At 41.0% G+C, this 72,089-nt stretch overlaps 1 protein-coding gene across 2 annotated transcripts; it reads right to left on the bottom strand.

The window, feature by feature from the left end:
* Window positions 1–46,775: 46,775 nt before the first annotated feature.
* KCNV1 (potassium voltage-gated channel modifier subfamily V member 1) lies at window positions 46,776–57,432 on the bottom strand. 2 transcript variants are annotated; one of them, XM_057408183.1, is made up of 4 exons: window positions 57,299–57,432; window positions 56,210–56,316; window positions 53,124–53,650; window positions 46,776–47,605 (listed from the first exon to the last, which is right to left on the bottom strand). In XM_057408183.1, the coding sequence occupies exons 1-4, from the start codon at window positions 57,413–57,415 to the stop codon at window positions 47,094–47,096; spliced, it is 1,263 nt and encodes a 420-aa protein (XP_057264166.1). In that variant the 5' UTR covers window positions 57,416–57,432; the 3' UTR covers window positions 46,776–47,093. The 2 variants fall into 2 exon arrangements, with proteins under 2 accessions (XP_057264166.1, XP_057264164.1); XM_057408181.1 differs by having other exon boundaries at window positions 56,210–56,722; window positions 57,299–57,414.
* Window positions 57,433–72,089: the final 14,657 nt, after the last annotated feature.

Below are 72,089 nucleotides of genomic sequence, written 5' to 3'. Positions count from 1 at the left end.
CTTTTGATGAGAATTTTCTTGAGAGCTTACTGATTTATTATGTCTAGAAAATACAGCTGCTTTAATAATAGATTTCCTTTGGCTAAAGCCATATGTGCTATGTGTGCTTTTTCACATAAATAAGTGCTCATAACAGGTAACCAAGTAGCCAATACTGTGAACCACTGTCCATGAAGGGGCTCTTCAAAGGCAGAAAGGCCTGATGAAATCAAAATAAAAGAACTACTCAAAGAAGCATCAGTTCTAAAAGCCAATGGATTTATATTTGCTGTCTGGAAATCACCAGGATTATAAGTTAGGAAACAAAATCACTTTTAAGGTTATGTACCTTTCCCAGAAACAACTGAGAGAGAAAGGTACACGTGAGATGGAGAAGCCTGGTACTCTTCTCTGTTACTATTGGAACAGTACTTAAACACAATTACACAAGACAGAGAAAAGCATCTGTAATCTTGAAAAGCACATGGTCTTCATTCATTGTTGTGCCAATCCTATTCCCAGGCTGGTCAGCCCCACGGGAACACACCTGTCACATGTGATGTTAACCATATGGAGGATGAGGACTTTCAGAGAGAGTTTTATGTGCAAACCTGTCTTTGCCTTTCCCTGATGTACTGTAGGCACTGAAATATGTCTCTCTTCAAATTAGGTCTGTGTCTAAACTCCACTTGAGTAAAAGGAGCTCTAAGCTGTATGTTCAGAGGAGTCAACAGAAGTATTCAGCTCACCCTAAAACACATCCCTATATCTGATTAGAGAGTTTTGCGAGCTCTACTGACTGTATGGATGGAGGGTGCAGAAAATTTATCCCACCTGCAATGTCTTAGGGCATCCTCCCTGGCCCCCACCTCCTCCTTTCAAAGGAGAACACAGGTCTCCCTCTTGTCCTGTATTACATTTGCCTCACCTAGGTGAATGCTCCAGGCATGACAGGATGCCTCAGGTGTCTACATTTAGGCAATTGAATCAAACTTTCTTCTCTTTAATGACTAACAGAGTTTAGACACTACTGCAGTCATAGACACATTCAGAAATCTACAGCCCAAGGTGGTGTTATTATTATAAAAATTGAAGTTATACACATAAATATAGACATCTTCAAGGACAAATACTTTTCACGTATTTTAGAGATACCCGAGCATATGTTGCCTGTTGCCTGCTTTAGTGATTTGCCTGAAGAGAACCAAGCTGTGCCCAAGGGCTTACTCTTCTGCTCATGTAAAGGATTTAATGAATCAAAATCAGCTTTTTTAAATCTACAGTGTGGATGTTCAAAGCCACCAGCCTTTTGTGTGTCTGCATGCAGTGCTGTGTTTATGGACTGAACTGGCATTCAGTTTCTCCATTGGTGCTGTGCAACTGGAGAAATCCTGCGGACTCCAAGATCAGCTCAAGCTCTGATACTGCCACAAAGGGGAAAACAAGACTAACACAAGTAATGTGGGATATTTGATGGTGTTTGTGGGACTGTGCAAAACTTACCATGGAATGTCTTTGCCCTTTGAGAAGGGTCAAATGTGGGGAAAGAGGAGGATCAGGAGGGACCAAGGAGAAATAAGCCATGCCTCTGTAAGCAGGTGTCTTGAATGAACCCTGAGACTCATTCAAGGGCTCCCTCTCTTTGGTCTTCTGTGTTGCCTTCATTGCTGCCCAGTCCTTAATGTCTGTGAAGTTTTTATTTGATATTTACTACACTGAATATTACTTAACCTGATAATGAACCAGAGGCTTTCACTCTCCATGAACCCTTACAGGCATCCCTCGTAATGTGTTTTTTTTTCACTTCTTTTTTATGTCTTTCAAAATGTGTTTTTCATAATGATTGATGAACTTCTTAGTGTTGGGACAAGGGTCACTACTCCATGTTTCATATCAATAAAAAGAAGTCCATTAGAAAGAAAATGTTGGCTTGATTTCGCCTATAAAGTAGAGGTACTGTAATATTCCATACAAAACACTTGACGAAAGGGGAAAATTCCAAACCTTGCTATTCAATCAGTTCAGACCTGCTCTTTTGCTCACCCCACTGAGGTCTGATGTTTTAGTGCAAAATTCATTGCTTATCAAAACCAGCCTGGAAAATACCAAAGATGTGTCTGTTCCTTGAATCTTTGAAGAAAAACTGACCTAAAACATAAGAGTTATTGGCAAAATGTATTTTTTTTGTCATGGTGATTGACAAGAAAACAATCAGACAAAAAGAGGGATTACCCAACAACTGCAAACTATCTTCAAAATTACCTCTTTTAATTGGGATTTCTTTTTATCACTGCAACAAAGAATCAATATCCTAAGTACCCCAAAGCTATCAGCTCTATAAAGATTAGGAAAGCAATTAATTTTCCTGCTCTCTAAAGCAAGTAGAGAAGTGATGTTAACAAAATTACCATTTTAGCAGGTTATATGTCACAATAAAAGCTGATAAAAATCTAATATAAAAAACTATCTTAAGATACTGCTGAAACTGGCTACCATTTATTGCTGATGTTTAGCCCAGTCTTGAAATTCATCAATAGATTATCACAGTCCCTTTGAGCGCAATTTATGACAAATGATGGTTAGGGAGACTGAAAGTGTCAGAAATCAGTCTCTTGTGTTTAGATATTTTTAATTAAAGATGTTAATATTTTCCATGGCAGGGCAGAGGGATAATTTACTTCCTTAATTACTTTTTCAATGAAATACTCTAGAGAAAGCTTATCAATTTTGAAATTTAAAGTTCCTGGTATTTCTGCAAATATGGGATTAATTCTTAAGCATCAGCTCTTTAAGTATTCTATATATTTGATAGACTATATGCAAACAAAAAAGAAACAATCTTTTCCCTTCCCTTGAATAGTCACATGAAATGACCCTAAAAAAACTGTTGATCATAATAATTTTTATTTCGCTATAAAATCACCTGAGGGATTGAGTAATAATAACAACAAGCAATCAATAAGTGTTCAACTGGAATTCACCCACCTATTGTAATACCTGGGTACCTAGAAGGGAACTGAATTGATTTTTGGAGAATAAAACTCCAGGATCAGGCAAATGGGGAGACATCCCTTGTCTGTCAAAAACTCTTTATTCATCCTGTTTTATAGGTTGTAGGCATGACCAGTCTGTGGTACATATCCTACATTTTTTGCAGTTTGTCTAAGAAGGCACAATATACATGGATAGTATTAATAACACATTAATTTTAACAGGAAAATAACATCCAGCTGTCTGTATATGTGATTACTTTTGAAGGTTCTTAAAAAACTCGTATGAAAATATCCCCGTGTTTGATGAACCTTCTTTCCACAGTCACACACACGTTGCATGCAGTGCAACCTAAGCACCACACGTGTCCCAGATTAGGGCATTGACACCCTTGTTATCCACCCGTATGGCAAGCAAGACTCCTTGCCTTTTAACTTCAGCTCCTTGATTTCTCTTCAGCTTTCTGTTTGATATTTTGATTTTCTGAATCCTCAGCTCCTATTTTCTCTCAATTTTTCTAAGCTCCCTATACTCAACTACGCAAGTGCCTGGGGTCAATTAATCTCAATTGCTCATACCTACAGTGCAGGGGAAGGAAGGCCCAAAGAATTTAACTTTTTAGCCAGTGATGCCAAAGGGAACTCTAAAAGCTTTCCTTGAAAGTATCAGTAATGGAAGGCTCTCACAAGGCCTATGAGGAGTAAGTAGCTAATTTCATCTGTACTTTAGGATACAGCTCATATTTTATCAGGGAACTGTATAATGATGTCTCCGTAAAAAACACAGCATTCTTTATGCTGAAGTCAGTAATGGTGATTTAATGCAAACTAAAAACCTTCTTTTGAACAATTTAAGTCAGTAAGATGCTTTCCAGGGTCACTCGAGTAGAATGGCTGTAGAGCTCACTTTTGAGTAACTCAACTTCAAAGACCTGCCTAAGATTTCAAAATGCTATTTGTTCCAGTTTGTAGTAAACCCTGTACATTTAAAATAACCTAAAGTCAACCTCATAAAAGAAGAAATAAGTAAAATCTCTTTTGAAAGAGCTTAAATAAATTAGTTTTGTCTCAAAACTCCTCCCAGATGGGTCTGGGGACCTGGAAGCCATCCCTGACTGAGCTGGAATTGTCCTTTTTCTGGGCCAGCTGGCTCCTCAAGCTATCTGAGTCTACCGTGCCAGGGTAGGAAGGAAGGTTTCCAACACACACTCTTTGAAATCAATATATTTCCACAGGATAGTATGCTTCAGACAAATCAACAATTGCCTGTCAGAAAAGCTTTCAATTGGAATAAATTCAGCCAGCCTTTTTTGAGATGACATCTATTACCTGGAAAAAATAGAGTGGCATCTCTGGCTTATCTTCGATATCTTCATCCAGGTAATAGTATTTTAGAGTTCTGCCTGCCCAAGTCTTCAGAAAGCATCAGATGAAAAACTATTCCTAAACAGGTATTAGTGGCTCAGCACAGGACATAACATTCAGTCTCTTTGGTACAATGATAAGAACTTTATTGTACTTGTATGATAATGCTCTTCATCTTGCCAGGAGATGGACCATGCAGGCAAAATTTTAGAGCAGTGCAAAGGGTGTTATGCATCTGGCTATCATTAGAAATGTGGCTGCAGCTGTGCCTGTGACTGGATGCCAGTAAGACTGATAAGCTGAACCACTGACATCTGGTTATAAGAAAACTACAACTAGGACATAGAAAACCAGCTGGAGTATAAAATCTGACATGCTCACAAAGGGTCATAATTCATCTTCAAATCAGAAGAAAATAGGTTAATAGAGGTTAATATAGATATGCACATGAAACAAAAGAATAAACAAGTAGCAGGCATGACTGCTCCCTCTTCAACCTCTTCTATGGCGAGTATGCTGACACGAAGCAATGACACTACTGCCTGCAGTCTTTCCAAACAAGGCTGTATTAAGAAGCATTCACAAAAGTGAAAAACTTGAAATTTGGCTGGTGAATATAGGATCACCACAATATCTATGCATTTAATGTATTCCAGTCAAGCCCTCAAACATGGCATAAATAGTGTAGAGGCTGGGGTCTCGCTGTACAAAGCAGAACAATTTTTATGCTGAGCTGATATGTCATGGTTCTAGAAATGTTTTGCTCCTCTATAGATGTCACCTAAATACAGACACATCCTCTTAAGTTTTCTGTGTTTGTTGTAGAGACTTTTATATGTATTTCTGAGAACCATACTTTCCCTGTAATCCCAGTGCATTTGCCTAGACCCCTGAGGCCTTTGCACTTTGGATTCAACGAAATCTGCAGCCCCTTGCAAGCAGCCACGTAGAAGGTGGATTTTAGTCTTATCTTTCTTGCCAATTTCCCATGCAACTGACACAGGGTTCTTCAAGAAAATGTTTGGGGCTGAAAGATTGCAACCTGAAAATGTATTTGTCAATCATTGGACTATAAAGAGTCTGGTTTCAAACACGGGACCAAACAGCAAGTGGCACAGGGTGACAGGTCCTCAGCATACCTGACATCAGACCTCGTTAGGTGCTAGGGCCTCCACTTCTAACTTTATGCACTGAGCTTAAAGGTTCGGGACCAGAGCCTTATACCATACATGAGATCAACTTTGCCTGAGTCCAGGAATGAATCATGCAAGAGCTGATGCATCAGCCATACTAGTCCCGAAAACAGATATTATGTTTAATAACATCACTCACTTAACCTATAAGAAAGCTGTGAAGCTCAGTGTATTAAAGTTCATGAGGTTATCTTAAACCCTTTACAAAAAATTGAGGGATATATTTTTAAACGGTCACAGTTTCACTCTTAAGCCTTTAAAAAAGTAAAAGATCCATGGAGCTAATAAAGAGTTGAGTCACATGGAACAGTTTCTGCTACGTTTGTCATAATTTTGTGTATAAATCAGACTCTTTGTCCAGTTTTTGATTAGAAAGTCAGATGAATATGAAGTCTTAATGTGCCTCACATAGTTATACCCCTATAAATATCTACCTGCAGATATAAATATCCAGTAGTGCAAATGAAATGGTAAAATGATTGTCACTGATGGAGAATTAAATATACATAAGGATGTGTGCAAAGACACATGCTTACACATATGTATATACACAATGGAGTAGATAATATGCATAAATACAAGAAGAAATTTAAGATTTGATTTTTTCAAACACCAGTTTATGTTAACCTGAAATCCTTTGGCAATTTCTTCAGAACACAGAATTACTTTTGAAGAACCATATGTTGATAAATATATATGCTTGATAAATGAATAAGGTGTCCTTGTCAGCAGCAGGACACATACACTGATTAAACTATGAGCTTCTGCAGAAATTAATTTGCATTAGAAGTTACTGAAAGCTGATTTTGTTGGTAGAAGCTAATAAGTCTCATAATTTAATGGGCAAACAAAAAGCACTAATTTACATTTTGGAGGAACAGAAATATTTGCTTTCCTTCTGAATAATGTTTGTAAACATGATTTTTAAAATTAATTTGTTAAATGAAATAACCAAGTGAATATTCAAAGGAGTTACACACTAACTATGGAATATTAATGCAACAAATAATTGGAACAACTCTATTTGTGGAAGGACTTATGTTTATGGTCGAAGTTAACTTTTAATTTTAGGCCTATTTTAAGACCAAATATTACAAGGTAAGGGTGAAAGTTAGTGAAATGTTGTCCTGGGTTTAGCAGTAGCAGTCAATTTTTCTCTAGCTTTCTGGCTAGGATTTAATCCAAGACAAATGTGCACATTTGATTTGCACCTGAACTTTCATGTTGGTGAATTAAAAGAAATAAAAGAAATAAAAAGAAGTAGGAGCTTCGATTCATATTGAAAGAGACATTTGAGAGAGATGAAACTTTGAGATGAGTTGATTCCTTGTCTCTGACTAAACTCAGCTGGAAAATGGTATGGCCTGGAAATGCCAGGCTATTTAATCTGTTTTAGTGAAGCAGGAACCCCCATGAAATGGCATGAAGGGCACCGGTATGCTGCTCAAAGGGACCATCTCAACACATTGATTCCTTCAGCAGACACCCTTCGACTGGTGATGGTTCCCTACAGAGGTGATTGTGGTGCTGGTCTGGCAGCTTCTCAGAAAGCAAAGACTTAGATTGCGTAGCCTGACTACTGCATATCTCAAGCCACAAAACCGTAGGTGGCTCGGGGCGTTAACCTATTACTATTACTTTACTGTAACCTCTAGAAGAACTTCTAGTGCTAACTTGATGGCTTGCTGCTTTCCTTGCCAGTGTGTTCCAGTGGTCACCTACAGATTCACGCCTTATCTGAATTCTCATCCTTTATCATTGATCTGCTGGTTCATTCATCGCCTTTTCATACATAGAGAGCCCACTGACATTCTGTCTCCATTAAATGAGGAGAGGAGAAGAGAGGAGAGGAGAGATACAATACTATGGACTAAGATACTGAGTAAACCTCAATACACAACTTTCTTCAGCCAAGATTTTAAGCAAAATGGAAGGAAGCCAAATAGAGTACAGGAAAAAAACCAACCCTGCAGCTTTTTCCTGCTGTCTCTACAGTGTGCAGCTTTTCATCGCTTCCGTATCACCATTAAAAGCCATAATCACTGCGTTAGAAATGTGTCTTGCATCCACCTCCAGCCCAGAAATACATTACTTTTGAAAAAACACACAAACAAAAAAAACCCCACATCTGCAGTTTATGGATGCTGAATCTAATAGCTTGTCTTACATGCTCCTCAGGATGAGACACGCAGATCTGAGTATGATTGGTATGATTGGAAGGGGATTTTTTCTTTATGAGCACTTACAAAATATAGGGTACTTTTTAATTCTAAACTAGAACATTTTTTTTTTCCAGAATTTTCCAAGGAATGGAAAACCTGTACTTTTGCCCATCTTTAGGGCAATCCATCCCTTTCCAAACTTCAGTCTTCTCTCACACTCTGAAAGACTGAGCTTGGCTTCCTTGGTATGTTGGCATGGGGAGTGTGATTCAGACATCCGATTTAGACACTTTCATACAGTGAATGCAGACCATTAGACAACTAAAATGAGATTCACAGCCCCTGGAGTCTGTGATGGAGAGGGCACAGGCATCTTCTGTGTTTCTTTTTGCTGTGGATGAAGATAGAGGAACTCACAGCCCAAGACCACTCTCTAGGCTGAAGGGGAAAACAAAGTCATCATTTGCGTTGCTCCCTTGGCTGTTCTCTATTGCACATTGGCTGTTTAACCTGTAATGACAATCATTTAAGAGGAGCAGTCTTAAGGGCTCACCCTTCTCTGCTCTGCCCCTGGTCCAGGACATCTTCTCCCTTCTGGGCTCTTTCTAAACCTTTCAAGACACAAACCTGACAACCACTTCAGTTAACTCTAAACCAATCCTGGTTTCAAAAAATAATAATTGGAAAAAAGAAACAAATATAGTTGTGATGATGTCTATATTCTTCTCAGAAAGTATGAGTATCCTTACAAAGTTGAAAAGCTGGATTCCTCTCAGCTTCATAGAGATTTTCATGTCCAAGGTAACAACCCCATCACCCAAGCATAGCAGAAACTGGGGAATATGGAGCTGGGCATTGTCCACATTCAGCCTTTTGAAGTTGATAGGAAGAGGCATGGCTCTGGAGCTGTAGCTGTATGTTTTCCCTTTAGAAGGGGAATGGGGATGTCTCAAATTCCACTTTCTGCTATTTTTTTCCTTTTGATTGTTTCATGCAATATGCATTAACAGTCCCTGGGGCAAAGGCCTGAAAGGTTTCTTTTCTGAGACTGATTTTGAAGAAGAAAATATGTTTTGTTCATCTTTATTTCATCTAGGTGTCAGTACAGGGCAGAGTCAAGGTTGTTTGGTATCTCCAATAAAACATTCTTGTACTTGGATAAAAACCATCATTCTATTCTTTTAAAATGTACAAGGAAACCCTAAATATAATATATTAAGAAAATCAGTGTCTACATGGAAAGACAATACATGTAGGTCTACTTAAAATATCCTTGTTCCTATACTGGTTGATGATTTATTAAACATACCACAGTTATTAAAAATGGAATGGCTTTGATATTACTTTTAGCTGGCAGAAATTATACATCAGCTATTCCACCTCTTCAGCCATGTTATAAAATTGGTCCACCATAAGGTAGCAGAATTAAATTAAAATAAGGCATGAAGAATAGCTTAATGAGTGTTGCCAGGTGACTTTCTGAAATATTAATACAGCTTGACCTAAGCTTTATTGCTTTAAACCTGCAACTCATGCAATTTTACACAGGCAGCATAGTCTTGAGGTAAAAACCTGGTGACTAAGAAAAAGTGGCTTGATTTTCCACACAAATTTTCAGTGTCAGTTGCTTCCCCCCAAAGGGACTATGTGAAGCTTTTTGCTTCCTCTTGGTCGGCCCAGGTTAGATGCACTGAGGTTTACTTTTGATTTGAGTATTTCTAATAACTCTAGTGTAAGGACTGGTTGAAATACTACTTTCTTCTGTATCAGATTTTCACATATTTTATTAAGGAGAGAATTCTATGATTTCTTATGTTCCTTTCTATCCCTTTGCTTAGTTTTTCTTATTGCTTTCTTGTCCCCTGCCCTTCAGTGACCCCAAAACTCTCTTGATCCTTCAAGATGCCTTATAGTTCTAAGCATTCTTATGGAAGGAGAGGTGCAGCGAAACCTCCTCCAGCCACTCTTGGCATATTTTTTATTTAGGTAAAGTTCTTTCATAAGCAAAGTCCTTTCATAAGCAAAGTCCTTATATTGAAATAAAAACAAAAAAAATTATTTGCACCGGCTTTAAAGCACTTTTATGTGAGCAGAGTGGTGTAAAGATCTTATCAGGCAACTAAAGTTTAGGTATCTATAAAATATGGATATCTGTATAAACGTATAGACACACAGATATAAAATCCTCCAGGATTTTCAAGGGGCAGCCCTCACCCCAAGATCTCCCTCCTTTTCCCCTTGCTGCTGCCTGCTTTCTGTCAGCACAGCTGCCAGGGCTGACAGAAGGATCTGGCTGAAACACTGTGATTCTGCTTCCCTGGTGCGGACCTCACTGCCTGGGGAGAGGTGAGTATTGCAGCAGCCTGTGCGCTGAGCAGGGAGCAGCTGGTTGGAAACACTGACTACAGAAGAACATCTCAAACCCTGTTGCTCTCCAAAATTGAGCACTAATCACTGTTCCAGGAAGGCATTTCTCTCGCTGTGGTTTAAAGCCTGGGAAAGCTTTCACGTGCACATGCTGATTTTAGGCACCTCCATACTATGGCATATATTTAATGTCTGTTTTTTTGGATCACAGTTTTGCTACAGGAATCTACTTCATGTGCCTGAATACCCTTTTTTTTTTTTTTTTTAATGTAGTCCAGCATAGCTTTAAGCAAGAGTTTAAAGACAGTAAGCACACAAAAAAGAGCAAATAACATAGAAGAAATGACTAAAGGCTTTCAGTTGCTAAATATTTTTTAAGGAATATTACTTCACTTACAAAGGAGGTGTTTCAATTTTAGGTATAAATACCTGAAAATAAAAGCCAGGTGCTGCACTGAGAAAGATATTCATGCTGGGTTTTGCTCTAATTCAAAACCTGTCTATATATGTATTTGTGATTCTTCATTGGCTTGGTGATAAATAGAAATAATGCAGCAGTGAAGTCTTAGGATAATGGCAAAGGAGATGTTTTGCAGAATCCTGCATGAGGATAAAAATCTTCAGAGAGCCCAACTCAAGTCCCACATAGCATCTAAACACGTGAAAGTTTAATCAAAGTAAAAAATTTTTGAAAAAAGACAATTCATTAAAGGCATTGAGAGAAAATGCTCACAGTTTTGTACATGGGTGCACTATGGTTTGACCAATTAAAAGGTTAAATAAGAGGAGGGGGAATATTTAAATCCATTTTGAAGAGCAACAGCCATATCAGCAAAAATACTTCTGTATAATTCCTAAATTAAGATCAATGCAAAAGCTATTAATATCTTAAAAATGACTGCTGTAAGTTATTATTCATAATATTGTAAAATCTTTCCATGTTTAGCCCAAAACTTATGCAAAATTTTCCAACTAGGAATTCAATGGGATTTAAGGGAGTTCAAAGAAAACCTGTTTCTAACATTATTTTTACATTTAAAAAAATTAAGAAATATTTTTATCAGTATGCAAATTCGTACAATTAAAGATCAAATTTCAGTGTTAAACATTAAATAGTCATACTCTGTGCTTTACAAGAAAACAGTTATTGTTATACTGTAGGTAATTGTGACTAGACCTGTCTTTAAAGTATTGACAAGAGTCAATTAAAAAAGGCATATATCCCAGATATTTGATAAATCACAGGGGTTTTAATTTCCCTTTTAATATCTTCTGCATTTTGAAAAATGATTGGTAAAACAATTTACAGGTAAGGTAAGTATGAAAACTGTTGTTAGAATGAGGGAGGGATATCAATTGTTTTGCAAGATGCATGAAGAGGTTATTTCCCACAAACTGGATCCAGCAGGCTGATTCCCTGTCATCCCCTAAAAATATGACAAAGATGTTAAAGACATGCCAAATTGAATTGATATGAATAACCAGTTTGCTCCTGCTACAGAGATAAAATATATTAATGTTCTATTAGGTGTGATAAGAAGATCATAAATAAGATTTGCCTGTCAGACTGTAACATTCTTCATATGCAACTATAATCTGAAATACAAACAAACATTAAAGCTGAATTCCTTAGGACTTTTCAAAATAGGGACCCTATTTTCATAAAGACATCTCATCCCTGCCATTGTGTTCACTGACATATTCATTCCACCATAAACAGGACTAGTTTCTTACAATTGTTAGTATGAGGATCCACAAATTCCCCTGTTCCCTTGGGCCTGATCTGAACCCTCTCCTTTTTTACAGGAGTATTTGCATTAATTCAAAAACCAGTTTTTTTTGGCCAGACTGGAAAACCTGCTAAAGTCAAAGGACTTTCTTCCATAAACAATGTCAGAATTTGCCCCCTCTACTACTACTAATAATAGTAACTGCATATGTTTTCATGAATGTAGAGGACTCTCTTTCAAAGCAGCTTTCAGAGCACACAAAGATGTAATGAGCCCTTGCAGGGCCAACCCATCCTTGTGCATGCACAGGAAAGGGACTGCTGCCAGCACAAATCTGTAGTTGCAAAGACTCGTGGGAGTCTGCAAACAGCCAATCTCTGTTTCCTACTGCTGGAACAGTCCTTATTCCAAGCCAGGCAACTGAGCACTGTGTCCCGTTCCTTCCTTGTCTTCTCATTGCCTGGCATGCCCAGCTCCACCACCTCATTGGCACTGGGCTCCAAACCTCCTGCCTGGCCATGCTCCCCCTTGCCCCCACAGACCCCACCAGCCTGCTGTGTGCTCCTGTTTCAGATGGCCCTAGCCCCATGTCCTGCTCATGTTCCTGGGGCAGGAGACCAAGGATGGTTAGCAGTGTCCTAATCATAATACAGGCACATTTCCTAAATTTAGTAAAATGTATTTTTTGCAATACCTGCCTTATGTGTAAACAAAGCTACTGAAGCTATGTGCAAGCTGAAGCTTAGGAGACTGGAAAAGGGCACCTAGCAATCACAGGTGGTGGACAGTTTGCTGCTGGCTCATTACTAGCTCAGATCACCCTAAGACAGAGATGCTCCAGTTACAGCAGAGAACTCCCACATGCAGAAGCTGGGTCCTCTTTGTGATTCTGTAAGGACCTTTGTCCTGGGTTCAGCAGTAGCAGTCATGTTTCTCCTTCGTGGTAGCTGGTGCAGTGCTGTGTTTTGACTTCCAGCCTGGGAACAGTGTTGGTGAAGCCGATGTTTTTGGTTGTTGCTAAGTGATGTTTACCCTGAGCAAGGACTTTGTGAGGCTCATGCTCTGCCGGGGAGGAGGGGAAGCTGTGAGGAAGCAGAGACGGGGCGCCTGACCCGGGCTAGCCGGGGAGGTATTCCATACCACAGCACGTCATGGCCGGGGTGAGGGGTAACTGGGAGTTACCTGGAAGGACACGGGCTTCCGGGTGGAACTCGTTTTGTTTGCCGGTGGTATCATATTCTCTTCCCTTGTTATTTTCCCTTATCATTGTTGTCGTTGGTGGTAGCGGTGGTGATTTGTGTTGTACATTGGTTGTTGGACCGTTCTTGTCTCAACCCGTAGGAGTTGCACTCTTTCGATCCTCCTCCCCGTTCCTCCGGGAGCGGGGAAGGGGAGAGCCCCGGTGGGGGGGGGGGGGAGGGGGGGGACACGGCCCTCGATTGTTGTCAGCCCGGCAGCACTCACTGGGAGTGAGTGAACAAGTTACCTGACTGGGTTTAAACCACGACAACCTTAATATAATAAGTCTTCGCATCTTTCATTCCTTGGGACTCTTGCAAGACAAGCACTGCTGACTACTTTGCCACCCACATGGGATCATCTTCAACAGATACCACTTTTTATCAATTACTAACTGCCGTATTGCGGAATTTGTTTTCACATGAATGCTGCAGTGTGAATTACCTCTGTAGCTTCATTAACCTGAAATCATTGTTTGTCCGTTGTTATCTGATGAAACATCTCTGTTACCTAGAGAAACACTATTCATCTCAGTGGAAACAGGTCAGCTGATCCATCTGAAAACCTGGTGTTGTGACTATTATACATGGCCATAATGAGCTGAATGTGTAGCTGTGGTTTTAGAAAGACATGAGGATGCATGCTAATGGTTTAAAGGTTGGACCAGATGCTCTCTCAAGTCTCTTCCAACCCTGTATTCTATGATAATTGTAAATTTATAACTGTTCATATCCCCATATTAATTACAAGGAAATTAATATCTTTCATGTTTTGCATGTGAATGGCCTTCTGTGTTTAAATACATCAAGAAGCTTGTGTTGGGGGTGATTTTTTCTCTTTAATGCTCCTGAGACTGCTGAAAGCTGCCAGCTGTACCTGAGCAGAGGAACATGGCTATTAACACATTGTCAAAAAATGCTGTATTATACACTGCTGCCTAGTTTAATTGCAGTAGTCAGTATTTGCAATTCAAATAACATAAGCATTTAGAAATTGTATTGCTAATTTGTGGCAAATTTTCATTTACTAATTTTTCATTTTAAAACATGCACTTGGTCTTGATTAGGTTCAATGAGTGTAATTTTACCTAAATGGAAAGCTCCTACAAATCAAACTTAGTTTTATGATTTACTTAAGAAAATAATGAAAGTCAATACTAAGATTACTATTAAGAATGTCTTACAGAACATATGGAGTAAAGTTATGGAATAGAATGCTATTTGAGTAAACTACTGCTTAACATCCAGACTCACCCTTGTGATCTTACTTAGTATGTACTAAGAACAAGACTCTTGAATTTCAACCAAGACATATGCACCAACGTAACAGAAGGCAACAGAAGTGCTGTCTTTGATTAACTACTGCTCTGCATTCAGAACTCACTGTACAGTCACTGAAATACTTGCAGGACACAGCACTTGCGCAGAAATGGAGAGGAACCTCTTTGGTGTGATTTTTATCCAGTGCTGATCTGTCACGGATATGTGCAACTAGATAAACAACTGACTCAAAAGCTGCCAAAGGTTCTGGAAACATTAACCCAGAGGTCATGTTCATATATCAGTTAACAATCACTGAGATAAATGCTTTTCCCTTAAGAAAAAATTGGAAGAACCTGTCTTCTAGTAACCTTGTAGTTGTATAACTTCTGCTTGTCCATAGTGAGTGCTACTGATGTGGTCTTACCTTTTTCATAAAAAAATTTATATTTTTTTTTCTGGACAGAGGATGCTAGAAACCTGCAATAATTGGAGAGGATTTTAAGATGATTTCTAATAATCAGCTAATATATTTGTAATTTTTTTTGCTTATTTGAAGTACAGAATAAAGTAGCTGCATTTTGTAGGTCTCCAGAGGAAAGAAAGCGGGAGGAGAAATAATGTGCCACTCCAAGGTAGGCCCACTACCTATGCTTTTTTTTGTCAGAAACTTATAGAGAGTATTATAACATCCAAATGAGAGATTTTAAAACATGCTGTCAGCTGTCAACATTTTCTTATTTACACATGACAGTAAATCACTACTAGCTTCTATCTGGCTTTCCTCTGGCTTTCAGGATGTTACTAGAGATGTGCATCAAATATTGCTTTTGACAAAGCACTCAGTGAAAAAAAAAGAGTCTGTACAAGTGTTACCTGCTGCACATACCTCCAGTGCAAACACTATTAACAAACATTGTTTGGAGCTGAGGAGCTAAAACTGAAATAAAGGCTTTTAACCCAACTTTACCATCAATGGTCCTAATTTCTACAAAGGTTTATCCTGGCTGAGTTTTATAAGTGCCATTGCACATGGATACCATTGTGATTTCAGAACAGCTCTATAAAAATGACTCAAGGCATACTCTTGAAAAAACCCCATGAACAGCAAACTAACATTTTGTCACTCTGTAGTTATCTCCCTGTGCACTTGAACGAGAAACCTGCGTTGCCAATTAGTCAGTGTAATAATGTTTTTCAAGATTTACTTATGAGCAACTGTACAATAAAGCCTGTTAATTTTATTTTACAAAGTTTTAGTGTGAGAACTAGGTGAAAATGCTGTAACTCAACCTTAGCACAGAAAGGAGCAGGATCACTGACTGACTTACGTATACTGCAAATAAAGCTGTGTCAACAGGCAAATGCTGTGTGTAGCAGAAAAGAGGACAGGCTTACCCCAGGGAGTGGGCAAGAAGTAGGGAGCATCCCCCTAAAGAAAGAGAGAAAGAGAAAACCTCAGGAGCCAGACCTTTCTGAGTCTTACTGGTTAGATGCTCCACATCTAACAACATCTGCATAGGTTCAGGTGACGGGAGTTTTAATCAGTGCAACAATGGGAACTGGACCATATACATTTCAGTGTGACATTTAATTAAACTTAGTATTTTATTTTGGTTGATGTGTGTCCTGGGTTCAGCAGTAGCAATCATGTTTCTCCTTCTTGGTAGCTGGTGCAGTGCTGTGTTTTGATTTCAGCTCGGGAACAGAGCTGATAACAAGGATGTTTTGGTTTGGCCAAGGACTTTGTGAGCCTCATGCTCTGCCAGGGAGGAGGGGAAGCTGTGAGGAAGCAGAGACGGGGCGCCTGACCCGGGCTAGCCGGAGAGGTATTCCTTACCACAGCACGTCATGCCCGGGGTGGGGGGTAACTGGGAGTTACCCGGAAGGACAGGGGCTTCCGGGTGGAACTCGTTTTCTTGGCCGGTGGTATCGTATTCTCTTCCCTTGTTATTTTCCCTTATCATTGTTTTAGCTGATAGTAGCGGTGGTGATTTGTTGCTGGACTGTTCTTGTCTCAACCCGTAGGAAGTGAACAAGTTACCTGACTGGGTTTAAACCACGACAGTTCTTTTTGGCGCCCAACGTGGGGCTGGTATAGCTGCTGTGCTTGCCGGCTCTCCCACCACCAGCTTCTCTTTTCCTGAGTCCAGCTCTTCCTCCTCTGCCTTGCTGGGAAATGCTGCGTGGTCTCCTGCGTCCCCCTGGGGCTCGGCGGGCGGCTGCCGGGGAATGCTCTCGGCCGTCGCGGGGCTCGGCTCGGCCGCGGGGCTCGGCTCCTCCGCGGGGCTCGGCTCCTCCGCCGCCTTCTCCCGCTGCTTGGCAGCCCCTTCCTTCTGCTCCTCGACCGCCCCGACCTCCTCCACCGGCAGCCGTCCCCTCGCAGCCTCCGGCCCAGCTCCCGCCGCCGCTTGCTCCCCGGGGCCGCTCTCCTGAGCCGCTTCGGCTGCCGCCGGCTCCCGGGGCCGCGCCCCCTCGGCTCCCCGCAGCCTCACGAAGATGGAGAGTAGGGTGAGGGCCAGGACGGTGAAGAGCAGCCGGACGGCCAGGTACAAGTCCACGGCCACATCCGTCCCGCCCTGCTGCTGGAGCCCCCCCGTATTACAAGCCATTGCCATAAAGCACAGTGAGACAAGAACCTTAGCCCAGGCCCCACACTTGATAAACACTAACACAGCGAATACCGGCTCTAAGTAAGTTACAACGGTCTGAAGCTGTGAGATCAACAAGAACAACTCTGAGAGCCAATAAATCAGCATTGTGACGAGTGACTATTAATCCAGTCAGATCTGTTGTTATCTCAACCCCTCGTGCCCCACGTTGGGCGCCAAAAAGAACTGTCGTGGTTTAAACCCAGTCAGGTAACTTGTTCACTCACTCCCAGTGAGTGGTGCCGAGCTGACAACAATCAAGGTCCGTGTCCGTCTCCCCCCCCCCCTGCACCGGGGATCTCCCCTTCCCCGCTCCCGGAGGAACGGGGAGGAGGATCGAGAGAGTGCAACTCCTACGGGTTGAGACAAGAACAGTCCAGCAACAAATCACCACCGCTACTATCAGCTAAAACAATGATAAGGGAAAATAACAAGGGAAGAGAATACGATACCACCGGCCAAGAAAACGAGTTCCACCCGGAAGCTCCTGTCCTTCCGGGTAACTCCCAGTTACCCCCCACCCCGGGCATGACGTGCTGTGGTATGGAATACCTCTCCGGCTAGCCCGGGTCAGGCGCCCCGTCTCTGCTTCCTCACAGCTTCCCCTCCTCCCTGGCAGAGCATGAGCCTCACAAAGTCCTTGGCCAAACCAAAACATCCTTGTTATCAGCTCTGTTCCCGAGCTGAAATCAAAACACAGCACTGCACCAGCTACCAAGAAGGAGAAACATGATTGCTACTGCTGAACCCAGGACAATGTGTGAAATATAATCTCAGATTTCTTTTTTTTTTTTTTTTCATAAGCAACACTGAAGATGCTAAAAACTGGAAAATATCTGTAATAGTGTATCCAGAGGTGCTGGAGATGAAAGGTTTTTTTCCTTATCAGTTGTTAAACAGGAGAAATATTATAGAGTAGGGTTGGAAAGGACCTTAAGACCACCTAGTTCCAACCCCCCTTGTATTGTATTACAGGATACAAGACTGCAATATACCCTTATGCACTCAGAATTCCAACTGTGACTGTTGGGAGGCACCATAGGACATCAGAAATTGTGAGGAAGAGGTGGAAAAATCTTGTTAGTTTTAAAATCTTTCTCTACTGTGCATGAACTGATGAAGATGATTATTTTACAAGTTCTAGAGAGCTGTGGGATCATTTAATTCTTTCCCATAACAGTTTTGCTACTCACTACTTGAAACAGCTGAAGTCACTACAGTTGAATTAAAGGGATGCAATTTATTGCAGGACTACAGAAAGTTTTCTTGGGGTTAGAGATTCAGTCTTGAACTGAATTCTTTCCCACTCCTAACAATTTGAATTCTTTCCCACTCCTAACAACAGCTGACAGAAATGAAACCTTAGTGTTACAGTTTGGGAAGGCAAATTCCGTTCAGAAAATCCAGGTGAGGCGAGAGGCTCCCTGTGCTGAGTGGGTAATAAATTAATAACATTCAAGAGTAATTAGGGCTTGAAGGATGTGGTCACTGGATGTGGCCACCTTATGTGTTATGAAAGATTACCTTGTCAGTGGCCACGCAGCAGGACATTTTCTGAACCAGCAGTAAAATCCAAGAAGCCTCATTTTCCCTGCAGTGCCCTCCACAGCACACTAACAACTACCCCGGAGTGCAGGGTTATAAGTGGGGTGAGGAACTCAGGAGGACAAATCCTGAAAGGCACATGTTGCTTTTGTGCCAGACCCGCCTGCCTCCGCAAAGCTCAGAGACAAAAACAACAGTCCCAAAATATGGGTTTTTCCCAAATTAGCAGAACTGCTGTAAGACACACATTGCCTGATTTTACTATGCTGTGTCATGCTACCATAGGATGTGAAATTGTGCATTGAATGATGCATTTTTCTCTCAGGTATTTTTCAGTGAAATAATGATTTCCATTGACTTTTTTTTTCTGGGTGTGATGTAGTTTATCTTAATACTTCATTTTCCTTTCTGATAATGCCATTAATTCTGCAGGTTCAGCTGGGGTGGGTAAAAGCCCAAAGTAAATAATTTACAGACAGCCAAGAAAGCATATTTAAATTTTTTCTAATAGCTACTTCACATTAGTATCTGGACCTTTTATTTTATTCTTTGTAGAAGTTTCTTAATTAAGTTTGAGAGTGTACAGCCAATATTGCTCATGCTGTTTCTGCATTCCAGTTTCAGGTAGGAAAATATCTGCAAGTTGCAGAGCTAAAATGTTAAAATCTACTGACTACCCCATGTGTGGTTTACTCTTCACAGAACTTACTCTGAAGGTCTCTTTTAGCCAGTAGACTGATGATTAGATTGTCCAGAAGATTGTCTAGACATCTGGGTAGAATCCCATTCTTTCCCTAAAACAGCTGGAACCTGTACCAAAGAAATGCATCCTAATCTGTAAGTCACAGTATATGAAAGAACAGGTCTTTCTAATCACCATTGTCGACTGCTTCAAAGCTGTAAACATACTTGTTCCTTGGGGAACCAGGTAAGACATACAGCCCTCCATCCTGCTCAGTGACTGCCTGGCAGACAAAACCTCCAGCAAAGCATCTTGTATAAGCATAGACCATCAGAACAATGCAGTTTGTCATTCCTTGCCTCTTCTGGGAAAGGTTCTTGGTGGGTTTTGAACAGAAATTGAGTGTAAGTCTGGTTTTGGTTCTCCCTACATAACTGTACCTCCCCGCATATATTTTAAATCTAGTTCACCAATATCCATGACAGCTAAAAATAACTTATCTTGAGAACTATGGGAGGTGAAAGTATGTGAGTAATTTCTAAGGGAAATTGCATGCTTTTGAGTAACTGATAAAAAGTAAATCAGAAGTACATCCTGGGGTATAAGTAATAATATATCTTTAAATAAAAGACAAAGATAGAGTCTTCTGAGGAAAAACAGAATTAACATAGCATCCACAATGTTGTAATTACTGTAAAACCATCAGTTCCTGGGAAGTGTTTCAGTGGTTGAAATATAACATCCAAGTATTCTTGAAATGGAATATATGCTGGGGTGGCTTAAGCCAGGATCTTTAAGGGAATACTGACCTAATGCTTACTTTGCACAGCATTTTTTGAGTTATGATTTGTAGTTCCTTAAAGAAGGAGGTTTTCAGATTGTTTTAGCAAGTTTTGGACACTGCACCGTTCCAAGGTGGTGCACCTCTGAAGCATGCAAAATCAGTTGTCACCCCTCACAGCACTGAGCTCCTACCAGAATTTTGTGTTTATCCTTCTCCCTGATGTGGAAATATTTAAAAATTAATTCTAAGAACAGTAGTGATTCTCTCTTCAGCTATACCAAGGCAAAGTCAGTGCAGGCTGCAGTACCAGAGAGCCAAGACATTGTACTGTAAAACACAGCTGCGGAGAATATGTGCCTCTGAGGGGTAACTCAAGAGAAAAAGTGTTCATGGATTTGTTAGGATTTAGCTCAAAATTCACACTTAAAATTGTATAAGCAAGGGAGGTCTAGTCAGTAAAACAAAAACCATTATTCAGACCACCTTAATGCAAACACCAACACCTGGCTGTCCAAACAGCTCTTGATATTACATTGACAGTAATAACTTGTGATCAGATTGTCTAAACATGTGTGTCCTATCATCAGGATGCCCCAAAGTATCCTGCCTATCCTCCTGGAGTATTTGTTCCAAAAGATCTTGAGTCTCATGTAAGTCCTCCTGTCCTATCCATCAGTCCTCTAGAGATATTCTACAGATAACTTGGATACCCTAAAGCATCTTAAATGGCACTGGATCCTTCTTATCAGGCAAATTAATACAGTCCTAGAAGTCCACCAACAGAGCAACAGTTTAGAACTTAGCATGTGTGTTTGACACAGTGGTTTTGGTATCTTCATCTTCAGCTGAATCTCATCCATTGACAGGTTTAATTCAGCTGACTACATGTAGGTGGCCAGCAATATCTGAGGACCCATACTGTATCTGAGATGCACATGAAGCTGCAGCTACAACACAGGCTCTCTGAGAGGGCACCAACTTTCCCACGTGGCAGCTGAAGGCCAAGGGTGTCAGGAGCCTTGGTGCATCAATGAGTCTTAGTGGCCTTGACTAGCCTCACCTGAGGCCTCCACCCCCACCCATGGCCCAGAAGCATTATCTAAGCCCAATTTTGGAGCTCCGTTCTCCCTCAGCTAAACTGGAGGAGTGCTGATTTTCAGCTCAGTTACAGCCCTGCCCTTCCTTGCTCGGCAATGATGGGCCAGGCAGCCCCTTGGGCTGGATCTCAACCCATGGACTGACTTGACCTATTGTAGCATCATCACTACAGTATGAATTGAGGGACAATGTTGCTGTAAGAGTGCATCTTCCCCACTTAGATGTTTGGCTATCTGTGCTCAAGGGCTCCCTAGAGCCGCTTCAGCTCCATTATCCAGATACAGACTTGCAGATCCAAATCGATGAAGAAGAAGTCTGTGTTGTGAGATATCCACAAGAGAAAGGTGTATCCTGCAGTCTCTAAAGCACTAGGGAACCTTGCTGGTAGCATCTGATCCACACTTAGATTCAAAACATCCCAATCCTCAGGAGGGAATACTGAGATATGGATGATCTGATTAAAAAGCCTCTAAAGGCAATCCATCACACAATAGCTGAAATGTCCAGAATAACTCTAGAGGACATTGACACTCTATCCACTGCTGTAACACAAAGACATACCATCAGGATTGACGCAGGAGGCAGTCCTATTTGTTACAAGGGAGAGAGGGCTAAACACTGTCTTATGAAATATCTCCTTTTGCTTTGAATAGTTCTGCAGAAGAGAAAAAAGACAGGGGATTATTTACAAGACAAGCTGCTGCCGCCCGTTGACTCAGACCCAGACCCTGTGCTATTGGCAGCTCAGAAAAGATGTGCAGCCAGCATTGAATCATCTGGCTGCTATTCTCTCCATTTGTTCCCTGTCCAATATGTATTTGAAGCATCTTTTTAGTACAGCTGGCAGCATTACTTCCATTGGGTGCCCTTTCACAACAGGAAGGTTGTAGAGGAACAAGCCTTGAGGCTCAGAAGGTAGTCTGTAATCAAATTTTCACTAAATAGTACTGTACTAGTTCTGTTCCTCAAAGCTGGCCTGCCCTTGCTGCCGTGTGTATTTGTCCTTTTTCTGGGGTTCTGTGGCTCACTGTGCTCTCTTAACACTGGGACACAATCCTTAAGCACTCCCTTCTGATATCTTCTGCCAAAGTGTTCATGGGGCACTGGTTCCTTTCTGCCTGTCCATACGGATGGGTTTAGCTCCATTTTTCCATCTCGGTGAGGTGGTGCTTGTGGGCATATTCTGCCATGCAAAGAAGCTTGGGCTGTGGAGCCAGTTAGATGAGAACTGGGCTCAGGAGAATAGGGATAAAAGTCTTTCATGAACAGCCTTGCAGATGTTCATCATCACTGGTTGATTCAGAGTCCTTCCTCTGGTGGAGGTGCCATATGAGAGCCAGTACTGCCAAGGGATTCCAGTCTGTGAGGGTGCATCTGGACCACACAGGTCCTTCCACTCCATCCTCCTTTTCTTTCTGCTGCATAAGAACAGAAGTGACCACAAGGCACCTACCTGTTTTGGTTCAGTAGCAGCCAGAATATTTCCCACTGGTGGTGCTGGTGTTGTTAGGCTCACCCTTCCCCACACAGAGAATCATGGAGGCAGAGGGCAGGGGTGATGCCCCAGTTTCCCCATCAGAGACAGAAACCCCAGCCCCAGAATCCTAGGGTTGGCCCAGAGAGCATCAGCCCCAAAAGCTGGGTGAGACCTAGTCTCGTGGGTCCCTGGGGGGCAGCTCTCCGGGGCACTGCACAGACTGGGATTTGGGGCTTATTATGAGATGCTGGGAGAAGCATGCTGGGATTGTGTGAGACTAATTGTGGGATGCTTCTCTCTTAAGGGAGAAACCAAAGGTGGAGAAAGGGATGGATTTAAGTGGATTGGGAAAGAAATGCATAGTAAAATAAAGGGGTAGGGGGATAAAAGGGGTCAGCTGCCTGTAAACAGTTTGCTGGTTGGTACATTTGGCTGGCCATGCCCTTCGTCCAGTCAGCATGGTCTGTCCTTAGTAAATGCCACTTCTATCTCCTTTCCTGGGTGTGAGCTCTCTGTTCTTCATGCATGTGCATATTTGGGGTCTGAGTGCAGCACACTGGAGCCAGACCATGGGCCAGAGGCATCCATGTGTCTGTAGTCAGCATCTGGAGAAACTGGAGTGTGTGTGTAGTGCATGGGCATGTGTATCAGCATGTGGTTGGCAGTGAGTATCAAGCCAGTGAGCTGCGTGGTGCATTCCCTTTTGCCTGTAACAAGACTTGGAGCATAACAGGGTGATAGGCATATGAAACAGGAGGAACGGCAGTGACTGCATTTGGTTCCTGTGCCTTCAGGGTGGAAGAGTTTCCGAGGTTCACCCACAGCAGGGAGAGAGGATCAGGGTCACTGTCAGGGCAGCTGTGCTGCTGGTGTCAGAGTGGAGCTTTGTACACAAATGTATCATCTCACTTGACAGCATTTTCTGTTGTGCTGACCCAGTTTAAGTCACTGAATTAGGATTTTTAAAAGAATTTAGAATATGGGCAACGTAAGAGCTGACATAGACCAAGGCAATTACTGGGCAGAGCAGGTGGTGTTTGTGCCACTGCTTTTCTTGGATGTGATTCCAAGGAAGCTATGATTCAGGTCTCCCTGTCAAGAAGGGAGGCCTGTCATGTCACATGCTGGATTAATGTGCTGCTTGGATGCCCTCAGCTCTTCTGGGGTCCCTTCTAAGTGGAAGTGGGCTATTTGCACTGCAGGTTCACTTCCTGTGGATGCTCTCAACCTCTCAGCAGTCCCCTCCTCAATTCCCCACCAAATAGCTGACTTCTCACCAGGGCCCCTGCCCACGGTTCCAGGATTTCCAGATCTACTGGCTCTTCACACTTGGCATTGGTGGGGGGAGAGTGAAGGACACCAAATTGCAGGAAAGACCCTGTGCAGAGGTGGAGTTTGCTCCTCAGACAGAAGAAGTCCTGCTGGAGAGGACTTTATCCACAATCCATGTCCTGCTCCTGCCTCTTCCCCTGGGCAAGCTTGCAGGCTGGCCTCCTGTAGTGCCTGGAGTATCAGGCTGGGACCAGCCATCTCCAGGGTCTGACCTGGGCTGCTGGGGTTGGGCAAACATGGTCTGTGGCTGCACCTTGTCTTTTTTGCCTGTTCAGACCCAGTTTTCATAAGCAGCATCCTTACCCCTCTGCTGAGAGCTCCAGAGAGCTTCATATCTGTTTTCTGCTTGTGTTTCTTTGCAGTGCTCAAGTCTATTTTCATGCTCAGATAACACTAACGAGTGCTGGAGGGCTTGAGAGCATTCGGAGGTGTGTAGGACACTGACAGACTGAAATATATCTGATGACTGCAGTTGACTTCCTCTTGCTTCACACTTTGTCTTGGTTTTTTTTGTACTGGGAGTGTCCTACAAATCAAAGTGACTTGATTACCAGAGAGGTAAATTAGAGGCTGCAGTTGAGAACTGAAAATGACCCCTTCTAAATCAGATTATTTCAGATTTTAATGTGATGCTTAAGGTAGAGGCACCGCCAGATTAAACGTTACAGAGCTGCCAATTTTTTCTTGATTTCTGTGTCTTTTACATTTTTGGCATAATAAAATAATGCTAAGATGCATATTAAGATATGATTTATGAGAGAATGGGGTGTATGCATTAAAGAAGCTTAAAGCTGTAGCTGTTTAAAACATATGTTTCTGATATTAATTCATAATAGAAATATATAGCACTTTGCATTGTTATGAGAGAAGTTCAACACCTAATTCTATTTTTTCTTAAATGCTTTTGATCTATTTATGTAATATCTTTAATTGTTCTTGACCTTTAATCAGTTCACAATCTGCTCATGATTTGATTAATTTTTCTCTAAATTAAACTGTAACTAGAAGTATAAAGGTACAATTGTAAGTGAAATAAAAATCTTATTTTCAAAACATCTTTAAGCATTTGCTCAATATTCCCTGATTTTGTACTTTTTTTTTCTTTTACATTCATTTAGGCTAAGCTCAGAAAAAAAAAACAGTAGAATATATGGTAACATACTACAAAGAAATGCACACTGTAAGAACTCAATAGAACCTATTTTCTGAAACAAAAGAAAGCAAAACCCCCCAAAATTAAATTACATATCAGTGATACATTCAGATATAAAGTCATAAACCCATTTTTGTAATTTAGAATATGAGAGTTCATACCTCTTTTCTATTAATGCAAATCATTATTTCAGTACGCTCACCTTTGGGATTATTGTTTTCTCTCTTACATGATTTCATCTGCAAATTTCATTATGGTTCCCATCTGGCATTTCTTATATAATGTTTTGCCTTTGCTTTAGTGCACTTATTAAGGTAATTATAATTTAAAATAATTTCTGAAAATAAGCCTGAATGCATCTACTGTGTTCCTAAAACTTTGTTTGTATCTATGGCACTAAAACTGTCAAGACCAATGGTTCTGCACGGCTTGGCTTTTTTCTGTCTGTTAAAATGCTCTTGCCACTTGTTATTTCAGACTTGTTGCTCTGATTGTCTAGGATGGGAAATAAAAAGGTCTTCTAAGTGGATTGAAAGGCACTGGAACTACCCTACATTCTTTTTGAAAGCAAAAAAAAAAAAAAAGCTTTTAAAATCAAATATATTATTGCTTTTAAATGCAGCTGTGAGATCTTAGTTAGAGACAGCACCTGTACAGTCCATGACACAAAAGGTAACCATGACAGTAGGACTGCATTTCCTCAGTGGTTTTATCTAGTCCTATCCTTTTGGTTTCATGAGCAGTTTCTCCTTTCATCTCATCCCAGTTTCCAACTGGTAGTTTAATATCTTGAGTTAAATGAGCTCTTCCCATTAGCAAATCACTGAGGTTAGTCTTCCCAGATGAAGACTCTTGTAAAACGAATGTGTAATAGCTACCAGATGGCAAAGAGAAATCCATAAAAAACCATAATTTTCCCCCAGAAAAAGACTAGGCTTTGTCTAAATGTTCATTTTTCTGAGCTGCTGTCCTGAGTGTGCCTTCACATTTTTCTCTAGGCAACATTACCTTTCTTACAGATGTGAGACATCACCCTATTCTCTTCATTCTATTTCAGCTTACTTTTTCTTCTTCCTTCTTGTCTGTTTTCCTTTTCCCCATTCTAACTCCATATACTTCTGTTGCTTGTTTAATGGCAGAACACTTTTTCCACTTTCATTATTTCCACTGCTTTAATCTACCTTAAACTCCTTCTGTATTTTTATTATCCCCTCTTCGTTGTGGCCATCACTGTTTCTGTGATCCTTCCCCTCATGTGCCAGATTCACTAATTTTGAGACACTCCTATTTTTGGTTTCTAATTCTCATCAAGCTTGATGAATTCCTCCACTGAAATCTTGCTGAAATACCTTGTTTCCAAAAATTCAGCCCTCCTCCAAGTAAGCAACTGAGCCAAAGGCAGTTACTGTTACCCCTCAATGGCAAAATGTTAATGGATACAGTCTTGAAAGCATACAGAAGAATTTAGTCCTTGAAAATTTAATCTTTTATAATGAGATCTGAGCACCAGTACCGGCAAAGCTGAGAATATACATGGACATAAGATATTCATCACTGTAGCTATCAAATTGAATATACATTGGACAAAAGGGTGTTATCAACAAATTCAGCACTGGTGAAAGGTTTTGCACAAAGTTATTTACTTCTGAGAGAAGGCTATCTCAGTCGTTTGAATGAGTAATTTTAAACAGTTTCTCTGTGAAATGCTATTATGCTTGATGTATTTTATAGCCAGAAAAGCAAATTATATTTTAATATGCTTTTTTTTCTGTGTGGTGCATTCTCAAATAACTTTTCTTCATTTCCCTGTAGCTCTCATTAACATTTCTGTCTGTTGTGTTTAATTTAATGCTGTAATCTCTGAAGTCCTATTAAAAACAGTCAACACCACAAATGTATTGACATAAAAAAACACCCAGTTTCTGGTTAGGTTATGCTCCTCATATTACTAGCACAATTTTGGCTCTCAGGAGATATTTCTTTGGCTAACTGTTGCTTTAGATTGTATGGTCAAATGACCTTGTGGCAAGCTTCACAGCTTTTAATAATCCACAGTTTTATAAATGGGGGAAAGAACCCCAAACAAGCAAACAAACATAATAAAAGCCACTGGTCTTTTAAAAACCTTTTTCTTTGGGTCACCTTTTCTTAATTTGTGAATTTTTAAAGCTGCTAGCTGTAACATTATGTTTAAAAGAACTCTTCCTAATGCAGAATTTTGATTGTGATAAATTAAATAGAACTTATTTGAAAGAAGTAATCTAGGATGAATTGTTTCTGCAGGCTGTGTATCAGGCCCATTCAGCACTTAAAGAGTGAAATTTGCTCAAAATTTCACAGTTCAACAGAGATACGCCACAAGACTGCGTCTGCATTCCTCTGTAAGAGTGCGAACTGAAGTCTCTTGAAGATGAATTCTTCACCTATCCAGACTGTTTCAATCCTGTGAAATGCCAAGGACCTCCTTCCTGTGTGTAGTCCAGGAGAGCTGGAACCCCCGAGAAACCTGCACAGGGAGCCAGTGCTCCTCTCTGCGCACCCTTGAAATATGCAAATCAAAAGCCTGGCCATGGCAGGCTCCTCATCACTTGCGAAGCTGAGTGCATGGGCTAAGATGTCTCTTCACTAGCTACACCCTGGTAAATCTCGAGACTTCTTAATTCATCAAAAGGACTAGGGTGATTTACCAGTGAGTTGTAAAGTCTTCCCACTGAAGACTTTAACAAGGAGGTCCACAGGCACAACTATAGCTTAAGCCAGAAACTGCTTTCCTTTTAAATGAGAGTCACACGGATGATAGGCAATTTAGCTACAGCACTCATGCTTTTCAAGACCTTTAATTTATAGAGACAGTGTACCCTGCTGAGGGGGGTACCCTGCCACTGCTCGCCAAAAGATGACTTCAACACTGTCAGAAGACTAAATTTTACATAACCACCTCCCACACTGTAGTATTAGAGTGACCATTCTGGGCTAGCCCAAGATTTAACTCAGTTTTTGTGGGGATGTGCAACTCCAGCTCTTCTGTCTCAGGATTCCTTTAGAAAGATTAAGCAGATCAGCAAAATAACTGAATACAGAACACCCTAGGACTAAGCCCATGCACTGGCAGAGACTGGGAAGAGCTGGGCCTGGAGCTCAGCAGATCTCTCTATGCCAGACAGAACTCCCTCCTTCATAAGGATCCCTATCCTGCTTTTGGGGACAAAATCATTCCCTGGCTCTCCAGAGCTATGACTGGAATCACAGTAACAGGCCATGAAGGAAAGTGAGAGAGTATAATAATACTTTTAGACAACACACTCCACTGTGTTTCGCAGGCAGGAACTTCTGCTGGTCCCGATGACTTCTTCCCATGGACAGGCAGTGGTGAGGCTGACAGGCACTGGGCAGGAAGAAATCAGGGCTGGTATGGGCATCCACCCTCTATCTTCTGCCTGGCCTTGTCCCCCAGAGGCATGTGGATGATCAGCCACAGGTTGCTACCCCTGCTTCATACCGAAGTGTTGGCACCAGTTCAGTCCAGTCCACACCAGTTCTCATTATGCAGCAGCAGCAAAACTGGCTCACACAGACTCTGGATTTAGACGTATTTCCTCTTTTTTCCTTATAATGGATGTTTTTCAGTCGAGGTGTCAAAATGTAATAAACTTTCTGGATGACATGGAAGTCTGTGCTGTCTTGCTGAATCATGAAAGGGAAGGAATATTACTTTTAAATATAAATTCTGCCTCTTTTTTATATCAAAAAAATATTAAAATGCTCTGAAAGACCATGGTTTATTTCTGAAAAACAAACTCCAAAATACTAAGTAATGTCAGGTTTGTGATGTATAACAAAATTCAGGATGTTTACATAGCTGTGGTTTGGTTTTTTTTGTGCTAAAGAACTCATTCATTATACTGGGGGGGAATACAATGTGGTAGAATTAAAAGTACTTGAGAAATCATAAATATGGATGTTCCTAACTTTTGTGTATTTGAATATACAGCCTTAAAACCTTTTTTTTTTAAGAGATTTTTTTTAAGTGTGTGGAGAAATATTTATTTGCATTACAGTAATGCCCAGAAGACCCAGTTTGGTTCAAACCTATTTGTTGTGCTGTAGGTCAAAATCATGGTCTTTGGTGCTGGAGTGAAAATTACTTGCTCTAGCATTGCAAAAGGCCACTGAAGGCAGAGAAGAGCAAATGGCAGTAATACGTAAGTCACTGTCCCATACCATCTGAAGGAACCTCTCTGCATCTGCAACTCCAGCCTGCTGACCTCCAGTGCAATAAGTCCTGCAAACCACTTCTTTTGCCCAGATAGAAATGTGAGGTTACCTGAATAACTCACATAGTCCATAGAAACTGTTAAAACCCAACAGCTGGTTCATGGTGCTTTAGAGGCCCTGAATCCTTCATGTATTAAGTACGTACAATATTACATGGAAGACCTGGAAAACTTTATATAATTTGCTTAAAACCACATTTATCTGATTAGTATTTCAAAATTTCTAATAACAATAGCTCTAATAACACTGCTGGATCATTGCTAATCACACAGTGTTATTTCTTTCTGCATTCCTCTTTCTCACTGTTCATTTGAAAAAAGCAAAATAGCAAGATTTTCCACAGCTTCTAAGTATACTTGTTTCTAATCTTCACTATTTGCCACTGATTGCGCTTTGCTGCTTGTGTTGAGAGGTGAGAATGAGATGCATCCCCAGTTAAAGAAAAGAAGGTAAAAGCTCAGCAAAGAAGGTAAGTAAGAGGTTTTTCTCATTTTCCATAAAGCTGTTGTTTTTTTTCAGAACATCTTGCTGAGAAACGCATTCAGTTAATTAGATAAATCTTTTTCTCCATTTTAAATGACTTTAAACATAATTTAAAACAATTGCCAGGAAACCCCAACTATGCATACATGTTTAAAATAATATTGTATTATATGAGGGAAAGTGAAATCCAGGTATTCATACTGTCTGTGTTATACGAGTTAATCAATGCTATCACTAACACCCTCTCTGTCAAGAACTGATATTGCACCCATATCGATTGCTGCTCCCTGGCTTGTTACTCAGCGTAGTGCTGCTTCATGTCCCTGGAGAGGCAGATGGCTCCTTTCATGCAGCAGCAGGTCTTTTCATCAGTCTTCTATGACATCTCTGTTTTCTGTTTACAGATATATATATTTCTGACAGAATTTTCTCCTTCTTCAGAGTTATGATTTTCCAGGATCCTATCTGATCACAATATAAGCGCATTGATCGCTGAGATACATTTCTGCACTGTTATAAACCCAGAGGAAGGATACTACATTTACACTTCTTAAAGTATACTGAGAACACTCTTCTCCACATTAAGAATTTGATCTTTTCAAATTAGTGTTTAAAAAGTAATTACACTAAAAAAAAGAAAAAACAAACCTTTGACAAAAAAAAAAAAAGAAAAAAGGAAAAAAGGGGGTATACTTGTGTAGCTAATTAGCCACTTGGCAGCCATCAGAAATCATCATTTTTATTTCTGTAAACAATGACTGGTATTTTAGAAGGCATCTGAGCATCCAAGCAATGAAATGATGAACAGATACTAAAGTGAAACAGATACTAAAGTGCAAATGTATTTTCTGAAGTGTAACGAAACCAAAAGTTGCAGAGAAGCAGAATAATTGGTTGGTTAGTTAAATAGAGAAGAGATTCAGAGCAGCCCTACCAAGAAGGACTTGGGCGTGTTGGTCAATGAGAAACTTAACATGAGGTGGCAGTGTGCACTTGAACCCCAGAAAGCCAACCGTATCCTGGGCTGCATCAAAAGGAACGTGACCACCAGGTCGAAGGAGGTGATCCTGCCCCTCTACTCTGCTCTCGTGAGACCTCACTTGGTGTATTGTGTACAGTTCTGGTGTCCTCCACATAAGAAGGACATGGAACTGTTGGAACAAGTCCAGAGGAGGGCCACAGGATGATGAGGGGACTGGAGCACCTCCTGTATGAAGATAGGCTGGGAAAGTTGGGGCTGTTCAGCCTGGAGAAGAGAAGGCTGCGCAGAGACCTCATAGCAGCTTTCCAGTATCTGAAGGGGGCCTATAGGGATGCTGGGGAGGGACTCTTCATTAGAGACTGTAGTGATAGGACAAGGGGTAACGGGTTAAAACTTAAACACAGGAAGTTTGGATTGGATATAAGGAGGAAGTTCTTTGCTGTGAGGGTAGTGAGGCACTGGATTGGGTTGCCCAGGGAGGTTGTGAATGCTCCATCCCTGGCAGTGCTCAAGGCCAGGTTGGACAGAGCTTTGTGTGGCATGGTTTAGTGTGAGGTATCCCTGCCCATGGCAGGGGGGTTGGAACTAGATGATCTTAAGGTCCTTTCCAACCCTAACTATTCTATGATTCTATGATTCTATAATACATTGCCTTACAATTCCTGTTATCAAAACCATTTTGACCTTGTTTGAAAGCAAATGCTACATCCAAACTAGGACCATATGTTTTATACAGTAAATACATATCTCAGGTCTCCTTGTAGTATTTCAGAAATATCAACAAGTTCTTGAGAGAAATGTCTCTACTTTTCTTTCTACCTGCTTTTTAGAAATCAATGCCAGTTATCTCGTCAGCTGCGGAAAGTCAGTTTACTATCTGAACTTGGCTTTGCAAGGGAATAAGTAACACTCAAATCAATATCTGACCCAGGACCAGAATTCTAGGTATAGCCATACTCACATGAGAATATCTGTGTAAATGACTGCTATGCCATAGACTTGTCCTGTACATTACTTATAGGGTTTAATTCACTTGAAGTCAACTGAAAGTCTCCATTAAAGGAAGATGAAATGGTTCCTTAGTAATTTGGCATAAACTGTGCACAATTTCAGTACAAGCCACTCACCTTAAGTGGTGGTTTTTTTTTTGTTTGGTTGTTTTGGGTTGGTTTTATTTTGTGATTGTTCTTTTGGTGGTTTTGTTGGCGCTTTTTTTTTTTTTTTTGGTGGGGGTGGGTTTGGTATTTTTGGGCTGTGGTTTTGGTTTTGTTTTTTTTTTTTTTTAATAAGAAGAGATTTATTAAAGTTGCATGGAGTTTTATAATGAAAATGGCCTGTACAGTTATGCAGTCTAAAGGGGAGGTTGGGTTTCCTTCTTTCAATTTATTTAAGAGGTGGACCAAGATTTCCCAATGTTTTGACAGCCTATCTCCTTATTCAAGCTTCAGTGTAGTGAGAACATTATCCTTTAATCCTTTAGTATTCTGGTCATTGTGGGCAGCCAATTTCTGAACAAAAATCAGTAGATGTTTAAGCAATATTGCAAATTTGGAAAAAGTGATGAAGAAAATGAGAATTAGAAGATAAACCCAAATATCATTATATCACAATTACTGGAAAGCAATATATCTTAGTTATTACTGAGCAAGTCTAGAGAATGGGAGCTCAATCTTCTACTCCCAGCTTTTCTGTTTTGACACAAAACATAATTGCAAAATTCCAGTACTTACAGACACATTTATTCATCTCTTAGTACCATTATTCACCTTGTATCAGGTTTTTATTTTTGCTTTTTAGCTTGAATAGATGTGCTATTAATTCAATGTAGTTGTTCTTCAAAGTCAAACATTAGTAGGCTGAAATGAAATAACCAACTAGTTTTCTTGAAGACTCTTCAGGTTACCTTACAGTGGAGAACAAATTATATCTCTAATATGCCATTCAAAAGCAGAGCAGACTGATGGAGACTGCAATTCTTCTTTCCAATATCAGAGAAGTTAATTTTTAAGGCAATTCTGAAGTACATTTTGAACAAGTGGCTTACAACATAGAAAAACTTCAATAAAACCAAGAAAAGCAGAACAGAATATTAGATGAATTTTGAAGACTCAAAAATAGTTTTTGAGTGATAAGGTGCAACTAACTGGAAGGAGTGGAGACAGTTCTCATTTCTTTGTCTCTTTCAATACATCTATAAGGTATTTGTCAGATTCTTGGCTCTTACAATGAAATAGGTAGTCCAGTCCTGTATCAAATGTACTCCACTATGTGATGCTTCATTAAGCTCCTGAAGCAAGCAAAGCCGTGTTCCGTGTTGAAAGGGGCTTTCCTAAAAGAGTGAGTGCCATCAATAAGGACAGGGGATATACAGGAAGGTTTGGAAGGAAGGTGCTGACTGTTGAGGCCTCTGAAAGCAGCACAGTGCTGGGTGCTGAGGGATCAGACTGGGACTGTGCAGCTTTGAACAGGTATCCAGGGCAGAGTGCTAGGGCCTATGCGTTGAAATCAGAATCCCTCTTAATTTAAAATTTCTAGGTTTCACAAATGTTAGTTTTGTTCTGCATTGACACATGGAAGAACTGGCTGAAAACCAATGAAAGATGCTCATCTACCCCAGTCGCATGGTTTCCCTAAGACTTTGATGCCAAAGGCTGAAGTGCAGACTGCCAGACCAATTCCTTATTGTAAAGCTAGAGATCTTACTCGTCAGGGAGAGTGAAGAGCATCACAGTGAAGGAGAAATAATCCGTAAGCTTTCTTAGTTTGATTAGTGTGAAGACATTGGAGTCCTCATAGAGGAAAAAAAAACTTTTTAGGTGGAACATCATCAGTAAGGAAGCAAAGGAGGGAAAAGGCTATGGTAATTGAGAGAGTCTGGTTCTTAAACTGACTGGCTTTAAGATAAGATCCTCCATGGAGTACACTAATCAACTTATCGACTTCTAAGAGGAAATGTTCTTGGCAAGGAATCATTTGGTTACAAAAATCTCTGTGGTAGGGTATTTTGTGGAGAGTAATGACAGACAATATCTTGTGTGAATGCTTCTTACTGAGCATGTAAAACCAAACAGCAGTTGCCTGAAATGGTTAAAGTGTTCTGTGAAAAAAACATTGAAAAATAAATCTGATCCATTTGAGCCTATTATAACACCCATATCCTCACAGAACAGAACAGATTTGCACTCTCAATGCCATCTGGAATAGAATTATGTTAGCAGTCTCTAAAAAATACAAATTAACTCTTTCATGCATTTCTATAGTGTGATCCTTCATTTTTCTATTCACATCCACTGTTGGTTACAAATAACAGCTTTAAAGTCATTGTGTGAATGTTGCGTTTGCTTACTGTTCAGCTCAGAAAGAGTAATAATGTTTGTGTAACAGATATATGAAACACGAAAATAATTTCAAAGGAGTCTTTCTCTGTCATTGAGTAATGGATTTTACTAAGATATAGCTGTAACAGATGCTGCTTAAACTTCCCATATTATATACACTTACAAGTAAAATGAGCATCAGGTATGTACGATCAGTGTTTTACAGGTGTTTAAAGTAACAGGTGCAACATGTAAATAATAAAAAAGTCAGTTAAAATATAAGAATATGCTTTTTTTTACTGCTGGAAGGGAGACCTCAGTGGATTCATGTTGCTCAAATAATTGGTTATTAACATTAATGTTCAGTTTTAAAGCAGCAGTGCATTTGATTTGCAATTAAAAAAATGAGGTTTTCTCTTTCTCAACTATAAGCTGTTTACAAGAAGTTGGGAATAGTTTTGCATAAATAAGTTTCAGACACAAGGCTGTTTGTGAAATGCTCACTTAAATGATTCAGTAACTGTGACTCACTTTTTGTAGCCGATCACTCAAAGCACACGGTATTGGTCCCCCTCTATGAAAGGAAGACATAAAATGGAGAACGTATAACTCGCTTTCTGAATGGATGGAAGAAACAGAACTAAAATTTATGAAAACATCAAGTTTCACAAAGTTTTTAAGATTACCTGATGTATGATGTAGTCATAGCAGGCTAAGAAATAAGATCATAAATATTTTAGTCCCTGAGCAGTTCAGAGGTTTATGGGGGTTTTCCTCTGGGTCTCAAAATTTGCATTGTTTAATTCTTTTCATACTTTAAGTCTTTAAGATTTTTATCTTGTTTATCCCATGAGTGGCCCCATCTGGATGACATGAGCTACATGGAACTGGAGTTAAAAAGATATCCTGTAATACATGCAAAATGATTATTCGCATATTAATTCCACCAAAGTTTAGGCATTTCATTCTTGGATTACTTGCTTGATGGGAAGGCAGCACTGAGAGCCGAAGAAGTATTTTAGACTGATTCATTGAGAAAAAGGATAAAACAAGTTTGATCATTATTTCCAATTTAATGCATCTTCCTAGAAAGGACAATCACCCAAGCTGTGCATAGCTCTCCAGCTGCAGCCTAATTGGGTTGATTCAAAGCAGTCCTATCCAGATCTGGAGCAAAGAACTTTCCTGAAATCTGTACACTGAATGCCTAGACAATAAGCTTGCTGGTGCTAAAAAGGACTCAAGAGGAATGACTCATCTCTCCACAATTTTAAGTTCTAAGATGTGTCTAAACCAGTTAGTCACTCCAAAGGTCCCTTCATCCAATGGAGAATAATAGACAATTCTATTTTAGATATCCTATTTTAGGTGAAATGACTGTGAAGAGTCATTAAGACCTGTTTCAATGTAAGGTTTTATACCCTGTGCTTCTCTAAAGTTTGGCTAGATGACTCTCACTCATGGCTGTAATGTCGCTCATCCATACGGGGAGTTCTGCTGTGAGCTTTAAGGCAGCAGATTAGACCCTCAACTTTTTGAGGCTTTTAATCAGTACTATGGAGCTGTCTCAGGCATAGGAGTGCCCTAACAGAGGCAATGCAAAATAACTCTTTGTTCTAAGTTCCTGAGAACAGATTGGACATGTTATTCTGGACTTAATGACCTTGCTCTACAAAGGTTACTTCTTTACATTTTTCTTTTTTTTAGGGTGCAGGTAAGCTAAATGTTTCTGTATGGCACTATATAACATGGGTTTTGCAGAATTCCCTAGATGTCTTTCATGAGGAACTGAAAAGACTGACCTCACTCTGTAGGTACCAGAATCAAATAATAGTTTCTCTTACTTCAGAAGGAACAGGAACCACATGGGTTAATGTGTTGTCATCGTGATGGCAGGTATGCATTGGTAATGCGAGTAACATGTCAGATCCTAACAATGAAATGTAAAAGAGAAGCAGCCCAGATGACATGGTGGAGCACTGCAGCCAAACCTTCTTACATTTTGTCAGACAAGTCTAATGTACTTACACTTCAGAGCAAAGCCCTTGAAACAGCATTTCTATCAGGAAGCCTGAAATGGCAGTAAAGAAATAAGTCTGACAAAGCTTTTGTTTCTAATCACTAAACCAAGTACTAGTGTGTTATCCATGACCAACAGTATTGTTTACAGGCTTGGTTGCCGTAGTGATACCATCATATGAATACTGCAACTGAGACTGAACCCTTCCTGCAATAGAAGTGGTTTTCAAGCAGCTTTCATTTGCTTGTTTACAAAATCGTCTATAGTTTTCTGAGCACAAAGCCCAACAAAATAGAAATAGACGTATGGAAATTCTGCAGCATTGCCTTTCTGTGCAGAGGACAGATAGAGAAACTTATTCCAAATTTCAAGGAGATGATGTATGAGGGGGCCTTCTACAAGTCATAGACTTGAAGCCCTGTTTCTTGATCCAGGGTTTGGTGTGACTCCAGGATCAACACACTTTACTGTGTCAGAAAGCGAGGTCCATCAGCAATACCTTCCCCAGCATCCCAGCACTGACTCACTGTTTCAGGTGCAAGTGCAAGCTCTGAAAGCTCCCTGCAGCTTCCAGAAGGGATATGAAACTTCCTGCTAGCCATCCTGCTAGTCAGTGCAATCCTGTGTTTTGGCAGCTTGCAGGAGTTAAGTGCTGCTTCTCCAAAACCATTTTGAGCACCAGTGTTGACCATTGCTAGCCTACTCCTTGGAAAGAGAATACGCCTGCCAATTTTTATATAGCTTGAATAAGCATGGAAGATTTATTTCGCATACTACAATCCCTGCCCTTAGTTTGATGGCTGGAGATGAGGAGTGAAACCAATGGAGAAAAATAACTGCCACACTTTTGTCCTTTTTGTCCTCTCTGTCCTTTCTTTCTGGATTGTGTTATGCTCATGTCAGAAACAACCAGCTTGTTCCCTAATATTGTTTGTATTCTTTTTCTCCCATCCCTTATCATAAAACTGGGACACTGCGGCAGACACGTATTAGTGTTCTCAGCTATCTGAAGCAAACCTACCACCTAGCCTTTGCCCTGATGTGAAATTTTGTGCAGCAACACACATTTCAAGTGTGCAGCAACAAGCTTAAAATATTATTCCTACAATGTCTCCAAGGTTTTTCAGGAGCCTTTCCCTGGAAAAGAGCCTATTCTGTGTGTGTGGAGTGGGAATGGAGGAGGTGAACCTGGCAAAGCATTAATCTGTTTCTGCAATGCTATGACTATCCAGCTGTTTTGTGTTTTAAACAAATGCTTCTGGATTTGGTGGTTTGGTGTTTCTGTTGTTTTTTTTTTTTCAAATGTGAAGAATGAATAACTATTCAGTTTCCAAAAGAAAATGTTCATCCAGCTACAGTGCTTTTACCTCCACTCAAAAATAGATCTATTGTCCAAATCTATTGAAAATTTTAAGTGTTTGAGTTTACATACCTAACCTGGTAAGCCAGAATTCTACACCAGAAATTCCTAGTCCTTGCCTGGAGTACAGGATGAGGTGCATTTCAAAACAGTTAGTATCTTGCATAGGAGTTGCTATATGCTACATGGTTGGAATATTTAGGGTCTGAACCTGGATCTCAAATTCTGGACTTGTCTTAGCTCTTCTACTAGTTTCTGACTTTTCTGCCTTTCTTTGCCCAGGATTAAACTGTAATTCAATCTTTGGAGATTTTAATTTTTCTTTTCATTATTTTTACAATCAGCAAAGAGAAGGCTGTGTGGTCTCCACACAGCAGCCTTCCAGTATCTGAGAAAGGCCTATAAGGATGCTGCGTAGGGACTCTTCATTAGAGACCGTAGTGGTAGGACAAGGGGAATGGGTTTAAACTTAAACAGGTGAAGTTTAGATTTGATATAAGGAAGAAGTGCTTTACTGTAAGGGTGGTGAGGCATTGGAATAGGTTGCCCAAGGAAGTTGTGAATGCTCCATCCCTGGCAGTGTTCAAGGCCAGGTTGGACAGAGCCTTGGATGACATGGTTTAGTGTGAGGTGGGACAGGGTTGTTGGAAGTAGCTGATCTTAAGGTCCTTTCCAACCCTAACTATTCTATGATTCTATGTATTTTCATCTTGCCTGCTTTTACTTAGATTACTGATTGTCTTTGTCAAAATCTTTCATTTAATTAGCAAATTATATTTTACCTTGCTAATTGAACACCTCTACACAGGAAGGATAGTTGAGGAAATGAAACTTCCTGGGAAAAACCCATATTGCACTGGCTAGAACTGAATGTACAAATAATGTTTTATCATTCAACACATTCACATTCTAGACTATTTGTTCCTTGGGCAAGTTCAGTGGCATTGAATACATCCTCCCAAGTGCAATTGGCCTACTGGGGCCTCTTTCACAGTTCTGGGGGGCTGGCTGGTGAAAATATGAGGAGTAGGCAAGCTGGAGAGGAAGCTGAGGATATGCAGAGCAGCTCCTTCTGCCTGTGTGCCTTGTGGTCTGCAGTTCACTGGTGATAGGTGAGGACAAGAACTTTCCACTTCCTTATTTTGGCTTGTGTATTGTCACATCTGTTCTAATGAAGTCACTTGCTGGACAGCTGATGGGAGCATTTGCAGCATAATGCAGCCTCTGTATTATAGTGATGGCCAGTGGCATTTTGTCAGCTCGTGCTGCCAGTATTTCCATTGTGATGCTTGGCACAAGCAAACTGGATTTATCTCCATATGGTGAAAAGCAGTCTGCGTAACAGAGGCCATAATTTGGATGTTGGTTTTGGTCCCTTTTGTGGCTCAACCATGTATCCAACTTTTACACAACAAAGCCAGCACTGGCTGGAAAGTGGACCACATTTCTCCATTATATCAGCAGATTTGCCAGGGGGAACATGTCGCATTATTCGTACAACAAACTCATATGAATACTTTTTGGATGAGCTTTGCTCCTTTACACTGTGAAATTTAATATAGGGTTTGGTTTCTCCTACACATTTGGATGGAAGGAACTTTAGGAAAGGGCTGTGTTTTGATTTGGTGCAACACCTGCACAATGGGATCTTGCCTCCTGGGCATGTTTGCAGAAGCAGTTACATTAACTCTCTAAATGCATGTCATGGTTTAAGCCCAGTCAGCAACCCAGAACCACGCAGCCGCTCGCTCACTCCCCCCTCTTCCTTTCCCCTTCTCCTGGAGGGATGGGGAGGAGAATCAAAAGAATGTAACTCCCATGGGCTGAGATAAGAGCAGTCCAGTAACTAAGGTATAACACAAACCACTGCTGCTGCCATCCATAATAATAATGATAAGGGAAATAACAACGGAAGAGAATACAATCGCTCACCACCCGCTGACTGATAGCCAGCACAATCTGAGCAGAGATCTAGCCCTTTGGGTAGCTGCCCCCAGTTTATATACCGGGCCTGACATGCTGTGGTATGGAATACCCCTTTGGCTAGTTTGGGTCAGGTGTCCTGTCTCTGCTTCCTCCCGGCTTCCCCTCCTCCCTGGCAGAGCATGAGACTCAGAAAGCCCTTGGTCAGAGTAAACATTACTGAGCAGCAACTAAAAACATCGGTGTTATCAGTGCTGTTCCCAGGCTGAAAGTCAAAACCACAGCACTGCACCAGCTACTATAAAGGAGAAAAATGACTGCTACAGCGGAACACAGGACAACTCAGAAGGCAGATACCTTCCCAGAGGTATTTCTTTTTTTATTTGTTACTGGAGTCTGGTTTCCTATAAATAGATGTATTACATGACAGGTTGGTTTTGAAAAACTGTAAGCTTATAGCTTCCTGTAATTTGGAAAACTGTAGTTCTGCTGGTTTCTAATCAATACTGTTCTTGTAGCTGTGTGAGAAACACCACACTTGTTTCTTTTGACTTGGATTTTATTCCTAATATAGGAAAACAGAACATAGGTTTGTGGGGACGGTTTGTCTACATTTTGTCACTGAAAGGCTGTGATTGTCAGTTCTTCCATCTGTTATTCAACAAATCCTGCCAGCAAGAGAAGATAGGAGGGTTAAATGAGGACTGACAGCAGAAGTAACAAATAGCAGGAACTGGAAATACATTAAACCAGATCTTATTCCTTTAATTTGATGTTTACTTTTTACAAAAAGGTTTTTTGTTGTTGATCTACAGAAGAACAGTGAAGCCGCATGCTTACATCTAGTTCAGGGCAGAGGTGTTTCTGATATACAGGGCTGAATGGCTAGGATGAGGTATGAATTATTAGTATATGATCTAATTTGTGTTATGGACCTATGATGCATGTTAGTTAATGAGCTGAAAAGAATTTCTTCCTCTGCACAGAACCATGTATTCTTCATTCCTTATGAGAAGATATGAGGACTAAAACACACAAGGTTGGTCACAAAAAGACACTGGTAAATCTCAGCTGAAGAATGTCAACTTCTTATTTAAATTAAACTTAAATTAATTTTCTCTTTCCTGTTCTACCTTCATCGTTTTTTTTTTCTCATATACTCAGAATAAATTATGGCTTAATCTATCTGTTCAAGGCTTCAGTATTAATAGTTTTTATCACTGCAGCATCTAACACACATTACAAAAGCTATGGAGGGGTCCCACTGAGCCTGTAACTAGCAGTTTCTGACATCATGTTCTAAAGGCCCTAATGATATTGATAGTTTAGGACAAAAGAGCTGTAAGTTTACAAATGTTGCTTTCCTGGACAGCAGTTCTTAAGCAGAGACATGTTAATGTTGGAATATTTTTCCATAATTCAACATGGTTGGATTGCATAACATATTTCATACCACAGGCTGAGAGTTAAAATTCACAAATCTGTAACACAGAGCCAGCTGTACAGAGTGACATTGTTCATTATCTTTTGACCAATTTCAAGCCAATTGCATTTTTAGTTGTGCTGAAAAATTATGTTTAGGACAAGTCAATTCACTGTGCTTGTATTTTATGGCAGTTGCAAGAAGTCGCTCTGAAGTACTGTCTAAGTTCTCCTGAGAACCTGATTAATGCATTAGGTTGTGAAGAGTCATGTACACTTCAGCCATTTCTCAGGAGCTATCTCTGCTGCACAGAGTTGGAAATAGACCTGCCTTTCTGAGTCAAGCCATTGGAAATAAAACAGGTATTAGCTTACAGAACTATACAGAAATACTACATGACTTACAAGCACTTTTTATTTTCTTAAAAGCTGCATAATACTAGGTATAATTAGACAAAACCTTATATCTGCAGGAGTCTTCCTTTGCTTGATAAGAAAGATGATTTAATTTTGAGAAGCTGTAACAAAGTAATGTTTTTTCACATCATAATAGGTATTTTACGTAATTTTAAGCAGATGAGCACAACTACAGACTTTTTAAAACACTGAACCTAACTTCAGGCTGTTCTGGGTTCCTCTCTCTCTGTCATGTGAAGTGCATCTCACAGACAGCTTCTTTTGGGGAGAACTTAGAAACACTGGGAGCAACTAATGTTTACATTGGCTGGTGTTGGGCCTGCTTTTGTGACATCAGGTGGGATCCCTTCCTTATTCTTACCTCAGCTAAAGAGGTTGCTGAGGTCTGCAGACAGAAACGTAGCATAAGTAAAATAGATGAGCGCCCCAAAAACCTTTAAATATGCTTTGCTGTTAGTCTAGAATTCTTTTGTCTCACACAGAAATCCTGCAATAGGGAAATCTGGAAGAACCACCTGCACAAAATTTCCCTCCTGTTTTCTGTGAGGACACATGTGTATGCTTATGCTTTTCAACCACATCTGTGCGAGACACATGGGGATGAGCTTTGATCTCCTTCCTGCTGACAGTGCCATCCTCCAGCAGACGCACCAATCCTTTACAGGGGTGTCAAGGTTTTGTCAGAAACTTAAGTGCCTTCTCAAATTCTTACAGAAGTGAGTGCATGGCAGCTCTGTTTTTGTCTGAAGATGTATGTGTTTTGTGGAATTTGTGTTTAAATGAAAGGTAAAGCCATAATCATTACAGGACTTATTAAAACTCTCAAAAAAACCTCCCTAATTGGCAAGAAGCTGTAACTGAAAAATGTGCCTCAGTCCTAGACATACTATTGACTCCAGCCCTCCTCTTTGATTAATGATGCTTTCAAGTGCCTAGAGCCCTGAAGACCCTTTGTCTGCAATCATAGGTATGACTACAGCCTGTGCTGCTCTACCCTTTCTACATTGAAGCCATGTGATAAGCACAGACAGCTATGTACCCAAAGCATCAGCAACAGCTGCTCTAACTTAGATGGCAGGTATCTCAACATAATATGTTCTATTAGGGCTGCATTTATGAGTGTATACCTCAGCGGAAGTTTGAGAGCACAATACTGTAAAAAACAAGAAAAATATGTCACTCATTATCAAAATAATTATAACAAGATGAGAATACTTTGTTCTGCCTGAAAACAAAATTAAATGGGCATTGCCTTCTAAAAGACTTCATATCTTTCTCTGTTCCTTTTTTCTCCTTTTTGTGCTTAAACATATTTGCTATGTGGCAATCCTACCTCACAGTTGGCCAGAAAAACTCCTATCCTGGGGGACAATTGCTCAACTTGCATAGTTAATATCAAATCAAGATTGAAGTGCTTTATTGACTTGCTAACACCACATAATTAAAGTGATCGGTGAACTATGCACTTGGGATCAATACCAGTACAGTACAACAGGTATATCACAAAATTAGACTCTTGTAAATCATTAACAAACAAGAATTTCTAAATACTTTTCTAAAACCCCCAGAAGTGACAAATTAACCCATAGGCACCAGCACTGGTCCTGTTTGTCCCACATGTCCTGGACATGGGGGTTCTCCAACGTGGTCTCTGCAGCCTGGGACTACTTTTTGCTGGGTTTTCTCCAGCATTTCCCCATCTATCTTGTACTTGGGAGCCCAGTACACATCATTGAGATGTGTCTCCTCAGGGCTGAGCAGAGGAGCAGGACTGCGTCCCTTGACCTTCTGGCAATGCTCTGCTTCATGCGCCCCAGGAGGCTGTTTGCTTTCTCCAAAGTAAGAATGACAAAGAAGGATTTTAGTGATGTTTAAACAGTTCTGGTGGGTTTGGACCACACTGTACCCAACTAAAAGCTGATCCTAAGCATAAACAAATGTACAGAATTTTTCAGAGTGTTAGTCTACACTGCAGTGTACAAGAAAGCTGCAGAGGGACTTTTTATAAGGGCTGTAGGCACAGGACTAGGGGTAATGGCTTTAAACTGAAAGACACTGCCCCATACAAGGAAGTATTTAAAGCCAGGTTGGATAGAGCAACCTGGTCTATCGGAAGGTGTCCCTGTCCATGGCAGGGGAATGGAACTGGATGTCCTTTAAGGTCTCTTCCATCTCAAACCACTCTATGATTCTATGATTTTCACTATTATTGTTTCCTGTACTAGGAAACCAAGGTTAATGTGGGCTTGCTTTAAGTGCTGTAGCTATACCCTTTGATGACATTTTTTGAAAATACTTGGTGTTTTAAGCTAAAATGCTGAATTTTTAGCCAATGTTACTGATGTTCTATCATATGATCCTTTCTGCTATGGCATTGGAACCGGCTGCCCAGGGAAATGGTGGAGTCACGGTCTCTGGAAGTGTTCAAAAAACACGTAGATGAGGCCCTCAGTGACATGGTTTAGTGGTGGACTTGGCAGGCCTGGGGTAAAGGTTGGACCTGATGATCTTAAAGGCCTTTTCCAACCTAGTTGATTCTATGATTCTATGAAGTCTGCTGTGGGATAGAAATGGCAGAACAGATGTGGAGAGGTAGTTTCTTATCTTTAGTGTGATATTCTACAAATAGCACAGTAACATCTTTAATTTGGTGCCTTTGTGGTGACTGAGCTATTTTCTAAATCTGTGGTAGTAAGTGCATGTTGCAGCTTTATGTTTTAGAGCTGCAATGTCCTGTACTGTTGTTTGTTACTCAGTATTAATGCTTTGGTCTTTCTGTCTGTAAGAGCTGAGAGCAGAACTGGCCTTAATCTGCAAAATGATTTGCTAGTCTCAGTCCATAACGTGATAGATAACCTTGCTGCATAAACAACAGGACTGACAAACACTTCTTGGGAGACTTTGAATTTAAAATCAAGAGGTCTGGAAATAGAAGCTAAAGCTGCCACTGGATAAAAACTCAGCCACACTTCCTCATGGGCATTTCTAGGAAACTTTTATCTCCAGAGCTGGTGAAAGGAGTGAATCAACTGATACATCCCAGGACATTTCTCATTCTTTTGAGTCTTTCATAAAAGGCACGGGATGCAATAAAAGCAGCCTTTCCCTAAAGAGAATCATCAGCTATCTAACTGCATTTCCTTTCTGAAACAGAGATCAGCTGCTGTACAAGAAAGCACAAAAGACATTACAAAACAGCCTTCACACAATGAAAGCGTCTTCCTAATTCTCTATAATTAGAATGACTTTTGAACGAGAAACAGTCTGTACAATTTGTGCAGCCTGGGAGACTTCCTGCTCCAAGGAGCTATGAAATAATAACCTAAAGTGGGCTGCATCAAACCTTCCCCTGCAGAATTAATTTTATCTCCTGGACATCAGCGGGAGTTTTGTGATGGGTTCATAGGGTATGTGGGCAGAGGGGAACACTGTGGTAACACAGTTTGCTCTCTATGTAACAGATGATGAGGCAGATCCACAAATTTTCACACCTAGACAATTTCTGGTAGAGCAAGACGTACTCTTTTCGTCTCCAGTGTTTTCCTTTGGCTTCCTTCTCCCCCTGGTGCCAGTTGCATATGCTGCGTTGGTCCCAAATCCAAATGCTGACTGATGCCAGCTAACAGGGAGACGTTTCCTGCTGAAATGCTACTCAGTTTGCATCAAGGTTGGAGCCACTGAAAACTTTGTTTGCTGAATTGTGTTTACACCACCATTTATAGGGAATGGGAGGAAATCACACTGTTGTTTCACAACATGTATTACTCAATGTTTATTAAAAGCAGGCTATTTCACCCATTCCTTAAAGGCAGTTTAACCTATTTATATAAATATCTTATAAAATTAAAAAATCCACAGTTAATAGATGTTTTAGTATGTTGAATTAATGCCAGATGTCAAATGTAAATAATGATTGTACTTATCTTGCCCAAAACATGAGAGAGGCTTGTGATTTTTATTATTTAACCTACTAGATGAATTCTATAAATATGTGGCAATATCGTAGTTTAGGACAATGTAATTATATTAAAGAAAAGCTTTAGTTGCTAAGAATTGTATTAGCCCATTGGAGTGGTAAGTGGTAGGAAACTTGACTGAAAATACCTTTGACTATTTGAACTTTGTACTTTGTTTATTGTATTTGACTAATTACCCAGTCTAACAAGTGCTCATTTTTCCTTTGGAACAAAAGATTCTGATGAAGGGTATTTCTAATAATGAGTCCATGAAGATAATTGTTTTTTTTTAAATCTGGCCCCATTTGGAATACCCACTGATTTTAATGGGACATAGGGAAATGAGTACTAATTCTGTTTCTTCTGATACCCACCAGTAACTACTTGAGTGCAAGAACTGCTTAGATACACAAATAATTTATGAGAATCAAAACACATAGACAAGGCACAGTTCAAACTAAGTCTGCAAAGTACTTGTAAATTATGCTGCAAATGATGTATTAGCTTCTGCAACTTCCAGAGCAACGACAGTGGATGCTCTACATTATGAGACCTATTTAATGACTATTTTACACTTTGCTGCAGATCTGGCATTGGCTTAATCATAGAATCACAAAATCAGCTAGGCTGGAATAGACTTATAAGATCATTGAGTTCAACCATCACCCCAGGACTGCCAAGACCATGTCACTAAACCATGTCAGTAAGGGCCTCAGCTACAGGGTATTTGAACACTGCCAGGGACAGTGATTCCATCACTCCCCTGGGAAACCTGTTCCAATGCCTGACCACCCTCTTGGCAAACAAACTTTTATTAACAGTCTAAACTTCCCTAGCACAACTTGAGGCCCTTACCTCTTGTCATACCTCTTGTTACTTCTGAGAAGAGGCCAACCCACCTTCTCACTACAACATCCTTTCAGGAAGTTGTAGAGAGTGATAAAGTCTCCCTTAAGCCTCCTTTTCTCCAGGCTAAACAGCCCTTGTCCCCTCAGCTGCTCTTCATCAGACTTGTTCTCCAGACCCTTCAACAGCTCCGTTGCCCTTTTCTGGACCCGCTCCAGCACCTCAATGTCTCTCTTGTAGTGAGGGGCCCAAAACTAAACACAGGATTCCAGGTGTGGCCTCACCAGTGCCAAGTACAGGAGGACGATCATTGCCCTTGCCCTGATATTTCTGATACAAGCCAAGATGCTTTTGGCCTTCTCGGCCACCTGTGCACAAGCTGGCTCATGTTTAGCAGCTCTCAGTCAACCCCCAGGTCCTTTTCTGCCAAGCAGCTTTCCAGCCAGTCTTCCCAAAGCCTGTAGTGTTGCATGGGGTTGAAGTAGCCCAAGTGCTTTTACTCACCACATATGTGGTAACCCTTCTCTTCAAATAAAAAATTCTCCCTCCCACCCCCAGGGTCTAATAACCTCATTTTCATGTAAATGGAGTAGAAGGTGGAGATAAGAAAGGGGGTCACAATGAAGCTCCTTAGAGGAATGTCATCCTAAATTTATTCAACATTTGATTTCCTTAGACTTCCCTTTTCAGTTTTTCTTAATGTCTTTGACTTTTGCTCTCCCAATGTAAATACAAATCTTATGGATCTTTAAAATTCAAAACACCATGGAAATTTTCACTAAGACTTTATTACTACACATTGCCAAGGACATCAGATTCACAGACAAATGTTTGTGTCACTGTTTTAACGGGCCCATTATTTCCCATCTCACCCACCATGATTCAGTTCTGGAAGTAGGTTTCAGGGCTCCTTGAGAGACTCCATATTATGAAGTCTGCCTTTTGTATAGAATAGTTATCACAGTCTGTCCAAGCAAGCAGAACTCCAGCTGGAAAAGCAAATACACTATGTGGTGGATAATAAAAAAAGAGATGCTTAATAGTACACTTTTGAAGTAGTCTATTTGCTATATAAGGCTAAATAACTTAAAACCAAAAATCATCTGCTCCACTGCTCCTTGTACTTGCTCTCTCTCTGCTTTTTAACCGCAACATGTCCATGACACTGCGTGCATAAACGTCTCGCAAATTAACATTGATGTTTGAATCGCTGGATGAGCTCTTCATGAGTTTCTTTAAAGCTTCACGCTGCCTAAGAGCGGCTTCTTTTATCTTCAGTGTAAAGTAACAGGCAGAAAAACGGTCATTTATTATAGCTATTGGCAAAGCCAAAACCAGTATTCCTGACAGTATACATATAAAGGCTACCACCTTACCAATGGTAGTGTCTGGTCTAATGTCACCATAACCAACAGTTGTCATGGAAGTTGTTGCCCACCACCAAGCACCAGGTACACTTGTGAAAGTTGTGCCTGGCACACCTTGCTCAACGAAGTATTCCACAGTAGAAAATATAGAGATTCCTACAGAGAGGAAAAGCAGCAGAAGGCCAACCTCCTCATAGCACTGTGCGATAGTCATTCCAAGAGACCGCAAGCCTGAAAGACAATAAATGCTGTCAGTATAGGTTGATTCATGTAGCTGTCATCATAACTTCGCAAAACATCTCTTATTTAAAAGATGCCTTGTGTTTTTCTTTGACTGTTTGTGAACATGATTTAAGAAAAAGGTGTGCTGCTCTCAGTGCTACTGGGAAAATGTGGAAGAACTAGATTAAAATGACTGAACCACTGACATCACCTGTGTTTCCTTAATATAGAGCATAAAAATTCTTCTAATTGCTTACTGTTTGTACTACATACACATATAATTTAGGAAAACTAATCAATATTTAGTAACTGGCTATAACAGAAGAATCTGTCGTAGTTTTTAATAAGTTATCTAAATAGCCATTTAAAAGCAGAGTAAAAACACCTGCTCCCTTGAATGTGCCAAGCTCCTGTTTTCCAGCCGTTATCGGATTTTTCTCTTGGACCAAACAACCTCCAGTTACCCAATTCATTTTTCTAGGTCAGTGCTTAGAGCCTAGTTCAGTCAATTAGTAACTTTTTTTTTTTGCTAAGAACTGTTCTTAATCCTCATATAGTTCTCACAACCTCTCCTCGACATGTCTTCCCCCCAGAACCTATCAATATCTTTAACTGTAGACGTCAAAGCAGTATTTCAGCAGCAGGTGCACTTGTGCCAAAACCAGACTGCAAAGCCTCCCAATGAAAACATGATATTCTGTTAATTCACCTATATCAGTAGTATCACCCGTGGGTTGCCAAGGGAGCTCATGGGCAGCTGGCTACTCTACATAGACCCCCCCATTCTTTCTAGAACTGCTGCTTCAAGACTAGACTGCCTGACAAAGCAAGCAGGAAGGTAAATACAATAACAGTGCAATAGATAAATGTTGCACACATAAAGAAAGATAACAGGGTACCAATTCAGCTGAGACACATGGGAGACTGAAATTATCTTTTGAATCACAAGTGACTTTGTATTGTTTTTTAACACTGTTTAAAATGTGCTTTCTTTAATAAATGAAAAAACCCACAATGTTTATGAATTACCCTTCCCGGGGTAGACTTCTAACTAAACTAGCATTTGCAAAATAGCTTACTGAACTCTGCCTCTGCTTGCAGAATTCATATCATGAGTGCAATAAGCAATTCGATTTGCTCTTTGTTCCTCATTCTCAATCTACAAGATGTTAAGAATTTCATCTTGCTTTTGGATTTCTTCTCTCCTTCAGGTCTAATGGGCTTTAAAGGCTTTTTTTTTTTTTTTTTTTTTTTTGTATGTACAGTGAACAATGGAAGTACACCCCAGAATTTGTAGGATTTTTCCTTTTTTAATATTCTACCAACTCCAGTTAAAGACTTGCCCATATCCAGGTTCTATGTTACTATAACTACGATCTGTTGGTTAGAATGTTTATTATAATGATATAGTTTAAATCTGCAATGGGAATAAAATATATCAGTGTATTTTTTTCTCTTAATATGACTGCCTCCACATTTTGGATATGCATTAATATTCGTGGTGCAAAAGCTTTGTGAGACAACTGCAAGGATCCAGATCAAACTCTCATCTTCCAAGGAAGTTATTACCATCCATTGCCCTGTAAAACTTCCTCCTGAACAGGGTAGAAGAGTAAGTCCTTTCAGATGATTTAGAAAGAAGGTACTCTAAATTACCTGCATAGCACTTCTCTTCAAAGAATAACTGACTGCTATAAAAGACAGGGTTTGCTCTTTATGCTGAATCCTGAGAATACTATAGCTAAAGAATTTGCAAAAAGCAGGCTAAAGAAAGGAGGAACTTGGAATTGACTGCTAACTCCTTGTATCACATTGATGAAATCTTCAGTAAAAGAATTTTTCCTATATTAATTATTCTGACTGTTCAGGAGTCTGATTTGGTATTTTTAAATTATTCTTAGTACTATTATCCTCATCTAAAACAAAAATACATCTCTTCATGTCTTCAGATGAAGTCAGAAGACATTTTTAGACAAACCTATGAATCAGACAAGTTACTGGTCTCCACAGCTCATCCTAAGTGGGAATCAGTTGATGTATTCAAACAAATAATATGTTCTGCCGTATCATTTTGTAAGTTTTTTAAATGTATCTGAGCCCTAGCCCACAGCCAAACTAGGGCTGTCCTAGCACAGATACCAAAGCAAGCCTTATTACTTCTGTTTACACACAGCGTTTAAATCATCCTAAATCTTTTGCACTAAAACGCTGAAGTTTCGATTTTTCATGTCTCCAGAGGCATCTCATACTGACATACACCACAGCCTTCTCTCAAACATGTGCCCACTGCTATCACAAGATGCTCAAACCCTCTTCTCAAGGAGTCAATCCATAAGTGCTTCCCAGAGGAAGCACGGCTTCATGCAAAACATGGCCCCAGGAGGAAGGTAACAGCTGAGGAGCATTAGAGAATGCGAGAAATGCAGGTTCAGCTCTCAGCTATTCTTGGAGCCACTCAAATCCACATTTTTGATAGCTCAGAAGAGTGGTTTCACCCTCTAGCTATACATTTTCTGGATATTGGTAGTACTGATTTCTCAGTTGTTCTTTGATGAAGTATAGCACTTTGCATAAATAATTACATACACCAAACTAGCCCAGGTGCTTCTAGGCATTGTATCCCCCCTATTAGCTGGGTTCAGCTTTCAAAGGGGCAGAAATGATTCTTTCATTTCTTTTTCTGTCCTCCCCCACAAAAAGGGTATCCATTTCTTTAAAGTGAAGGAAAGAACTGGTATGTTTTTTCCTAACTCCTTTCTGCCCTGTCAGCTAGGTTGCTGCTGTGATCCCAGCTTTGTATGGGTCTGCAGAGATGTTCTCCTTGTGACTGTGAACACCCCTATTTGATGAAAGAGGAGCTGGTGTTTGCAGGCATGAATTTTCACACCTCTTCTGATCTTGCACTCCTCTTGCCAGGAGCAGTTCATGAAGCTTTGTCTGGTGTGAGAGTGCAGAAATCAGACAGAAGCATCGCTGGGAGGTAGCTTTGAACTGGCAGATCCAAGCCAAGAGAGTGGAAGAGTTGCAAGAGCCACCCTGAACTCTGGGGTTTATAAGGACTGCCTAGGTATGTGCAAGGAGGATGGTCTCTGTGTATGGTACTTATGAGGTTCATTGTGTTATTAGCAGGTGTGGTTAAGGATGTATTTAAAACCACGTTAACAGAACTGTTTTGCAACATACCTCTAGTGGTCAGAAACAGGGCTTCAGATCTGAGAGTCTATTTTGCTGTTTCGATTTATTATGGCTGTGTTTCATCTTAGTAGCAGCATCTCCTCTGACAGGAGATTGAAACAGTGACTTTCTACATTCCAATTATACAGTTCTGATTTAGTGTTCTGGGCCTAAGTGGATAGCCACTGAACTACCAAAGAAGCAAGCACAGTGACAGTAAAGCAGCTCTGGATGGTTTAAATAGATATGTAGGTAGCTCCTTGCATGTTGAAACTGGCACTCTGGTTCTAGTAGAAAGATGATAGCTCACTTCCAGATTAGGAGACTAAATTTTTATATAATTAATTAACATGTACCTAGTCTGGAATGACTAAACTCAACATTAATGGCAGTCAATATTGCGATATAAATTGTGGAAATATTTTAATGACTTTAAGAATAAATAGACACAAAAGTTTAGACTATCCCTGAAAGTTAATCTACCTGAAGTTAACAGTTGTTATACAAACATCTGAAAGATCTGGTTTCAAATTGATAGAAAGAGCCATAGTACTGAGTTTCATGAACTCATTCTGTAACAGTAAAATCCAATAAACTGGAAACCTTGTAACATACTTTTGGATCACTTTTTTGTAATTCAGCACAAAAGTGCCTTGATGAGTTCAAATCTTTTTATTTTCAAAACACAATTAGAGGAATGAATTCACATTGCAGCTACCAACAAAAGTCTGTAGCAGCCTTTCTTGAAAAAAAAAAGAAAACAAAAACAAAAAAACCAAACATCAGCAGACTCTGCAAATGTTATAATAAAGCAAAACAAACTCATTGACACACTGAACCATTACAAGCTTCCTTTCAACCGCTTTCTAAGAGACAGTTATGCATCAGTAATCTAGGGTAGGCGAGCAAGATTAGGATACTTCCCAAACCACTATGATTATGTTCAGCAGCATTAAAGCTACTTGCTGCCACTAGTAGGCAGGTTCACTGCCCTTCAGTGGAAACAAAACTAGAGACACATTCTGCTGCTGTGTGCACACTGTAATGCCTGCCAAAATAGGGCCAGTTCACAAAGAAGGTGGAGATGCATCTCCAAAAAACCGAGAGGCATCAACCCATTCCTGCTTCATGGCAGGAAATCCTGGAAGGGTATGTCAAGTGCCATGTAAGAACAATCATCTCTATCTTGAGAACAGGCTAATATTGCAGGATGGAGACAATGGTTTACTATTAGGATCCTATTTGTCAAAGCTCCAAATGTTGGCTGAACATTTCTCCTGTCAAATTCAGCACCATGTTCAGCATTGATTTAAGTGGGAACATAATTAAATAATATGAAAATGCCAAGCACTGGACAACATCATGGCATGGAGAGGGTGTGGTGGCAATACAGCTTTTATTCTTTCATACACCAGGCATGCACATGCCATGAAGTTGTAATAAAGATGAAGGAAACGCAAGGGGAAATGCAACACCTTCCAATCATTTCCAGCTTCCTCTGATAAATTCCCACTAGAAAACATAACCTTTTATACCTTCCTTTCACCACTTGAAAGAGTGTACAAAGATGTGAGTGTTCTCAGGAATGCACTTCATCTTCCACCCTATCCCTCCTTGCTGTTCATCCTCTGTCTACTGACCTGTCAGGAGTGCTTGGACATGACAGGCCCCACACCAGTGGTGAGCACTGACTGAATCTGACACTGCTGCTCTGTGCTGCACCTACGTCCAACTCAGCAAGCAGCCCCCAGCTGTGCTGCACATGCCACAGAGATACCACTGTGTTCAATGGGACCTTAGAGCCCCTGAAGCCACTGTTCGGTAAGACTCAGTTTAAACAGTTTTCTTGAAGCATTCTTTACCATGGTTGTTTTCAGGATCTATGATGTAGACAAAATCATGACATATTTCCTTGCAAATACTTTTCAACAAAACAAATTATGATAGGTAATTATAAAATGTCATTAGTGGGCCTTTGATAATATAAAAATGTGGCCTAACGATCTGCTTCTTTCCTTGGTTCACCCCTAATAAAATCAACTCAAACACATGCTTGTAAATTTATGACCTTGTGAATGACTGGTGGATGATTTACAGCACGCAACTTCGGGGCCCCTTTTTGCAAATATTCTATGCAAATATACACTGGCTCTATGAAGAGCTAAAATTTATTGGAGAAGGCCGCTGCCACTCAATTATCAATGTCCAAAAGTAAGTTTTTCACAAGCAATTACTGCTAACAGATTGGGTAAAAAAGCTTAGGCAGAAAAGCACAGAGGATGGAGAACCATGCCCAGGAACAACTGCTGCAGGGAGCAAAACCAAATAGTACCACTGCCATAGCTGAAAGTACCTGTTGAATGTCTTCCCAGCTTCAACATCCGCAGGGCTCTGAGCAGCCTCAGCACTTGCACAATGCGCCCCACGTTCTCCAGTTCTTGCGAGCTCTCCCCCCCACACAGGCTCTCCACCAGCAGGGTGATGTAGAAAGGTAAAATAGCAAGGAGGTCTATGATGTTTGCCACACTCCTTAGAAAGCGACACCGATCCCGTGCACACAGGAACCGCAGAACAAACTCCACTGTAAACCATGCAATGCACAGGTACTCTAGGGCATCCAGTAATGGTGGTGCCAGCCAGCTCAGTTCTACTGAAATCAAAGCCATGTTGGCTATAGACACAACAACAAAAACCATGGACAGAGTGCCAAAAGTCCTGGCTGCTGCAGAGGAGCCAGGCTTTTCCAAAACTTCCCAAAGTTTCTGTCTAACATTGGGACAGAGACTACCAGAAAAGTCAACTTCTTCATCTTGGGCATCCAGTTCTTCTGCATCTTTCTTGATGTCTAAGGCTTCACTCAGCTCCTTCCTCCTGAAGTACCTGCCAAGGACATTCCACACCCCCCCCCCACCCCCCCCCCCGAGACGTTTAATACCAGTATGCAAATGTTTTCCTTATCCTCTACCATGCAAGGCAAAAGAATACATGTTAAAGTTTACCTTATGTGAGCTCAGAAAACCCTCATATCAAGCATATGATTGAAGATACTGAGACCCTGTAGCATGTTTCCACTGCCCTCATATTCTATTCCCCCATTTCACGTCAGTGACAGTTTATATGCACAGAGTAATTTTATTCTGATAGCGTGTTATTTATATGGATCATGTTGACTATAGTAGCCTGCTGCACAACTAACACGCATTCTTGCAAGCAATCCAGGCACAACCAGACCTTCTGTTTCTAAATTGTTCTCAACTTAGAATCATAGAATCAGAGAATAGTTAGGGTTGAAAAGGACGTTAAGATCATCAAGTTCCAAACCCCCTGCCATGGGCAGGGACGCCTTGAACTAAACCATCTCACCCAAAGCTCTGTCCAACCTGGCCTTGAACACTACCAAGGATGAAGCATTCACAACTTCCTTGGGCAACCCATTCCAGTGCCCCACCAACCTCACAGTAAAGAACTTCCTCCTTTTATCTAACCTAATCTTCCCCTGTTTAAGTTTTAACCTGTTAACCCTTGTCCTATCACTACAGTCCCTAATGAAGAGTCCCTCCCCAGCATCCCTATAGGCCCCCTTCAGATACTGGAAGGCTGCTATGAGGTCTCCACGCAGCCTTCTCTTCTCCAGGCTGAACAGCCCCAACTTTCTCAGCCTGTCTTCACACAGGAGGTGCTCCAGTCCCCTCATCATCCTTGTGGCCCTGCTCTGGACTTGTTCCAACAGTTCCATGTCCTTTTTATGTTGAGGACACCAGAACTGTACACAATACTCCAAGTGAGGTCTCACAAGAGCAGAGTAGAGCAGAGGGGCAGGATCACCCCCTTCGACCTGCTAGTCACGCTCCTTTTGATGCAGCCCAGGATACGGTTGGCTTCCTGGGCTGCAAGCGCACACTGAAGCCAGCTCATGTTAAGTTTCTCATCGGCCAACACCCCTAAGTCCTTCTCCATAGGGCTGCTCTGAATCTCTTCTCTGGCCAACCTGTAGCTGTGCCTGGGATTGCTCCCATCCAGGTGTAACTTTATTAACTATATCCCATTTTTATTACATCTGTATGCATTTGCAAAACTAAAAGGAAAGGCATCATAAAAACCATGCAGTTCATAGATGAATTTCTGATCAATACACACAAAGATGGCAAGCTTTCTTTCTTTAAATATATGGGTCCTCACACAATCAAGCACACAAGCATCTGTGCTGAGTAAAACTTGCAGATTGTAAATACATACTTGAGTGTTTTGTTAGAGCAATAGTATGTTTACAGAACAATTTCATGAAACAAAATCCATTCCCAAAGCACACTAAAAAAATCCTTTTCTTTTGTATCTGTTTTTCTTGACTGCTGCAAGTCTCAAACAGGCTATGCCATTTTGCTTTTGTTTGATATACAGTTACTCCTGCATATGCCAAAGAGGTCTGTAGCTCTTTTTACCACCAAAGAAGTGAGAGCTTTCAGTTACATCTACCAGGGAAGGAAGAAAGGGATGAAAACTAGGACCCAACTTTTTCAGCCACAGAACTGGACCATGCTAGAGTAAGGTAACCGTAGTATCCTTTGCAGTGGGGCTGCTTTTTGGTTTCTTTCTAATAATTTTGGCATAACCCCTTTGGATAAATAGCAGTTGCACTCTTTAGATAATTCATTTCTTCAATACTAATCAGAAACAAACCAGTAACACTAAAAATGGTGGGAAAAAATAAATTAACCACAAATGGAATATACAGCAACATCCTGGGGGTGGTTCAGTGGAAATCCACCTCACTCCTAGTTTGCTTGTTAAAATTTGCCTCCAGTGAGCCATGTTCCGGCTGCTGCTGCCCCCTCCCTGTAAGCTGCGACATCCATGTGCAATGCTTCCCATCACGGCTCCTCCTGGAGCCTTGCCACCCACACTCAGCCTGCCAGGTGACCACCCCCCTCCTGCCTCTCCAGCTTGGATCTAGAAATCCTCCAGAATGGAAACTGGGGGTGGGGAGGCTCAAAACCTACCCAGCACTGTGCCTGACTCCACATCCAACCCCTATAACTATGGTAACCTCAAACTGGATGACTGAATGGACATCTCCCCTTTCACAACCTTTGTCATTTCTGGCATTGTCCTTTTCAAACATTTTGAGCTTCCAGGGCCGGTACAGGGCAACCCAGATCCAGGTCCTGTTAGGGTCTCACTATCTTTACCCCACTGTCAACCTTCCCCTCAGCAATGGTCAATGAGGACATCACCCATCACATCTGCTCCCATTTTTACACCCATCCACCTCTAGACCAGGATTCAGGGCTGAACTCCCCACTTTTGAGTGCACTTCTCCCAATACTCTGCTACCCTACCTACCCCTACTACTGGATCTCTCACCTGAGCATCCCTGCATGCAAGCCAATGCCGAGTTCACCCATCCCACAATCCAGCGCGTCACATCTTCCCACAACTCACCGGTCTCTGCAGCAGGAATCAATGCTGAGCTCATCCAGACCCCAGTACTGGATCTCTTGCAGGAAGGAGAGTGCACAAAGCTGCTCCATCACATGCAGCCTCCCTGTCTGGTAGTAATTCAGAATGTAATGAAATGCCTGTGAGCTCCGGTCAAAGAAATATTCATTCTCCACGAGGTTGGCATCATCACAGAGCTCAAGGAGGGCAGAGGCCACATCCCGGGCAGCAGAGACCACTACAGCCAGTTTGCCAAGACGGGTGTCAGGGTAGCAAGACAAAGTTTGCTGGGACATCACAAAGCGGCTGCCTCCTACATTGATAGTAAAGCAGTCCAAAGAAGGGATGACCTTCTGGAGTAGGGGCCCCTGCTCTTCTTCACTGTTGAAAACACTGGAGCCCAGGGAACCCAGGGATGTGCTACTCCCCGATTCCTCCAGGGATGCTTGGGAAGAAAGAGACATGCAGCAGGGAGGCGACTTCATCCTGTAGCTGCCAGCAGCAGCCCACACTCTCCTGGATCGAAAACACAACAAAGCTGCACAGAAGACTGCCCTGGGGGGTGTGGGGCTGGGCTAGAAATGCATGACTTCTCTTTGGCTATCGTCCCAGCGACACCTCACCGTGCCCTCTTTCTCCGAACGACGCCTCCATCAGAGCGGAGGTCAGGCCGGGTGCGGAACAGCCCGGCGCTGCTGGCACCTGCGGGTACAGAGGGAACAGCGGTAAACAGGCGGCCTCACCCCGCGCCGTCCGCCCCGGCAGCCATCGGGCAGCGCCGGCACCACCGGCCCCGCCGCTGCCGCGCCCGTCCCCAGCGCTGGGGAGGAACCAGGGCAGCACGACGCGGAGCACCGCACACGGGAACGCCGGCGTCAGCGGGGCCACCCGCCCCCCCGACAGCGGCCCCCTCTCGGCCCGGCCCCACAGCTCCGTTCACAGCCCCGGGGCACCCTTCTACGCCCGCCCCAGCGCTCCGTGCCCGCAGCTGAGGCCGAAGTTGCGCCCCTCAGCACCCGCCGCGGCCGAGCCCCTGGGAGCGGTGCCGCCCCTCGTCCAGCCCGGCCGCTCCCCGCCGCCGCCCCACCTTACCTGCCCGCCGCCCAGCTGCACCGCCCGCAGCCGGGCGCCGGCCACCGCCGTCTCCTCGCAGGCAGTCCTTGCCCGCTCTCGGCTCCAAACTTCAGTGCAGCGCCGGCGCGCCTCCATGGCCGGTCATGTGCTGCGGGGGGCAGGCGGCAGCGGGGCGGGGCGGGCCACCGCCTTCCCGCCGCGGGGTCCAGCGCATCCGCTCGGGCGCCGCTGGACCCCTGCGAGGAGGGCGCAGCCGGGAGCACGGGCAGGGAGTGGGGCTTTACTCCCGGGACAAACCAAATCCAAAGCAAACTTCGCCGCACGAGTTCCCAGGCGGCTCTGAAGCCGCCCCCCTTTAATATACGTAAAACCAAACACGTTTCTAAATAGGTAGCGTACCCCCGCGCACGGAACTCCCACGACCACAAGCCTGAAGTCACTCAAGTAAAACAGTCGTTGTAAAGGCCAGCCGACGTACGTGAGAGAGCCTGTTTTAACTTAGCTGCAGTCAACTTGCTTTTCAAAACACCGGAATATCTCTGGCACTGTCCTGTGCTGACTTTGTAGATCCACAGTGCGAGAGTTAGGTTCACACTCCTTACTACGTTTCCTCTTCTATGAAACAGTTATTTCTGACAAATTTAAAGTGTTCTTTACTGTGAGGGTGTTGAGGCACTGAACAGGCTGCCAAAGGAAATTGTGAATGCTCCATCCCTGGCACAGTTCAAGGCTAGGTTGGACCGGACTTTGAGCAATCTGGTCTAGTGGAAGGGGTCCCTGCCCATGGCAGGGGTCTGGAACTAGACAATGTTAAGGTTCTTTCCAGCCCAAACCATTCTGCGACTCTATGATTCTACTTACTTTTGCAAATTTAGATTGGATATAAGGAGGAAATTCTTTCCTGTTAGGGTGGTGAGGCGCTGGAATAGATTGCCCAGGGAGGTTGTGAATGCTCCATCCCTGGCAGTGTTCAAGACCAGGATGCATGAGGCCTTGGGTGATATGGTTTAGTGTGAGGTGTCCCTGCCCATAGCAAGGGGGTTGAAACTTGATGATCTTAAGGTCCTTTCCAACCCTAACTATTCTATGATTCTATGATTCTATAAATTTGCATTTTCTGCCACCTCTTACTCCTCGCCAGGGTGGGTGGCTGCTGTGCTGCAGTGGTGCCTGACAGGAGGGGAAGTCCCTGTAGCATGTAAAATGTGGCTCTGTGTGTCATGCCACCATTTTTTTATCCCCCATCACTTGTTGCATACATCTGTGTCTAACATTTATTACACAGAGGTCTCTCTTTTGGATACCAGTGATCTTCCATATTTTATGTGAAGATTAGCTGAACATTTACTGTATTGCAGCGATGCAAAACCAGCAGCACTCTCTACTCAACACTTGCTAATTTAGAAATCTGCTCTGGGTGGCGGGTGGCAAAAACATTCACCGATCAGAGAGAATCCGGAGGAGAACAGCAAGGGTGGGGTTTGGAACTTATGGCCCGAGAAGAAAAGATGGGGGGGGGAGGATAGCTACAGTGGAGGGAAATGGGCATTGTACAGTCTTCAGATATGTAAAAGGCTGCTCTCAAAGATGAAGGATGTACTCTGTCCTCCTTGGCCACGTTGGAGAGGTTTAGAGACATAATGGGGTTGAATGACAGGAAGGACATTTAGAGTAGCCATTAAGAAGGATCTGGGGAAGCCATGGAGGAGGAGGTCATCTGGGACATTGGCCTGTTGTTGGTCATGAAAGAGCTGACGGGTCAGGATCTGTCAGAAATAGCGGAAGTGTCCCTTTTCTGAGGCAGGCTGGAAGGGTTAGATGACCTCCTGGGACCCCTTCCAGCTCTATAATTATGCATTTCAAGTATGTCATAAAGAAAAATAATTTCTTATTGGCACTGACATTCTACTTCTGTTTCAAAAAATCAAATTAAATTCAATGAATAAACACAAAAATGTGAATTCATTTTCCGTCAAAACTATCAGCAGCTGCTGTTGTGCAGGGAGCTTTCGGGTATAGGTCATTTTCAGTCCAGGATCACCATTTAGGAATGAAGTCCCTTTGACGGATAGCACTTAAGCCAGCACTTAATTAAAAGTAACAATTAAAAAAAATCATTAAGACTGTCAGTAAGATCAATTCATTAAGGTCATCAATGAGAAGTAAGTACCTCAAAACAGCAAGATGCCTTACTGAGTGTGATAGACCCATAATTGTTCAGTTATTAAACTACTCACTCAACCTCTTTTCAGATTCCTCTTTTCTACAGCCATTCCTTCCATCAGCCGGAAGGACTTTCTCAGTCATATTTTCTCCATTAGAAGGGAGATCAGACACTCCCTTTCCCTCCCCCTCATTCAAGGGGTGGATATCCTGTTAATCCAGATCATAGAATCATAGAATAGTTAGGGTTAGAAAGGACCTTAAGATCATCTAGTTCCAACCCCCATGCCATAGGCAGGGACACCTCACACTAGACTATGTTGCTCAAGGCTCTGTGTTTCTAAGAACCTGACAAAAAGTTTTAATTTTGCCTAGTCAAAATGAGGATCTAATTCACAGCATCATTAGAACTGTAAATAATTTGTTCTTAAAATACTCCAATGTATAATTTTCAGCATGTCTAAGACTTTGAGAGACAACGTTCAGTTCTCTGCTTACCTGTGTCTTTTTTTTATGGAATAATGACTGTATATGGGTATATTTACGTCACTTCAAAGTTGTTTTTTTTTTTGTCTGATCATCAACTGTTCAAGCTAGAATGTTTTCGTCAACATGCTGGGGGAAAGCCAGGAGTTAAGTTTATGCTTTCTCATATTTTTGTGAACTTAATATGCATTCTTCAAGCTCACCTCTCACTGCAGGAATGCAACATCAACAACAAACTTGCACAGTATCTGTAGTGTCCATAATGTCAATTCACATCACCACGATTAAACAGGAGATCTGCACATGATATACTATCTTACTTCTGACTTCTGATTTTCTGATAGTTGTAAGTTTAGATTTTCATTTAAAAAAAATAAATTAGAAAACAGTTCAGAAAAATTATTTTCAAATGTGCCTATAAAATAAAGCTGGAACCCTTGAAGGAAATGAGAAAAATGTTTTACAGTAGAAAGGCTCAAAAATGGAGAATTCATTTTTCTGCCACTAGAGACACAAGAAGCAGGGACTACTGGTGCATTGTTCATTTTCTGGGGAACACTTAAAGGATCATTCTGCTCATTGTTTCTGCTCATTTGTACATGAGGAACCAAAGCAACAGCTTTCATGATTTTATCATTCTCTTGGCAAACCCACTCTGTATTCTTACACCACTGGAGTAGAGGTAAAAACTAATATAACAGTACAAAGACAGTCATTTAGTCTTACTCACTTTGCAGTGAAGTACAGCTGCTGCAGTGAACCACGGACGTTTTCAAGACAGTTTGGCTCATGGAGTTTCTAATGTTGGATAGAACCGTGCTTGCGTGGTTCAGAGATGTGGTTGAAACCAAAGGGGTTATACAGTACTGCTTTCTCATGTCAGGAGTAACAACTGAATGATAGTGACTTCTGACCAAATTACTGTCTTTGTCAGTGCCCCACCTCATATCTCCCTGGTATGATACCTCTGACTGAAATAACAGATTTCATTATTTCAAGAGACAGTACAAAAAGTTTTTGCTGGAGTGCTGAAATATGAGTTGCAACCCAGTATGTCTGTTGTGGGAGTTGAAAAATTTGCTTCAGCAGAAAGCCAGCTGTTACAAAAATCTCTTTTATAATATGTTTTCCTGATCTTCTGTACTCGTCATGTTGAAAACTATGATTTTATGGCAACTGTGTAGTCACTTTTTCCAGGTGAAATACTATGATATACAGGAAAAAGCCAGGATGCGCAGGTCCCAACATTTGACCTTATCTTTTCAAGTAGCCTTGACTCTCTTCTCACAGCAGTACTGCTTCACAATCAACTGATTTTAAGTTATTGGGATTTGTGACACATTATATTTCCAAATTTTTAAAATGCTTTGATTTCATGTATTACTCTGTATTTGGAATGTAAAATTGGATCCTATGAGGTAGAATAAAGGGGAAAAGTTAGGAAAAAAATTGTGTTATGTAGGATGTATCTAGTGGGAACTTTCCCCAGGAGCATCTTCATGATTTCCAGCAGCCCAGGGACTTGATGAGCATGGAGTCTTAAGATGTTTAACGTTTCATGATGCTGCAAATGCATTTTTGAGCTCATTTCTCCTTCAGTGTTGATAGCATGTTGTGCAAGGTTCTCCACAATTTAACTGTGCACAGAGTGAAAGATATCATACAGTTTTGCCAAGCCTTCCTTTGTTCTGGCACTGTGACTGCTGAATAATGGGGTCCTCTTCATGCTGCCAGAACCATTCATGATTTTAGTGACATCTGCCATACAGTAGTTTCTACTGAAGTAGTCAGTTTTAATTATGTATTTTAAAGTTTTTTCACATGGATCCAAGCTTTGTGAGTAATAATCACTTCAAGGGTTAAAACTAATGGATGCTGGCAGTTCCAGTATTTGTCACAAATCTTGGACAAGGTGCAAGCCATTGAGCCCTGAGCTCCACTGTGTTCAACACTAGACATAATCTGCATCATAAGCTCAATTCCCTTGATACAGATCAAGAATCACTTCCTTCAAATGACAGTGGTACTGGCTAGATCCTCTGCTGAATCTTCTCAGTTAGTGTGAAGCAGTGCTCTTTGGGAGCAGTTGTGGTTCCTTTACAGTCTAGTTATCTGAAGTCTTCTGTCCTTCTTTCATATAGTCTGGGAGCTGCCGTAACCTCGCTTTTGCAATAACAGGTGAGTAAAGATGAAACCTAGAAATTCTCTAGACAGCTCTCTGCTGTTTCCTTTGGCAGGCAAAATAAGAGCTTATTAGAACAGCCTTATCCCCTCCAGGGATATTCTGCTTTTCTTATAGAAACAGTCCAGCCGAAACCAGCCAGATCTCACTTACTTTAAGCTAGCTGTATAGAACAGACAGATCAGAAGAAGACACTCAGTTTTGTCTACATTGTGTGAAAACAGTTTGAGAGAGTAGGGAATCAGGGCTATGTTAAGAAAGCTGTTTTCAGTATCTTTGAACACTACCCACTTGCCGACCCTATTTATTTTCTTGCCTTTTACAATGTGGTAGGAAGTAAAAAAAGAGTAGCTGGGGAGGTAGTTCTGTAGAGCAACTTACACATATGAGCAGTTTTATTTTCAAAGTAAGGGCTAACTTTGCATCCACCAGCTGCATAGGAAAGCAAGTTGTAATAGAAATGGGCTTTAATATATAAAGCTGATTTTAGTAAACAGCATGTCTAATGCTAGGATGAATGTTACTTTCATTTTTATTAGACTGGTGAAGGGGATTAATAAGAATTTTCAGATTTTAATTTTAGCTGCATTATGCCAAATGCTCCAAAGTCCTCAGAGATGAATAAAAGACATGCAGTCAGAACTGATTGTCGACCTACCTAATACATTTTTAGGAGGTATTACTCTGTTCTTCTATTACTGAACAGTTACAACCCCGCAATGCCAAGAAAGATTACGTACAAATATCAAGAAGAAGAATACTTCTCTTTAAATAGGGCTATGTTTTGTTACTCTGAAGGAAAGCTCCAATGACTTAGTATCCAAAATAATGCCTTATTCAAAAGAAGTTCTAAAATAGATCAAAGAAAGTGAAGTCATTCAACACGTGGTTGTTTAAATCAGTCAAACTGAGATTTAAATCCATATTATCAGAGACAGAATCAAATTCTCTACAGCAAAAACTTTTTTTTTTTTTAATGTTAAATGCATGCAATCTATGTGCTATTTCTGCTGCTATTCTGGCTCAGGATAACTTGTTTTATTCAACAGCTAAGCTCACTGCTTGATCAGACAACTAGCAAAGCTTTTGGTCTTTTTTTAAATAAACTTAAAATTGCTTCTTCTTCAGATGAAATCTTATCATTTGGCCAATGGCAGTTCCCTTCTGCCAGCAATTCAAGTATACTTTGCAGCTTTTTAACCCATTTTTGTATTCATCCTTTCCTGTGGTCTGTTCCAATGATTACTTTTTACTGTTTGTGTTTCACAGAATCATGAGGGTTGGAACGGACCTTGGAGATCATCTGATCCAAACCCTCTGCCAAGGCAGGGCTCCTTCAGTTGTTTCTCCTGTTCTAATTTACCACACAAACTTTTGCTTCTCTTCAAGACTACTCGTACCTTATTTCTATAGCTGCATCTATAATGAGTTGCAAATGCTTACTTTAGTGCACTTTATTCTGCTGGTCTCTAATCAACAGTGGAAGAACCCAGATGGACAATCTTTTGGGTCCCTTGGGAATTTCAAACCAGTGTCAGTTCTGACTGCTCTTATCCAAGGACAGTTCCCGTGTATAAACTGACATCATTAATGTTAACAACACCTCAACGCATTTTCTCAAGTTGTACCATTTGTTTATAAATTATAAAGAAAGTGTACTATGTCTGGTTGGCATGGAATTAATTTTCTTCAAAGCATCCCATATGGTGCTGTATCTTAGTTTTGTGACCAAAATGGTGTTGGTAACACAGGGATGTTTAGGTAAGGCTGGACAGTACTTCTACAGCATCACCACCTTCTCTGTTTCTCACTCTGGCCTGCAAGGAGTAGGCTGAGAGTGGGCAAGAGGCTGAAAGGGTCAGCTGAGCTAAACTGATTTACTCCATAATGTATGATGTTGCGCTCAGTGGTAAGACTGAAAGACTGAGGCGGGGGAGGTCTTTTGAAAGTAGCTGTTTCTTCAAGGCTGGTAGGGCATCTGTCTGCTGGTGAGAGATTGCCTTTGCATCCCTTGTTTTTTGTTTGTTTGTTTTCTTTCCCCTTCCCTTATTAAATTGTCTTTATCTTGGCCCATAAGTTTTTCTTGCTTTTGCCCTTCCTATTCTCTTCCGCATCCCACTGTGGGGAAATAAGCAAACATCTCGATGGGAGCTTAACTGCCAGTTGGGTGGTGTGCTGCTGCAGCATTGTAATTGATTAGTAAAAAACAAAATATGTGGAACATGTAAAATTCGCTACTTCCTTCAGAACATAAAAATCTTGCACAGCTGTTACGATTTTTTTACACAGCACTGACTTTCAGATGACTCTTCATTGTTCTCTTATGATGAGAAAAAATCACTTCTATAAGCCACATTTTATGAAAAGACCTTTGTATGCAGGTGAATTCAGAGACACTCTAAGCAGAAACATCTTGCAAAGGATTATGCATATGTTTAACTTCATGAAATTTGTTATCTGACTTCAAGGTAATTCTTTACTTAGTTGAATAGCTGGGAAGGGAAGAGGGAATTGTTCAAGAAAAATCATATATTTGGGGACTTTGTCGTTTATTAGGGTGCAAACAGGAAGGAGCCAGGCTCTTTTCATAAAATCATAGAACCATAGAATCATAGGGTGGTTTAGGCAGCAAGGAACCTTAAAGATCATCTAGTCCAACCCTCCTGCCCATATTTCAAAGCACTGTCCAACCTGATCTTGGAACACTTCTGGTGATGTGGCATCCACAGCTTCTCTGGACAGCCCTTATCTTCTTTAGCTTAAAGTGGTTACCCCTTGTCCATTTCTGCAGGCCTTGGTAAAAGTTCTCTTTCTTTCTTTCTTTCTTTCTTTCTCTTTCTACAAGCCTCATTTAAGTATTACAGGGTTGCAGTAATGTGTTCCTGAAGCCTTTTCTTCTCCAGGCTAAACGCCCCTAACTGTCTCAGCCTTTCTTCATAGGGCAGGTGGTCCAGCCCTCTGATCTTTTTCATGGCTCTCCTCTGGACCTGCTAGAGCAGGTCCCCATCTGCGTTGTGCTGGGGGCCACAGCAATGAAAGCAGTACTCCAAGTGGAGTCTTAGGGGAGTGAAATAGAGGAGGAGAATCATAGAATGGTTTGGGTTGTAAGGGACCTGTAAAGGTCATCTAGTACAACCCCCGTGCAATGAGCAGGGACATATTCAACTAGATGAGGTTGCTCAGAATCACCTCCCTTGATTTGCTTGTCTTGATGCAGCCCAGAATACAGTTGACATTCTGGGCTGCAAGTGCACTCTTACCTAACTTTTCATTCACTAATATTCTCAAGTCTTTCTCTGTAATGCTCCTTTCAATCCATTCATCCCCCAGTCTGCACTGATACTGGGGATTGCCCCAACCCAGGTGCAGGATCTTACACTTGGCCTTGTTGAACGTCATGAGGTTGACAAGGGCCTTCTCAAGCAGCAGCATCCCATCCCCCAGTTTTGCCAACTCACTTGGTTTTATCTGCAGACTTGCTTAGGGTGACTTGCTCCCACTGTCTATGTCGTTATTAAAGATACTGAACAGTACCCATCCTAGTGGTGTCTGGTGACAGAACCAGAGGCAATGGGCACAAACTGAAACACTTCAGGAGGTTCTGTCTGAGCATCAGGAAACCCTTTTTTACTGTGGTCCTGACTGAGCCCTGGAAAAGGTTGCCCAGGAAGGTTGTGGAGTCTCCCTTCTTAGAGACATTAAAAAACAGACACAGTCCTGGGCAACTAGTCCTCTTTGAGCAGGGAGGTTAGAGCAGATATGCTACAGAGGTCCCTTCCAATCTCAGCCTTTCTGTGTCTAATTTTGAGTACAATAAATAAATAACAGATAGCAAAAAATATGTGATTGGCCCTTCACTTTTAAGCAAAGAATCTGTGAGGATCCTCAGAAGTGAAGGCTCTTTGACAAATTTCTATTATCAGTTATCTTCTCAATAGCACACTTTAGCAGAAATGGAAGACAATGCTCTTTTAAATTTTAAACTTCTCTCAGGCAATATGTCCATACTGTTCAAAGAATTTGTGAATGTTCACTGTGTTATGCAACACATCATGACCTTCTGGTGGCATACCAGATAAAAAAATTATCCTTTTTTTTTTTTTTGTAAGATTTAATTTTGCCTTTATTTTTTCTATTTACAAAGGATAGAAAGTATAACAGCCTACAGCAAGAATATCTTTAAAAGTGATGTGATCAATTCCAGCCTATTAAGAATATTACTTATGCATATAAATCAGTAGCAATCTCTGAGCAATAGTTAGTATAGAAAATAATTAATTACATTTTGTTAAGAATTTGGATAACATTGGCAAGGTATCAGCATTGCAGCTACCTCAGGAAACTTCAAAATATTGAGTCAGTCAGGAAACTTGTTTATTGTAATAACACATATTTCTGCTCTAAAATAAAAAGATCCAATACATCTATCCATGTACTTAACAATTCCATTTACATTACTGGGCAGGAATAATAGCTGGGCATCCAATACCAAACAGGAGAACCAGAAGAGGCATGTCTTCATACAAAAAAAAACATCATCATGGAAATAACTTTAGATGATTTTATGCAGTGCAAAAGAGAAACATGTTCAGGCAGCTTGATCTCTGCTGCTGTTCTTTGCTGAACTTAAGCAGGGTTTCTTTGCCTCACAATCCTACAGTTTGTTTTATATACTGAATAATTTCCTTCAGTAAATAATGCAAAAATCCTATACTTGGTGTAGTATTTAAGGTGTCCATTCACCATCTTTTTATTTTTTATTTAAATTTACTAGCTAGCCTCACATGTAGCCTGTAGAAAGAACAATTAATTTTGTAACAGGAATTGCTATTACATGCAAATTGAATTTCTGTGGATGTGACTGACTTAGTCTCATACTTGACATGCATAGGGCATGCATAGGCCATGCATAGTTGGCCAACTTTGTCTGCCTATAAAAAGCAGAGGTTTCTTTGCCCTGCCACTCACCTTTAGCCTCTTCAGCCAAAGAGAAATAGGAGCTTCAAAGAAGCAATTCATTGTTTTATATACCTCTAGTCTAGGAAGGGATGAATCACACCTGACAAAGGTCCCTGGTGGCAAGGGAAGGCTAGACAATGGCTAGACTGACTCCAGATTATTTTACATTTTTTGTACTTTTTTATGTTTTTGTAAAAACAAAATAATTCTTTACTACTTAAATCAATGTAGTTTTTAGTTCTTGCTTACCAACACAATCATTTATTGTGAGTGTATCACACACTTATTGTAATATTTATGAAAATGCTTTGTATTTTATAAATTACATCATTTGTCCTGGATGTCACAAAATCTTTTACAAATTAAATATTTAGTTAATTCTTACAACATCACTGTGAAATAGGTAAGTGCCATTATACATTGTGACAGTTAATTTCTGCCATGTTTAACTGAGCTGTACCACCCTCGTGCTTCCAGGTGACTGAATATTTAGAGGGATCTGGGTCATATAGGACTGCTTGATAAAATACTGACCTTCTTGGGGGAGTCACTGCTCCTGGGTGCATAGAAGAAAATGTGTGTTGTCTGACTTCTTAGCTCATGCACCAGAGTTTATTTGTGCTGGGTGAGGTAACCCTGTCTTACAGAGAGCTTTGGGAATGCAATTCTGAGAAAACTTCTGTGGACAGAAACAGTCCTTGTTCCTCAATTTTGGTCTGTTGGATTTGTATAAATAATATCTCATTAACTAGCCATATCAAATTTTCCAATGTTTTCAACTAGATCAACAGTGTGACCTGAATGCTCACTGGAACCGTTCCCTTGTTTCATACACTATGACATACATACCTATGACATACATACCTGACTGTGGGTGCAGGTACTAATGTTGTTTCATAGTATTTATTTTATAAGAGAATACTGGGTTCTAAATAATCTGGTCACATCTTATTATATCTGAGGAGTAATAAGCAATCGTGATAATTTCTGTTCAATAGCTAGAACCCACGTTCTTTATTGTAGGCTTTACTGTGAAGAATAAATCATTTCACAGATGATTCCCACACAGCATTAGTAACTTGAATGCATGTAGCAAGAGGAAATAATGGCATGTAAGCAAATGTATGAAAGTAATCACCTCAAACTTCCATAAAGCTAGATATGTTAGTATTGATTGCTCTCAGAAACAGTATTCCAATTACAGTTGCTTCAGTGTCAATATCTTTGGTGTTCACTTATTAAAACTCCATCAGGCAATGTTTTTATAGATGTCAGTATATGTATGTTTATGGGTATGAGCCTGTCAGAAAAAATCTGTTTAATGTCTCCAATTTTTGTAAATCTTTCACTGTTGTCAGACAGAATTTCCTAGGGATGGTGATGGGTGTGCTGATTGATTTCACGTCTTTCAGGTTGCATGAGACTTGGTATAGCTTTGATCAAACATGTAATGTTTGCAAATAAGTGAGAATTCATAATCTATCATACTCCAGGAAGTCTCCTTAGTTAGCATTAATAATTAATTCAGAGATGACAGTCCTAAATGGCTAAAAACTCAGGGTTTGGGTTCAACAGTTTACAAAGGAGTTTTGCAACACTGACTGATTCTTTGCTTGATTTTGACTTTTAGGGTTCTAAAGCCTGTGGGGTATTAGGGATAGTGGTGAAAGGAAATGCATTAATTTCACAGAAGGTTTATCTTGATCTGAAACTTGTTAGCCAGATTTTGTAGGTTTATAAAGCATTTAAAATACATTACTAAACTTTTGGAGATCTCTGTCTGGCAATTTTATGCATGAAGCTTGGTTAAATGTCCATTTAAGAAGTCAAGGAGTAATTTGCTTAGATGTACAATGTGCTTCTGCTTCTTGGCCTTCTCTTGCTGCCTTGGGGAAGCATGGATTTTTTTATACATTTTGCATCATATCATATTTTAGTGTGAGGTGTTCCTGCCCATGGGAGGGGGGTTGGAACTAGATGATCTTAAGGTCCTTTCCTACCCAAACTATTCTATGTTTCTATGACTTTATCATATCTGCTAGTCCTAAGAAGGTATCTCAGGTACCCCTAGGAATATCTAATAACAGCAGACATGCACTTAAAAAGTTAAGTGCAAAATATCCATGTTAAAGGAATTCAAATACCTTATAGTTAAATGAGTAAAATTTCATATATAAAAAGTCAAGCCGCAAGCAAGTCTCATCTAAGGTTAATTAATAATTTTGCCCTACCTAAAACTTTTCCTTGAAATTAAAGCATTACTTTTACTGAAGCAATTCCTTTCCAGGAGTTTTCAGTCCTTTTCTTGGTTGTGAGGTATCAGCCCCACCTAGTGAATGATCAATGAATTTTTAAAATACAGCATGCCAGAAGAGTTATAAGTAAATGCTCTTTTTTTTTTTTTTTTTTTTTCCTGGGCTATTTATTCTGTTTCTTCTCCTAAAGACCTCGGTGACTTTATTTCACTGAAGCAGTACATAAAATATACTAGCAGAGATGAAATCAGAGATAAGCTCAATGGTTTGCTCACACATGTTACAAGATCAGTTATAACCATCAACAGTTTTAGCATGTGGTATGATTCAGAGTACAAGCAGCATCACAGCAGTACAAGTTTTGGAGCACAAAAGAGAGAAAGATTATTCCTGTGTTTTACAAAGTTGTCAAAGAGAAAAATGTGCTTACCTGTTAACTACATCACCTAATCAGGTAGTTATTCTGTAATCAGTGCACTGAAATATAATTGGGGAGCAAAGTAGCATAAGCAAGTTTAAAGGCCCTGGGACAGATTCTTGGAATAAATTGGAATAATATTGAATAAATTAGAATAAGCTTCTTCATCTTGAAGCATTTCTTTTATGTATCTGGGAATATGGCCTGCTAATACTTGAAGGAAAGGTCTTGCTGATAGCAAACAATTGTTTCTGCTGTTCCACCCAAACAGTTTATATGCCTTTTGAAGACTTTAAAACAGCATGGGTTTGAGTTTCATTTAGCTTAAATTTAAATTGAACAACTCTTTTTTTTTTTCTTTTTCTTTTACTCCAATTTAATCTTGTATGGCAGCAGAATAGTTTAGAACATTGTCGTGGTTTAAACCCAGTCAGACAGCTTGTTCACTCACTTCCCCCCCGCTTCTTGCTCTCCCCCTACTCCTGGAGGGATGAAGAGGAGAATCAAAAAGAATGCAACTCCCACGGGTTTAGATAAGAACAGTTTAGTAACTAAGGTATGACACAAATCACTACTGCTACCACCAATAATAACAATGATAAAGGAAATAACAAGGGAAGAGAATACATCACCTCACCACCAACCGATAACTTGCCCCCCAAGCCCGACCAAGCACTGACCCATACCTCCTCCAACCCTGCAGACCCCCAGCCCTTCCAGCTAACTCGCAGTTACATCCTGGGCATGACGTGCTGTGGTATGGAATACCTCTTTGGTCAGTTTGGGTCAGGTGTCCTGTCTCTGCTTCCTCCCAGCTTCCCCTCCTCCCTGGCAGAGCATGAGACTCAGAAAGTCCTTGGCCAAACCAAAACATCGCCATCAGCTCTGTTCCCAGGCTAGAAGTCAAAACACTGCACTGCACCAGCTACCAAGAAGGAGAAACATGATTGCTACTGCTGAACCCAGGACAAACATATACAAAATATCAAACTCCTGAAATCATATGAAGTGGCTTTTAAGGGACCTGGTATTACAGATTTAAGTATTTAGTTTAGAAGGATTGTTTTCCAGGGTTTTCCATGTAGTCCTTTACTTCCTACTTCTGAGAGGAGGTTTGGTGCAAAACAAGTTTTGAAAGCTCTGTAAAGGGAGCTGACCCTTACTAAAAGAAGATGGGTGTTCAGCTGTGAGCTACAGATCTCAGCAGCATAGGTGAGATTTGGCCTTCTGCTGGACGATCCAGCAAGGACATGTTCTGCTTGTGTGCTAGTTGTGCACCAGCATGTGTACCTCCTGTGGCACTTACACTCTGTTTCTTACAAACAGGGAGCGTTTTGCTTTTACTGCTTATCCCAAGGCAGCATGTTTGTATGGGATGCTGAACAGACCAGAAATGAAGGCAATTGCTGCGAATTGCATGTCATGTCCTTGCACCCTCACACCTGGCTCGAGCAGCGTCTCTCTAGTTTTCTTATAGTAGACAGGGAGAAGGACTACCATTAACTACAGAGAAAGCCTAGGGAAATTAATGTAATTGAAAAGGACTCCAAAGTTTACTTACTGTTTCTGAGCAGGCCACTAGTATTTGCTCATTTAATTTAGCAAATCTTGATTAAACAAGACTTGGAATGACAAGATAATTCACAAACTTGGCTTTTCAGTTATAAACACAAATAGGTTTTTACATTGCAAGGTTCAAATATTCCAGTAAGATTCCTACAATGTTTACACAGTGGAATAATTTTTAATTTTATTTTTATTAATCTGTTGTTGTGGTTTAAAACCAGTCAGACAGCTCGTTCACTCACTCCCCCACTTCTTTCCCTCCCCCTGCTCGCGGAGGGACGGAGAGGAGAATCGAAAAGAATGCAACTCCCACGGGTTGAGATAAGAGTAGTTCAGTAACTAAGGTATAACACAAATCACTACTGCTACCACCAATAATAATAATGATAAGAGAAATAACAAGGGAAGAGAATACAACACCTCACCACCCGTCGACCAGTAACTTGGCCGCCCAGCCCAACCAAGCACCGACCAATACCTCCTCCTATCCTGCAGTGTACTAGTCCTTCCAGGTAACTCTCAGTTACATCCTGGGCATAACGTGCTGTGGTACGGAATACTTCTTTGGTCAGTGTGGGTCAGGTGTCCTGTCTGTGCTTCCTCCCGGCTTCCCCTCCTCCCTGGCAGAGCATGAGGCTCACAAAGTCCTTGGCCAGACCAAACATTTGAGCAGTAACTAAAAACATTGGTGTTATCAGCACCATTCCCAGGCTGAAAGTCAAAAACACAGCACTGCACCAGCTACCAAGAAGGAGAAAAAAATGACTGCTACTGGTGAAC

This window comes from Pezoporus wallicus, unplaced genomic scaffold (assembly GCF_028554395.1).
Source record: "Pezoporus wallicus isolate ANWC-B61680 ecotype Strahan unplaced genomic scaffold, APGP_CSIRO_Pwel_v1 contig_3815, whole genome shotgun sequence".
Taxonomy (NCBI): Eukaryota; Metazoa; Chordata; class Aves; order Psittaciformes; family Psittacidae; genus Pezoporus; species Pezoporus wallicus.
This window is presented reverse-complemented; position numbering and strand designations above follow the sequence as displayed.

Bases quoted from the DNA above. Each gene is read 5' to 3' on its own strand.
- KCNV1 (XM_057408181.1), bottom strand. From the start codon at position 56,691: ATGAAGTCGCCTCCCTGCTGCATGTCTCTTTCTTCCCAAGCATCCCTG. The intron at 53,651-56,209 runs GTGAGTTGTGGG...TGTCCTTGGCAG, and splicing joins GATTCCTGCTGCAGAGACCG to GTACTTCAGGAGGAAGGAGC. The intron at 47,606-53,123 runs GTACTTTCAGCT...ATTGTCTTTCAG, and splicing joins GCTGGGAAGACATTCAACAG to GCTTGCGGTCTCTTGGAATG.